Below are 72,089 nucleotides of genomic sequence, written 5' to 3' on the forward strand. Positions count from 1 at the left end.
GACTTTGATCCTGGAGATGCTAAAACTGTTAAGACGAAGGGAGCCTTTGGATCTTTGATCTCAGTGCATTTTGCATTATGGGATAGACATGAAATTTTGGGCATGGGGGCAGAATGTTAAAGCTTAGATCTGAAGTGTGCCCCAAATAATTATGTGTTATATGCTTGGCCACCAGCTGGTGGTGTGATTGGAAGGTGGTAAATATTTCAAAAATTGTAGTTGAAGTGATTTAAATCAGTGGGAGTGTGACCTTGAAGCAGATATTGAGATCCTCATATCTTCCTTTCTCTTCTTGTCTTCAATGAGATGAGCAGGTTTGTTCCACCAGGGACTCCCCAATATAATATTTTCCATTTCCATAGACCCAAGGCAACAGGGCAAAGCAAACATGGAAAGAAACTCCTGAAACCATTACCAATATAAATTTTTCCTTGAATTAAGTCATTTAACTCAATTTATTTTGTTGCTGTGACAGAAAGCTGACTCACATACTGGTATTTACATGTATTTGGAACTACTAAGATTCAAGTCTGTTCAAGAGTGTTGGGTTCTTCATTGTAATTATACTCTTAAGAATATTCTTAAGTAAGAATACTCTTCCTATAAATTCAGAAAGAAAAATGTTTTAAAGCTAATTCCATCTCCCTATTCAGAAACATTTTAGGTATCTATACTATATAAATATTCTCTCATGTATTTCAAAGTACTGTAGTTTCTTTCAACTTCTGTGATTCATAAAGTATCTTTTATACAATAATTTAGATTCACCATTATAAATGGGGATTTTCTGTTGCTTCTATTTATTTTAATTTTTTGCTGATGTCTTGGAGTATTCTTTATATTTCTTCTTTTTCTTGCTCTTGATCAGTATCCCATTTGTGAATTTCCTTAGAAGTGTGTCACTTTGATGGAGGTATCTTCCTGCTCTGTTTTTCTTGAGCCTTTCCCACTAGAACAGATATGAAAAAAATACATGATGAAAGAAATACAAACAAGAAAGGACATGGAGAAAGCAGTATCTCCTGCATTCTTTACAGAAAGCTGATCATTTTCCCCACCATCCTTGGTAAAAAAAAAAATGACACCTGCCCATGGATTTCAGTAAATATTGTGAAGTAAAAGTCAAATATTCCTATAATATTTGGAAGGCAGGTTTGATGGTTTCTACTTCCATCCTTGGGCACCATGTCATTCTCCACAGAAGTCTTTGGAAAAACCAGGGAAGTACAAAAAAATTTAAAGCTTTCCAATCATTCGTCATTTTAAAATTCCTTTATTTACCATTGCATTTTTCTCTTTTCTGAACACTTTCATTCCTGGTGAAAACAAGATAGTCTGAATCTCACAGGCAACACAACAAGACTCCTCCCCTAAAATGTATTGACAGCTATGGAAGGGACCCTAGTCTTGTAATGATCACCCCTGGGTTCTTCAGTGTCCAGGGGAGAGCTCAAGCCTATAAGAAATGACAGTGCCAGACAGCTACCAGCTGTCATTGGGCTACAGGATAGTAGGACATAGAGTGAGATTTGTCATTTGTATATGTGCATGTTTGGGAAATACCTTCAGTTACACTGTAGCAGCAAGGACTGAGTAGATCTAATTGTGATGTATTTACTACTAAACCTACTGGGGCAGTTTGGGAAGAACTGGCTGGCATGATCTAGAAATCTTCAGGGGAATATCTGAGATCACTGGTTAAAGGATATTGCTTTTACTAAACCAATGATACTGACCACATGGAAAGAGAGTAAGTCTACAATTTCCCGAGACATATGGCCCCAGTAGAATCTGTCTTCTCATCTCAGATCTATGGTACATAACTCTTCTAAGGGACCATGAAAGGGTTCACTCACCCATTTTCTATGTCTTGGAGGGAGTCAGGCAGTTGATGATTCCTAGTTTCTGGAAGGAGGAAGACAACAAGGCCAACAAAGATGCAGGAGGCTCCATAGATGATCCAGGGCAAGGGTTCAGCATATGTTTCCAGGGTCATCAACAGGGGAGCCACAGCTGCCCCCAAACTACCACAAACTCCAATGATTCCAAAAGCTGTTGCCCTTGGAGCACAAACAAAAAGGCATAATAAATCTGTTGAGAATGCACATGGGTTTGTGTCACATTCATGCATTAATTATAGGAGATAATAAGGGATGTGCTTTGTCATGAGAAGATTGATGATATGCTCTTGTGATATACCCAACCTGATCTTTTCTTAAAATTGGGAGCCATCTTGCCACAAAGCCATGGAAAGATAATTTCAGCTTTACTATAAATTACTGCAAATTCTGAACCTACTTGGAATACCTGCCTGTGCCTTGAACTCACCCATGCCTGGCTCTCTGACCAGATAGCAGCCCTCTCTAAAACTTTAGTGATGCCTCACAAATCTTGGCCTTCCCTGGCTAGATAAAAACCCTCTCTGACACTCTAATGATCTTCATAAATTCTGATGTCGGGGCCAGCAAAAATGTAAACTACGATTAGTGTTATGCTCCTTAGAGTTTTGTTATCTGTAACCCCCCTTTGTGTAACTTTCAGGGCTATAAAGGGCTGCAGGAAAGCTGTGGCTGCTGTCTTGTTCCCGCGGTTTTGGGTGGGAGAGGCAGCCCAGCCGGTCAAAATAATAAGCTTGCTTTAATTTGATTTTAATTGGAGTCAGTGGTCTTTTCTTGTGTCATGGTCTAACACTTGCTTTTGAAATTTTTGTTGGTTTGCTAGCAAATTTTCTCAAGTTTACAGAGTATTAAGACATGTTTTATCATTTAGAAATACTATTGTTCATTTATTTAATTTTGCTTTATTTCTCATTTATTTTATTTTATTATTCATTTACTTTATTTTATTGCTACTTTTCAATTATACAAATTATAGTATTTGTTGTGATACATTTGTATATGAACAAAATTTTGTCAAGTTCATTTTACAGTTCCTCCTCTATCCTGCCTCTCTCCCATCCCCTATTCTAGAAGTTTCCTTCAATTATATTGAAAATTCATGGTTCCCCCCTTTTTCTTTCTAGCTTTCACATATGAGAAAACATTTCAACCCTTGAGTTCCTGAGTCTGGCTTATTTTACTCTGCATGGTCTTCTCAAATTCCATCCATTTACCTGTAAATTACATAATTCTCTTCTCTTTATGCCTGCATAAAACTCCATTGTGTATATTTACCATATTTTCCTTATGCACTCATCTGTTGATAGACACCTGGGCTGGATCCATAACTTGGATATTGTCAGTTGCAAAATAGGTGAATCTCAAATTTAGGTGAATCCAGAGAATACATGAGATGTACATTGGTGGTATATTATCACACCTAAAAGTACCTAGCAAAAAGCTAACTGTGGCTGTAATTGTTATCATCACCATTGATTATTTGTGTTTTCTTTGCTTGAAAAGTCAATGATTTGGAAACAGGCCCTTTTTACCCTGATAGAGAACCTGTGAGATTTTGTACCTGATGATGGTGGGGAGCAGTTCATTTGCCTGGGTAAAACAACAGGTAATAGAGGCAAAACAAATTCCTCCTCCCAAAGTTGTCAGAATCATACGCACAGTCGGCATTTCTGGAAAGAAGATGATCCAGGAGAGTCAGGATCTTAGACGAAGGTATTGGTATCCCCCAAATCCAAATGGAATACACCCTTATTGGAGATATTCACAGTGTAAAATATACTATAGATAAACTGTACAGAGGTGAAGTTTGTGACAAACCTAAGGGACTTACCTGAGTATTTTAAATTATGGTGAATAAAATGTTTTCAATAATTTAATTTATTCTCCTTGCCTTCCCAAGTTTGTCAAATAAGGAGAGAGGATGCTGAATGCAGAAGGAACTCACATTCTTTTTCTTTCCAGTGTCTCTTGTACCATTTATGTGGCAGATAGGACAGTCATATGGGAATTACTGAAGGGTGTCAGGATTACTGAAGGGTGTCTTGCTCTTTTATAAAACACAGTTATAAAAGAACAAGAACACTATATTAATGGACAACCTGGAGAATAGCCTGATCTAGTAAAATTTATCAAGACTCAAGAAAAAGGACTTCTCTTATGGAAAACATGTCACACTTTGGATACCACTGAAGGAAACTTTCATAGATTCAGTTACCTACTCTAAGAAGAAAATCTCATGAGAGCTTGAAATCTTGGAGAAGGTTTTCTTGCAGAGCAGCAAACTGACATCATTGTTCACATTCAAGAGAAGTGGAGCCTATACATGGGTGTGATGGCACACACCTGTGATCTCATTTTCTCTGGAGGCTAAGACAGAAGGATTGAGAGTTCAAAGCCAGCTTTAGCAACTTAGCAAGACCCTAAGCCATATAGCAAGACCCTGTCTAAAAACAGGCTGGGGATGTGGCTCGGTTGTTAAGTGCCAATACAGTCTCCTGGTATGTACCAGAGAGAGAGAGAGAGAAAAGAAGGAGGAGGAGGAGGAGGAGAGCCCACAATTGTGGGATTTTTGTAAAACACATTACAACACAAGGAGTTCAGCAATGCATGATGATGGATATATTGTTGCTGCTGTACACCTCTTCTCTACTTGAACACAAGGAGTTGTATTTCCTTAAGTCAAGACAACTCTCCAATCCAAGGTTGCATTCTGGTGACCTACCATGAGACTCATGTGTAGACACACAGAGTTCAGGAATAAATTGTCACTGAAGGTGAAGAATAAGACAGAGCCAGGCAGAGGAAGTGATAGTACAGTGCGGCTCATGATGGGAAGTCTAGACTCTTCATGTTTGCAAGAAAATGTGATTGGCCAATGGGTAAATGTTGTATTGCTGACCTAGAGAAACTCAGAACTCAGTGGCACCATGTTCCAGGTACTTAGCTGACAATAATGAAGAGAAGCAGGCATCTGAACAAACTTTACTGACCTTTGGCTGTTTTCCTAGCAACCTAATGGCAGAATCTGTCCTAAATGCCCAACTTGTGTGAGGGAGACCTTAGAACCCAGTTTTTCTGATTCCTGTAGATGCTACCTGAAAAATCCTGAGGAAAGTGAGGAACATATTTCCTTTCCCCCCCACCCTGTGCTCTTTCCTCACCTGAAGGCACAAATGTGATGGCCAGAAAAGTGATTCCCATCATGGACATGAAAAAAAATATGCTTATACGACGGCCCCTGTGTTTCAGTGCCCAAAGTGAAACCCAATTGGCTGGGAGGTTGACTACACCAAGGAGAACCTGGACCAGGAAAACATTGCCCCCTAGGTGCTGGAGGTGGAGAATCAAGCCAAAAGTAGGCAGGATTGTTGCAAATCTGTAGCAAACACACAGGAAAGACACATGCCACAAGGGTTAGCACTTATATCCTTTAGATAATGGTAATACTGGCTCAGTCATTTGTTGGTGTTAAAACATACAGGCATATCTCTTCTTTGGAATATGTGCCTATGAGTGATTATTTTAATTATTAACTGTACTAAAACAAATGTATGATGCTGGAGGCCATCAGGGATGTTTAGTTTAGGGAGATGTGAGGGATATTGTGGAAATACAATACAATCCTTAAGGGTCTTTAGGATTTTAGAGTTTTTTCAGCTCTTGATCTGAGTGTTGGAAATATATTTACATATGTAAATATACAGTGAATTACATATATTTACGCAATTCACTCTTTGAAATTTTACCTCCATTAAAGCAAACAATGAAAGCAAGCAATGAAGAAAATCAAAGACAATGTCTGTTCATAGCTGGAGTTTGCAGCATCAGTCTCTGGTGTGAGCCTAGCTGTGTGATATGATAAACAGGACTCCTCACTGTGCAATGGTTCTGTGTCAGTCTTTACATGACCCTCTGACTGTCCACAGCCATATTGGTGCTCTTTATGTCTTCCTCATCTTTTATCTCCAAAGCTGTGCTCACCACATATTGTACAAGTTGAAAGAAGGAATACATTCTTTCTCCACTCTTTCTGTTAGCATGGTGTTAAGCCTACCTCACCAAGGACAGGAGACAGATCCGTTTACACAGGTTGGGTGTGTGGAACAAGTCGCACAGAGTAGGTTTTGTCTGTGTTGCCTTCAGCTCCTCCTTCATGGTGGATCTCACAGCCTTCAGTTAATAACAGAGACAACAAATTGTTCCATTGTCAGAAAATGATGGGTATTGAGGAAGCACCAAGCAAACACAGAGAGAAAGTTCAATAATTTCATTATCTAGTGGAAAATATAGACATTGAAATAATAGAAGGTATAAAAGCAGTGTGCTAGGCGAACTCAGTAGTTCACAGAACCTCAGGGAACTTGTGCAATGAAGACACATTAGCAGGAAACTGGAGAGGATTATACAGCATTGAAAAGAGAGTGTATGTTAGAGATTTATATGAGGAAGGAAACCACATGATGAGTTAGACTACAATCCTACAATCCAAAGCCCCATTCATACTAGATGGCTATAGAAGTGTAGGTAGTAGAGTTTTTTTCTCCATTAGTTACTAATGATGGGGAAACAATTCTCCTGTCTCAGGAAGATGAATTATTTCCTGGCAATTTATTTCTTTATTTTTATTTCTTAGTTTTTTAGTCATCCTATTTTATAAAATAACTTGGATGGTGTGTCCCCATGAAAGAGGGACCTGGAATTAAACTTGAGTTGGAATCATGGATGATGCTGGTTTAAATTAATTTAAGCTCAGGCTGAGTTTTATACTGAAGTGCTACATTGGACTTGCCAATTGCTTGTTGTGTACCCTGGGCAAGGTGACTGATATCACTTTACCTCAATTTCTTTGTCATTGAAAAGAAGAAATAAAAGAGTCAGGATCAGGAAAAGTAGGGGAAAAACGCCCTTCTCACAAACATTTTCCAGGCTATTTAGTAGTAATAGTTATTTATAAATGTGCATAACAAACTACTTCTACCAGAACTCTTGTAATTATTAATTTATTAGTTATTTGGAGATATTAATTCCATTGCCATGTCTCCTCTACAAATGTGATAATACTATAAACGTCTTCAGAAAACTTTTGTGAAGAAGAGAATTCAGAGAATTGGACCTACTCCCATGATTGGGGAATTCTACACCTTTGGGAATGGCCCGACAGCTTTCAGCCCTAGCTTCAATAGTGGAAACAGGATTTATGCTTGTGTTAGAGAGGCATCTGTGGTGATACCCTCTGCACCAAACACATAAACCCATGACCACTGGCCATTGTTCTTGTGGTATTAATAAGAATTGGCTGCAAGAAGAACTTAAATCTGTCTCAGATGAGGGCTGCAATGCCTGAGAGTGGTCTTCAAACCCTTCCATTATCAAAGTCAAACATCAAGGCATACTGGCTTAATTTGGTACCAGTTACAAATTTTTGATGAGCTTACAGAAATGAGTGGAGCTTCCAGAGATATTTAGGTGGGTAATGCTAGCTGACATTGGGGCCTTTACAAGTTGTCCTTCCTGGTAACCCTTATTTGGGGAAGAAGCAGCACCTATTCAAATGGGGGTTATGCTGGTTCTTCACATTTTATGAATGTATCTTTCTCTGTGACTTCCTTTCTATGCCCATCATCACACCATGATTTGGGGAAAAGCCTGAAATTGTCTCAGTTTTCCATGTGTGCCAACATAGGTGCCTTGAAGTCAGTTCATACTGATTTATAAGAGCTCTTTGTTAAATTTTTAATGATTAAGAGCCTGTTGACATCATAAGGTTAGCTGGAATTTGACTCTGGTGGAATTTAGCAATCCACAGAAATTAATAATTGCTACAATTCTGGACTCTAGGATTTTTTCAAATCTTTGAATGTTGGAGTTAACATTTACCAGGACACCAGTCACTTTGCCCTTCTGAAGTCATTTGGACTCTACTCAAATGCAAATAACCATATACCCTGACTGTTGAAACCTGGATGGTTCTACCCTAATCTCGAAGACACATTTCAGACACTACAATTTTCAAGATGCATTCAAAGCCTCCATCTCTACATTGAGGTTAGGTTTCCCTCTTTGGGATTCACTTTGCCACATTACTTGACTGCTCAAAGGCTGTATCAAGCCCACTGACCTGGTGAGGATGGGTGATCTTTCTGAAGACAGGAGCTGGAAATGCTTCTGTCCCCTATCTGTCAAAGAATTTGTCACAGGGAGTTATGGAACATGTTCAGAAAGGAAGTGCGAGAAAGGAAAAATGCTATGGGGAAAGAGGGCAAAACACAGACCCAAGGCAGGATGCATTTGGAAGCTGAAAGAACTGACATTCCAGTGCCAGTTGAGTAATAAAACAAATCATTTGAGCTTTGGGACAATGTTTGTGAACTTGTTCATAGATAGAAGATGATGATAACTATTTTCTGCTTCTCAAATTTCTTTTTAATATATAATCAATATTGAAAAATCTGCCCATATTTAACAATGCATCTTAATGATTTTGGAAGTAACTGCATACCTGTGAAGTTGTCACCAAAACCTATCAATATACTGAGTCCCTTCAAAATTTCTTCCTCCCCTGTGTATTCATTTTTGTTATTTATTTTGATAAGAACAGTTAGGACAAGATCTGACCTCTTGGATATTTTGAAGTACATAATATAGTATTCTTTATTATTGTCAGAATGCCATACAGTGGATTTCTAGAACTTACTTATCTGATGAATTTCCACAATGAATATGGGAATTCAGAGATCTCCTCGAGATCCAAATTTGAATTCCTTTGGATATATAACAAGTTGTGGGATTGCTGGATCAAATAATGCTATTCAAATTTTTGAGGAATTTCCATATTGTTATCAACAATGGTGGCATCAATTTACATTATTATCAGCAGTGTGTACAAGGGTTCTTTTTTTATCCACATTCTCATTATTACTTGTCCTTAATCTAATAAATGCTCTCCTAACAGGTACAGGTAATATCTCAATGTGGTTTTGATTTCTACTTCCCTTATGCTTAGTGATGCTAAGAATTTTTTACATACCATTTTGTCATTGTGTCTTCCTTCACACATGTCTACATTTCAAGACAAAAGAAACAGAAACACAAAAAACAACTTACAGATCACAGTAAAATCTGTATTAAAGATGTACAGGAAAAGCATCAGATGAAATTCAGCATCCTTTCATCATAAAACCTCTCAACAAATTAGGTATTCAAGGATCATATCTCAAAACAATAAAGCCCATTTGATATGCTGGAAAAAAAAAGTCAGACCCATGTCTTTACTACATAGGGAAATTGATCCAAAATAGACTTCAGACTTAAATGGAAGTCCCCCAAGCCATTACACTACCAGAAGAAAACTTGGAATAAAACTACATGACTGTGGTGTGGGAAAGAATTTTTAGATGAGACCACAAAAAGAAACAAGTCAAAATTGACAAGTAGGATTAGAAAAAAATTCTGCACAAAAAGGAAGCAAGGAACATATGGAAGAAACAAAATACACAGGGAGGAAGATATTTGTCAACTATGCTCTGATAAGTCGTTGTTCTCCAAGATGTATGAGAAACTCAAATGACTCAATAACCAAAAATTAATTAAAATACAAAAAAAAATCTGAAATTAAGATGGGAAGACAATCTTCAGAATCACCTGGAACGCTTCAAAATACAGATTCCTAGGCTGCAGCATCCACCTCCCTAACACACACGGGGATCCTTATAAGCAGTAGTGGGAACCATTGATTTTTAAAAAAATGGGCAAAAGATCTGAACAGACACCTCTCAAAGGAAGACCTGTGAATGGGCAATAGGTAAAAAAATAAATACTCAGTATCACTAAGCACACAGTAAATGCACATCAGTCCTACAATGAAGTTGAACATGGTGGCATGTGTTTGTAAGCCCAGCTACTTGGGAGACTGAGGTAGGAGATTATAAATTTGAGCCCAGCTTGGGCAATTGAGTGATTCCCCTCTCCCAAAATAAGAAAGTGGAGGAGATACTGGGGGATGAAGCTCAGTGATGGAGCAATCCTGGGATCAATCCCTAGCAAAAGAAAAAAATATTACAATGATATATTTACTTCTTCCCACTTGGAAAGGCTATTATTAAAAAAAACTACAAAGAATTACAAGTGTTAATGAGAATGTGAACAACAGAGAACCTTTGCACACTATTTATAGAAATTCAAATTAGTACAATCATGGGAAATAATGTGAAGTTTCTTCAATAAGTAAAAATAGAATTGCTATATTCAGTGTATATAAAAGAGCCAAGATATGGAACCAACTCAAGTGTTCATCAACAGATGAGTGAATAGGTTGGGCTTGATAGTGCATACGTGTAATCCCAGCAAATCAGGAGGCTGAGGCAGGAGCATCACAAGTTTAAGGCTAGCCTCAATAACTTAGTAGGACCCTGTCTTGAAATAAAAAGACTGAAAATGTAGTTCAGTGGAAAAACACCACGAGGTTCAATTCCCAAAATTAAAGTTAATTTATAAATAAAGATGAGTAAATAAAATTGATTATATCACAACTAAAGATTATTTAACTTTACCAGAGTGAAAGTACAATATACTTTCTACAAAAATACACTTTGAATTTTGATCATTTCCTGTGGGATACTGCATGATATTCTTTTAACATGTTAGACAGCTGCAGGGAGCCATAGTTCTCATCAACATAACCTTTATGGTAACAACCTACACTCCACCAGGTACTGTGTGTGTATATATACAGTAGATTATATATATTAAATGCACTTTTGACTTGTAACATTTAAATTTATTATTGGTTGTTATGGTTTGGATATGAGGGGTCCCCCCCCCAACGTTCCACTGTTATTGGGGGAGGTGAAATGATTAGATGATGAGTATCATACATAGTCAGTGAATTAATCCTTTTGAAGGATTCAAAAATTTGCATGGGTTGCAAAGTGGTTTACCATAGGCAGGTGGGGTGTAGATGGAGAAGTGGGTCACTAGGGAAATACCTTGGGGATTATATGTTTGTTTCTATTTCCATCTCCTCTATTTTGGTTTCCTGATTACCATGAAGTGCACAGCCTTCCTCTGCAATGCCTTCTGCAAAAAATTGCTCCATCTCACCTCTGGACCAGATCTATAGAGTCAACTGACGATGGACTGGGACCTCTGAAACTGTGAGCACAAAGTAAAATTTTCCTGGGCAAAATAATTCTTCTCAGGTATCTTGGTCACTGACACCAAAAGCTAACTAACATGTTGGTTTATTGAGACTTTTATTAATTAGTTTAATTAATTGGGTTAATTAGCTAGACTTAACCATTCCACCCTGTAGGCTTCAAAACATCACATTGTGAAGATAAAAACATACAGTGTTATCTGTCAAATTAAAAACTAGTCAAATAAAAAGATTAAAATCCTGTGGAGGGAGATGTGTGAATTAATTTTGAGGACCAAAAGGAAGAAAAAATTGGAACTCTTTGCCTCCTCTGAATAAAATCTCTGTGCCCAATCTTTTCAATTACACCACATTGCATCTTTGGACACCTATTAATAGTGTGTCTTCCCTGTCACATAAGCACCTCCCATCCTGCTCACCTCTATGGTTAGGGCATCTGCAGAAGTCTTCATTCCATTCACCCGTGCAGCTTTTTTAAGTTCCTGTAAGCCCTCCTCGGGTTTGTTGTTGATAATCAGCCACCGAGCTGACTCGGATATCCACCTGATCAAAGACAATGGAAGTGTAGTTAACTCTCACATGGTATTTACCACATTACCTTCATTCTCCTTCAATCTAATACTACTACTGGCTCAATTAAGCCAAGAAACACACTGTCATGTTGCCTGGTACCATAACTGGGCAAATGGGAAATGATGCCTGCATGCAGTAGACCTGCACAGCTGGGATGGCAGAGTCCCTCCTATTAGCAGCCTTCTTGGTTGGACACACCTTGACTATGGCATCCATAGCACTGGAGCATGAGGGACACTTGGCTGTTCAGACCTTATTCAAGTTCTTTGTAAGGGCAAAAGAAATGCTGATTTATAAAGGGTTCTTTTCCTAAAATAAGAACCCCCAAAATATTTTTGCTTACTGAAGGTCCCATGCAGACTGGAAGCACTCCTGCTCCTACCACTGTGGTGGAATCTGATACACAAACAGCTCAGTCTGCCTGGACACTCTCATCTATGTAATGGGAACAGCAACGTCACCAGTTTTCAGATTTGTTATGAGGATGAATGACATCATGAATGAGTGCACCACAGGGTACACTCTTGTCTATCTGAATTTATCTCATTCTCTTAATCTGTAATCATCTCTTAGAATCACTTCTCACCAAATAGGCCTCTTCCACTGAGTCAGCCTCTTGGGAGGAGGAGCATAAAAGCCTGTCTTAGGCTTTCTAAAGAAAGGAAAGGAAGATGATCTGTGGAAAAAAAATGCTATAAGGAGTCCAGGCTGCCTTCATTTTCAACATGATAACAGTGCTGCTCCTTCATTAAATAGCTATAGATGGAAATATGTTCTTTCTCTCATCCTTTATCACCTCCAAAGTTGCAAATCCCCCCAAATATTCTCTGTTGGGCATTTTTCTTTGAAAGCTATACACAAAAATACATGACATAGTTGTGGCTATCTAATCTTCAAGTGCTTCCTGATGTGATGGAAAATGTTTTATTGTTTTGTCATTTCATGTTTATTAAATACATTTAGTTTTCATTAAGCATCTTCATAGTCACTATGTATTTTAATTTTTTAAAAAGTACAGAGAGAGAGAGCATAACAGTGGTTGTTACCACAAATTGTACTAAAAATAATATTAATTTTATCAGGTCCCTAAAATAAGAAATAACAGAATCAAATCAAAACTTAGTTTTAAAAGTTTTTATTAATCTATTATATCTATATATGATACTGGTATTCATAGATGCACACAGCATAATTTGATCTACCTTATTCCCCAGTATCTCCCCTACTCTATTCTCTACTCCCTCACCATGATCCCCTTCCTCTCCTCCACTGGTCCCTCTTCTATTATATTTTAATTAGTGATTTTAATTTTATATATAAAATGGAATCATTGTGGTACCTTTTATCATGGCAATATCATAATTTGGTTGATTTTATTTCCAACTACATACGTCTCCTTGTTTACTTTTACATTTCCTTTCACTACTCTATGGGTCTCGTTTAAATTTTTGTGAGATCCCTTTTTTATTTCCTTTTTTCTCTCCCATTTCTGCATATGAGAAAGAACATTTGACCACTGATCTAAGAATGGTTTATTTCACTTAGCTTGATGTGCTCCAGATCCATCCATTTCCCAGAAAATGACATAATTTCATTTTTTGTTGTTGTTGTTCAAGTAAAACTCCATTTCGTGTATGTATCACATTTTCTTTATCCTCTTATCTGTTGATGGACATCAAGGATGGTTCCATAACTTGGGTATTGTGAATTGTGTTGCCATAAAGATGGGTACGCATGTATCCCTATAGAATGCTGATTTTAGTTCTTGTGGATAGATAGAGAGGAGTGGAATATCTGAGTCACATGGTGATTCTTTTTCTAGTCTTCTGAGTGATATTCATACTGATGTCCACAGTGGTTGTAGGAATTTACAGTTACACCAACATTGTATAAGTATACCTCTCCCCCTCATTCTCATCATCATTTATTGTTATTTGTATACTGATGAATGCCATTCTAACTGGGGTGAGATGAAATCCCAGTGTAGCATTGATTTGCATTTCCATGATTGCTAAGGATATTGAACTTTTTTTATGTATTTGTATTTCTTCTTTTGAGAAATAGGTCTTATTTGTTTTGCTCATTTATTTATCGTGTGTTTTTCTGATTTTAAGGTTTTGTGGGTTCTTTATGTATTATGAATATTAATTCCCTGTAGGAAGAGCAGTTGGCAAATATTTTCTCTTATTCAGCAGAATCTCTATTCATGTTCTTGTTTCCTGTGCTCTGCAATTTGTTTTTAAAATTTCATACCATCCCACTTATTGATTGTTTGTTTTATTTTTTATGCTGTAGGATCAATACCTGCACTAATATGTTGGAATGTTGAACTAATGTTTTCTTCTAGCAGTTTCTGAATTTCTGTTCTAAATTCTATGTCCTTGAGCCACTTTGACTTGACTATTATGTCAGATGAGAGGTACGGATATAATTTCATTCTTCTACATAAGAATATTCAGCTTTCCCAGCACCATTTCTTCAAAATAATATCTTCTCCACTATATGTTTTCAGCACCATTGACAAGGATCATGAGTGTATCTTTGCAGATTTTTCTCTGTGTCTTCTGTTCTGCTTAATTGGTCCTCATGTCTACTTATATGCTAGTTCCATACTGGTCTTGTTACTATATCTCTGTAATATAATTTGAAGGACATTTTGATGCCTACAGCATTGTGCTTACTGCTCAAGATTTTTGGCTATTCTACATCTTTATTCTTCCAAATGAATTTTAGGACTGTTTTCCCAGTTCTGTGAAGAATTTCATTGGCATTTTGATGGGGATAGCATTGAATCTGTAGATTCCTGAAGCAGTATGAACTAGTCTTCTTTGTCTCTTCTGATTAATTTTGCCTTTCAGTCCTTTTGTATCTGCCATGAGATACAGCAAGGATGTTGGCCTGCAGTTTTTGTTCCTTTATTTGTCATTATCTGGTTTGGGTATCAGGGTGTTTCTGCTTTAATAGAATAAATTTGTAATAAATATTATCCCCTTTTTATCTCATGAAACAAGTTAGAGAGTCTTGAGAAGTTTTCTTCTTTAAAGGTCTTATAGAATGCAACCAAAAATCCAACTAGTACCAGAATTTTCTTTGTCACAAAGGTCTTTATTGTTAATTCAATATTACTGCTTTTTTATCCACTTAGCTTTTCTATACACTTTGGCTGTCTTTTGGGTAAGTCACATGTTTTTACAAATTTTTCAATACCATCTGGATTTTCCAATTTATAGGAAAATAAGTTTTTAATAGTCCTTAATGGTCCTTTGTATTTCAGAAATGTCTGTGGCTATATTGTCCATGTAGCACTAATTTTCTTTAGATGGTTCCTTATTTTTTTTCTTATAATTAGTTTGGCTAAGTGTTTAACAGTCCTCTTTATTTTTTCCAAGAATTAACTCTTTGTTATATTAATTCTGTGAGTTTGGGGGGGGTTATTTTTTTATTTCATTGGTTTGTATTTTGATTATGTACTATCATCTAATGGACATAGAAGTAGTTTGATCCTCATTGCCTGTGGCCTTGAGATGTAATATCAGATTTTTTATTTAGGATATTTCTATCTTAAAAGTAGGCACTTACTACATTATATTTTTTCTTAGATCTGCATTCTAAGGGTCCCAGATTTCTGGATATGTTGTATCATTATTCTTATTTGTTTCTAAGAATTTTTAACATTTCTCTTGATTTTTTCTCATATCCAGTCCTTGTTCAACAGTGTGTTGTTCAGAGGCTCCCAAACGGTGAGAAGAGGAAGGAGACACTTCCCACTTGCTCTGATGTTTGGAATTGAGGAAACAGTAATACTTCTTAATTACAAGATGGGTGTATGAAGGAAATCATTAAAAATCAGTATTTGTCTGTCAGAGATTCAGAGAAGCCCAGAAATTCTGGTGTTGTGAACGAAGGATATAAGGAAACATACCAGAGCCTGCACCACCACAAAGGGAGGGACCACACAAAGGGAAAGTTAAACACAGTGAACAATTGGACACATAAAAACCTTTAAAAGGCAGTCTAGACTTGGCAGACACAAACACCCCTGAGTGAACTGGTGTTTAAATGTGCTCCATGTTTCTCAACATGTAAATGAAGAACAGAAATGGAGATCTAACTGGAGGAGTTTAAGCTGAATCTTGTTCCTGTAGGAACTTGAGAGTTCTTTACAAAAACTTCCACTTTTATCTCAGCCAGTGCTTACTGTGTTATCTCAAGTTCACCTGAAAAATCAGGATCCCAACATGATCATAGTGAATAGCAGAACCAGGGAATTCAGGACAGAAACAGAGGAGAGTATAACCTACTCTCCCTTTGGGCCCTGTGGTGTGAATGATCAGTTGAAAAGGACAGGAAAATTAAACAGGTGGGCAGCATACATTTAGGGATGGAGAATTTAAAGTTCATATTTGGTGATCAGTGGAGGGGGGCTACAGAAATCTTTCCATTCACCGTCTATACGTAGTGGTCTGCTACCATGACCTATGGGTAGAACTCTTCAGTGATGTTGGAAATCCACATGCCTACCTGAGAACTTCATCTACTAAATCCTAGGGGCATGAGAATTTAGCATGCAGGATAAGACCCCCCACACACAAAGGTTCGAAGCCAAATACAGTTTCAAAACATTTTTATTTTCTTATTAACTAATTTATCAACCAATTAAATAAAATCACCCCCATTTACCACTCAGACTAGTGGATTTCTGGAGAACATTTGTAATACGTTTTTAAAAGATTTATGAGTATGAAATTGTTCTGAAGTGGTTGTAACTACTTGAAATTAATCTCTCTCCTCTCAGTGTCCTCTTAGAGACTAGACATAATAGGAAATTTAAATTGAGTGAAAATGTGGACCTCAAGGCATTCACCCAACTCACAGCATAACAAGAAAATGTCCTTTATATAAAAGCAAAAGAGAGAAATATCCCTTAAGGAATACTAACAATATGGAAAGCAATGAATCAAGTCATTCCAAATACCCCACAATACAACTAATCCCATTGATATCATAATGGAGGAAATGCCAGAAAAAGAATTTAGAAAATTTATGTATGATTTGGATATGAAGTGTTCCCCAAAATCTTATGTGTGAGAAAATGCAAGAAGGTTCTGAGGAGAAATAATAGAGTTGTGAGAGTCTTAACTAACCAGTGAATTAATCCCTTAATAGGTATTGACTGAGTAGTAACAGCAGTGGTGGGTTGTAGCTGGCTGAGGTGGGAATTGAGGACATGGTTTGGAGGTATATATTTGTATCTGGCAAGTGGAGACCGCTCTCTCTGCCTTTTGTTCATCATGTGAACTGCTTACCTTTGCAATGATGAGTAGTCTCACCTTGAGCCCTGAGGATGGGAGCCTGTTGTCTATTGATTGAGACCTCTGAAACCGTTGGCCCCCAAATCAAGTTTTCTTCCTCTAATATTTTTCTTGATGGGTCTTGAGTTCACAGTAGCAAAATAAGCTGATTAAAACAGCTGCTAATTAAATTTTTCAGTGTACTAAAGGCATAGCTATGAAGTGAACTAAGAGATAATATACCAGAAATGATATAATATTAAAATAAACAGAAATTTTTGAAAAGAACAAATTCTGGAACAGAAATAATAAATCAAATAAAAAATTCAGCTGAAAGCATCACCAATATATTAGACCACACACAAGGCAGATTTTCTAATATCAAAGATGAAGTATACAATTTTAAAAGCAAAGTCAACAATAAATGAAAGGTAACAAATCATGACCAGAATATACAAGAAATCAGAGATAGCATTAAGAGCTCAATTCTAAGACTCTTTGTGAACAAGGCACCAAGACACAAACTAAAGAAATGTATAAAATTTTCAGTGAAACTATATCAAAAAGTTTTCCAAACTGTAGGAATGAAGTGGAAATCCAAATACAAGAGGAATTTAGAACCCCAAATAGATAAGATGAAAAAACATCCTTCCCAAGACACATCATAATTAACCATCTACTACACAGAACAAAGATAGAATTTTAAAAGCTTAAAGAGAAAAATGGCAGCCCACATTAGAGGCAAGTTGAGATTATTTTTAAATTCTTCTATGGATAGTATTTTTTTAAGTATTTTATGTAGTGCTACCTTGTAGTCATGAATTCTTTTAGTATATTCTCATTTTTGGAAGTTTTTATTTTTTATTTGATTCTAAAGGATGGTTTTGCTGTATATAGTGATCTTGGTTGGGAATTTTCTTTCAGAGATCAGATAACCTCATTCTATGCCTTCCTGGATTTAAAATGGTGTGAAGAACTGAGGAGTTGTCTGCACTGGTTTACCTCTAATGTGTGCTGACATGTTTCTCTCTCTCTCTCTCTCTCTCTCTCTCTCTCTCTCTCTCTCTCTCTACTGGGGATTGGACTCAGAGGCACTTAACCACTGAGCCACATTCTCAGCCATTATTTGTAACTTATTTAGAGACAGGGTCTTTCTAAGTTGCTTAGTGCCTTGATAAGTTGCTAAGGCTAGATTTGAAGTAGCAGCCTCTTGAGCCCCTGGGATTACAGGTGTACCACTGTGCCTGGCTCTGACATTTTTCCTTGCAGTTTTAAAATTCCATTCCTAACATTCACTATGTTAGGCATTTTGATTGTGATGTGTCAGAGAGATTTTTTTGCTATTTTATATGTTTAGTTCTATATGACTCCTAAATGTTCACCTAATACTTGAAGTTTAAAAATTTTTTTTCTATTATTCGACTGAAAAGTTCTTAGTACCATTAGCTTGTATCACCATGCCCTTTTCAATTCCAGTGATGTTCTTTTCCTTTGTTCTTTTAATGTATACATGATATTAGAGTATATTTTGACATATTATACATACATATAATATAATTATTCTAATCAAGAACTCATCCTTTTTGTTGTACATGATGTGGAGTTTCACTGGTCATGTATTCATACATGAACATGGGAAAATTATGTCCAATTCATTCTACTATCTTTCCGATTCCTATCTCCTCTCCCTTTCCTTTATTCCCCTTTGTCTAACTGAACTTTTATTCTTCTTTCCTTGTTGCATGTTTCCATCTGCATATCAAAGAGACATTTGACTTTGCAGTTTGGGGGATTGGCTTATTTCACTTAGCACGATAATCTCAGATCCATCTATTTATCATCAAATTTACAAAGTCAGTTTGGTCTCTTAATGCTTTCCCATAGTTCTTGTATATTCTGATAGTGATTTTATTTCTATTTTAGTGCCTATAAGTATTCAAGTTCACATAAACTCTCTTCAAGGCCTGAAGCTCTGTTTATACAAAATCTAATCTGTTGTTGATTCTTCTAAATTAATTTTTATTCTATTTATTGTGTTTTTAATTTCCAGGAGTTCTGGTTGGGTGTTTTTCTTAGTCAATCTCCCACTGAAATGGTTTTTTACCTCCTGAGTTTTCTCTCACTCTGTTCCTTAGATCTTCGTTTAACTCATTAATCATTTTAATAATCATTTTACTATCTCCTTCTGGAAGTTCATCCTTTTAAATATGTGTGGGTTTTTTTATTTGGGAAATGCAAATTTGGATGGAGAATTGCTGGCATTATTCCTCACATGTTCAGAAGTCCTAGACTTGTGCATCTGTTGAGATAAACTCCTCTTCCTCTTTGATATGGAGGATATTTTGGTGAGTAGTTATCTTTTTGTAATAACTCTTAATCTGAAGATATATCTTAGCTTTAGCATATAAGCTCAGAAAAATTCCATTGTTAATTTTAACTTGTAATGCAAGTTTGAAAGTAGAAAATAAGAGTGATAGTTTTAAAGTAAGCCATATATCCACATCTACTACAAATGTAATTTCTAATGATCTCTATGACTCTGCTCCTTCCAGAAGAATGTCTATGAATAGCAATAGAGAAGAGCATGAGAGGGCTACACATTCATAATTGTATATTCCATTAGAATCTAAAATATGATACAAAAAAAGAAAATAGAAAAAATGAGAAGTCAATGAAGGAAGATGGTGGGTAAGGGAGAAAATACAGAGGTTCAAATGGTTACAGTAAAGTTAGATCACAAAAGAAAACTACAGCGGAATAGTTATATGGTGGAGATATTAGGTATTCATTATTATCAGTCAGTTATTACATAAATTATCATAGAGAAGTTAAGATTATTTATTGATGAAGTTTTGAAAACTTAGTTCTTTTGAGATATACATAAAAGAAGAGTGTATTTTGACATTATAAATACATAGAGTGTAACTTATCCTACTTAGGTTCCATTTCTTCTAGTTGTACATGATGGGGAGTTTCACTGGTGGTATATTCATATATGAACACAGAAAAGTTATAACAAATTAGAAATTATTGAAACATACTTTTGTATCTGTTTCAAATGTTAGAACCTACAAACTGTGAGAAAATTATTCAAATGCAAATCTAAGGCTTTATACTGATTTTCACTCTAACTCAAGCCAACCAAACTTGTTAAATCACACATGAAGGCCAATGGAAAAAAATAGAAGACACAGAGATAAACCCATGCAGATACATCTGATTATTGCCAAAGTTGTCAAAAACATACACTGGAGGAAAGACAACATTTTAAACACATTTTGCTGGGGAAATTATATATCCATATGTAGAAGAATAAAATTAGATTTCTATCTCTCACCCTGCACAAAGGCAACTCAAAATGGATCAAAGACCTAGGAATTAGAACAGCAATGTTGCAACTGAGAGAATAAATTAGGGTTCACATTGCAACATTCAAGAGCAGGCAGTGACTTCCTTAATAAAGCTGTAGGTTTCGGTTCTTGGCTAACATGAGTTTGGACCAGTAGGTTTCGGTTCTTGGCTAACATGAGTTTGGACCAGTAAACACATACTACACAACATAGAATGTGCTTAAGTGTCCAGGAGATAATCACACATGGAGAGAGATTTACACAGAGGACAACTGGTTGGGGAAACCCACCTGGCTCTACCCCTCACCTTCTGATCTGGCTGCTTGCAGTACTGGCTGCTTGCAGTACTGGCTGGGAGAAACCTATCTGTCTAGGAACTCAGAAGGGCAGGATATGATATGGCAAGAGTGATTGAATTTGGAAACTGAGACCAAGACAAGAAAATGCGTTGTCTGAAGGTGACATACTGTATTTGCTCCCTGCAACACACAAGTGGAACCCAGGGGAGTTCCCTGGTTTACAGTTTCCCAGCATAGAACAGCCATTGCTGGACACTGGAGGTGTACTGTTTAAATCTCTGGACCAATTGGCATTCAGTGAAGAGCCCAAAGCCTACCTAAGCTTAAACCCTCTCTCCAGGCATTCCACCTATGGGATTACCTCTCTCACTCCAGCAATTCAGAGGGTGGACTGTAACACTCCAGATGACCACCCAAAACTGCTGGGAACAAAACCTGAAAATATTTTGAAGTTCGATTCTTTGACTTTTTTAAACTTTTCATTATTCTTTTCTTTCTTTTTTTCTTTCTTTATTTATGTATTTGTTTGTTTGTTTCTTACTTTCTTTCATTTTTTTCCTCTGTTTAATTGTGACCTTAATGGTTCATGGACATATATACATATTTGATTTTCCTCCTTATTCCTAGCATTTTTGGAGTCACTTATTTTTGATGGCTCACTTTGTTGAGGACTTGGATGTTCGATTAATATGTTTTAGTTTTGTTTTTTATTATTTCATTTTATTTGTAATTTTTAAAAATTTTACTTTCTATATATTTTTTCTCTTACCAAGGACATCCCTTGATTCTGTTTCTCTATTTTCTTCCATTAACAGCCAATCAATATTGTTTTTTGACACTTCCTTTAAGTTTTTACTTCTATCATTTCTCCTCCCCCTTCATAATCAAAACATCCTATATCACTCTCTTCTTTCCCTGTCTACCATTTGAAATTGTAAGCCCTTTTGCAAACTTGCTGTTTTTGTTGTAGACAATCACTGATCATATGATTTATGTTTATTGTGATAAATAACATTGTAGATGTCATAATAGGAATTATTCAGTTTAATACTTTATATTGTTTGCATTGGTAATTGTTATTATTTGTCTCCCACCAAGCAGTGATATACTGTAGTGCTGGGAGCCATTAGCCAAGTAGGTATGACAATTTCCTTGCCAGCGTACCCCATGTTGCTGACATGTTGCAGCGACATTGAATGTAGGTGACCTTGCTCAAGGACCAAGGCAGATTAGGGTGTTCCCGGTTTTAAGATAATCCTGTTTAGGGCGTTCCCAGTTTAGGTTCCAGGTTTAAGGTTTAAGATTATTCCTGCTGGGAATAGGGCGTATCCTGCTGCCTGAGTTCCCCTTGAGTTCTCACGGGATTCAGACAGTATATTTTGGAGATAGAAGCCCAGTGGAGGTGAATTTGGGCAGAGAAGGTGGATTTGGGCAGAGAACGTGGATTTGGGCAGAGAACGTGGATTTCCCCAGAACGTGATTGTAGACGGCTGGTGTGAGTTCGGGAATAAAGAGTTGCTGTTTGAATCTACAAGCTGTGTGGTGGCTCGTGATTGTGTGCCCAGCCAGACTGCGGCATTTGTGACCAGCCAGACTGTGGCACTGTAGATCTTCAGGGACATCATAAGTCCACAGAGTTGAAACTCCACTACCTGAAATTCATACTGTTAGATGGGTGGATGCACAAACAAAATGAAAAAGCAAAGTAACAAATCACACCACACAAACCAAGATACTCCAATAACAGAAACCATTCCACACCACAGTGGAAGAAATGCCAGAGAAGGACTTTAGAATGTACATAGTTAAACTTATCTGCAAAGTGAAGGATGATATAACGACAGAGATCAGAGAGAAAATGCAAAAAGTGAAAGATTGCTTCAATAAGGAGATAGAGATTCTGAAATAAAATGTAGAAATATGTAAAATGAAGGAATTTACAAACCAAATTAAATATTCATTGGAAAACATCACAATCAGACTAGATCACTTGAAAGATGGAGTTTCAGGCAATGAAGGCAAACATAATATTGAAAACAAAGTTGATCATGAAGAAAATATGTTAAGAGACCATGAACAGAACTTCCAAGAAATATGGGATAATCTGAATAGATCAAATTTAAGATTTATCAGGGTAAATGAAGGCTTGGAGATAAAAACCAAAGGAATGCACAATAAAATAACATCAGAAAATTTCCAAAACCTAAAGAATGAAAAGTAAAATCAAATACAGGAGGTTTACAGGACCCCAAATATACAGAATTACAACAGACCCACACAAAGTCACGTCATTATAAATATATCTACCTTACAGAATAAGAATAGAATTTTATAGTTGCCAGAGAAAAATTACTGATCACATTTAGAAGAAAACCAATCCAGATCTCAGCTGATCTCTCAACCCAGACTCTTAAAGCTAGTAGGTCCTGGATTAATATATACCAAGCTCTGGGGAAAAAATGGATGCCAGCCAAAATACTATGCCCAGAACAATTGAGTGATAAAGCTTCAGTATTTATTTTGGTATAAAAACATTCCATGATAAACAAAACTTAAAAGAATTCACAACTAGAAAGCCTGCATTACAAAACATACTCAATAAGATAGGTCATGAAGAAGAAATAAAAAATAAAAGTGAAAAACAGCAAATGGGGGGACTACACTAAAAGAACAGTGAATCAATTGAGAAAACAAATCAAAGTAAAAGTGCTATTCTGATCAAAATCCCAATGGCATTCCTCATAGAAATAGAAAAGGCAATCATGAAATTCATCTGGAAAAATAAGAGACCCAGAATAGCTAAAGCGGTCCTTAGCAGGAAGAGTGAAGCAGGTGGCATTGCTATACCAGACCTTAGATCTGGTACAGAGCAATAATAACAAAAGTACAGAGCAATAATAACAAAAACAGCATGGTATTGGCACCAAAACAGACTGGTAGACCAATGGTAAAGAATAGAGGACACAGAGACTAACCCAAAAAATTACAATTATCTTATATCAGACAAAGGTACCAAAAACATGTACTGGAGAAAAGATAACCTCTTCAACAAATGTTGCTGGGAAAACTGGCATTCTATATGCAACAAAATGAAATTAAACCCCTATATCTCACCATGCACAAAACTCAACTCAAAGTGGATCAAAGACCTAGGAATAAAACCAGAGACTCTGCATCTATAGAAGAAAAAGAAGGCCCTAATCTCCATCATGTTGAATTAGGCCTCAACTTCCTTAATAAGACTCCTTTGACACAGAATTAAAATTAAGAATCAATAAATGGGATGGATTCAAACTAAAAAGTTTCTTCCCAGCAAAAGAAACAATCTCTGAGGTGAATAGAGAGCATACATCTTGGGAGAAATAAATCAAAATGACAGTAAAAATCAAATCTCAATAATAACATTGAATGTTAATGGCCTAAACTCATCAATTAAAAGACACAGACTGGCAGATTGAATTTTAAAAAAGACCCAACAACATAATGTCTCCAAGATACTCATGTAATATGCAAATACATCCACAGACTGAACATAAAAACTTGGAAAAAAACACATCATAGACATGAATTTCATGACAAGCAGGGGTTTATATGCTTATATGGGATAAAGTGGACTTCAAGCCAAAGTTAATTCGAAGGGACAAAAAAGGACATTTTATACTGCTTAAAGGAATTATACATCAACAAAATATAACAATAATAAATATTTATGCCCCAAACAATGGAGCATTTATGTACATCAAACAAACCCTTCTCAATTTTAAGAATCAAATATATTAAAAAACAATAATACTGGGTGGCTTTTAACACACCTCTCTCACCACTGGAGAGATCATCGAAACAAAAACTAAATAAAAAAGGTATAGAACTACAAAATACAATTAAAAATTTAGACCTAACAGACATATATAGAATATTTCATCCATCAAAGACTGAATCACTTTCTTCTCAAAAGAACACAGATCCTTCTCTAAAATAGACCATTTTTTAAGCCATGAAGCAACTCTTAGCAAATACAAAAAAAATAAAGATAATACTTTGCATATGATCCCATCATAATGGAATAAAATTAGAAATCAATGATAAAATAAAAAATAGAAGCTTCTTTAATACATGAAGACTAAAATATGTTACAAAATGACAAAAAGATAGCAGAAAAATCAGGAATAAAATTTTAAAATACAGGTAAATGAGAATAGTGATTCAACATATCAAAATCTCCAGGACACTTGATGAAAAATGAAATATCACAACAGACACTAATGAAATACAGATAATAATCAGAAACTACTAAATTTAAACTCTAATAAAATAGCAAATCTTTTTTATTGATTTTTTTAAATAAATGACAGTGGAATGCATTACAATTCTTATTAAATTTATACAGCACAATTTTTCATATCTCTGGTTGTATATAAAGTATGTTGACACCCATTCATATCTTCATACATGTACTTTGGATAATGATGTCTATCACATTTCACCATCCTTGCTAATTTCTAGAGACATATGACCTACTGAAACTAAATCAGGAGGACATAGAAAATTTAAACAGATCAATTTCAAATAACAAAATTGAATTTGCCATGAAAAGCCTACCAAGAAAGAAAAGCCCAAGACCATATGGATTCTCAGATGAGAATCCTTTAAAGAAAGGTCTATAAGACCTTCAAGGTCCTATTCTCCTCAAATTATGCCATAAAATAGAAAAGGAGGAAAACCTTTCACACTCATTCTATGAAGCTAGTACACCCTGATACCAAAACCAGACAAAGACCCATCAAGGAAAGAAAATATCAGAACATTATCTCTACTGAATTTAGATGAAAAAATTCTTAAGAAAATACTGGCAAATCACATACAAAAAAAAAACATAATAATGAGAGTCTGTGCCTAATAGAAGAAAAAGTAGGCTCAAATCTTCACCATGTCAGCTTAAGATGTGACTTCCTTAACAAGACTCCTAAAACACAAGAAGTAAAATCAAGAATCAATAAGTGGGATGAATTCAAACCAGAAAGCTTCTTATCAGCAATGAAAACATTCAATTATGTGAAGAGAGAGCCTAGAGAATGGGAGAAATCTGTGTCACCAGCACCTCAGATAGAGCATTAATCTGTAAGATATATAGAGAACCCAAAAATTTTAATATCAAAAAAACAAATAACCCAATCAATCAATGAGCTAAGGAACTAAACAGACACTTCACAGAAGACAAAATACAGTCAACCAACAAATGTATGTAAAAATGTTCACCATCACTATCAATTAGAGAAATGCAAATCAGAACTACTCTAAAATTTCATCTCACACCAGACAGAATGGCAACTATGAAGGGTAAAATCAAGAATAAATGTTTGCAAGGATGTGGGGGGAAAGATACACTCAAACATTGCTTTTGGGAATGAAAATTAGTGCAACCACTCTGGAAAGCAGTATGGAGATTCTCAGAAAACTTGGAATGTAACCACAACTTGAATCAACTATGCCACTTCTCAGTTTAGATCCAAAGGACTTAAAATCAGCATATTAGAATGATGCAGCTTCATCAATGTTTACAGCAGCTCCATTCACAAGCTCAACATAGAAACAACAGTATATGTATGTATATATATTTTTTCCATATATAATGGAATATTAATCAGCCTTAAAGAAAAATGAAATTATGTCATTTGCCAGTAAATGGATAGAGCTGCAGAATATCATGCTAAGTGAAATAAGCCAATCCTCCCCCCACAAAAAAAAAAAAAACTAAAAGTTTTCTTGGATATGTGAATAAAAATTTACCATGGGGGTGGGGACTAGGGAAGTATAAAGTTATTTTAGATAGAGGGGATTTAAAGGAGGGGAGGGGTATGGGGGTAGAAAGATTAGTTGAATGAATCAAATATTATTACCCTATGTACATATCTAACTATACAACTGGTGTGATTTCCCATTATGTACAAGAAGAAGAATAAGAAATTATACTCCATTATGTATGATGTATCAAAATGCATTCTCTCTTGTGCTTATCTAATTAAAACAAATAAAAAAATTGAAAAAGACAGTGTAACATGATAAAGTGGGGTTTATCCCAGAGATGCAAATTTGGTTCAATACATGGTAATCAATAAACATAATTCATCACATCAATAAACTTAAAGACAAGAATTACATGATTATCTCAATGAATACAGAAAAAAATATTTGACAAAATGCTGCATCCATTCATTTTCAAAACACTAAAAAAGAACCATAGAGAAGATGGCGGTGAATAGAGTGCATCACCCCTGTGTACCACGTCACTGCACAGGTGAATAATGAGTTAGAACGGTCAAAAGCTATCTTGTTAGGAATTTCCAGCAAAATTGGGGTGCACCAAAACCTAGAGGAAGGATTTCCAACACCTGAGGATCAATTACTGTGGCTCAATCATGAGTGAACCGTGCGCCTGGAGATTCAGGCTGATTGATCGGCAGCCCGCCCCACAGTCAGAGACTGCGTGCCGAGAAATGGCGTGCCAGCAATGCAAAGAAACAGTGCTGCAGATTCTGTAAGGTCCTGCCAACTGTGCCCTCACTGTGCTCCAGCTGAGTTCTGGGTTTGAGACGGGGGGGGGGGGGGGGGAGAAACAGTCCAGATCTGCCCTCAACACCGGACAACCCACCGAGGAAGCCAGTGGCCACCATCTTGGAGAGCTGACATCACCATCGCCAGTTTCTGACAGATCGCAGCAAGTTCAGCTATAGAACAGGTGTGTGACATTTAGCCCTTCTCCCATACAGCGGGGAAATCACATAAAATCTCTCCCTGGCTTTCCGGGGGCATGATTATCAGAGTGAGCGTGAATAGAGGCGTGGGGAAAGGTAAAGGCACCCGACCTCCAACTCCCCGCTCCCACCAGTGGCGAAAATAAAACCTGTCTCGCCAGCTCTCAGAGGAGTGGCTATCGGAGGGAATCAAAACAATAGGGGGCCGGTTCCCAATAGCCATGCTCCACATCCAGGAAACTGCAGGCCCAGAGTGTAGCTTGAACTGCGGAAAGGTATCACACTGGGGAAGGCCTGTCTGGCAGGAGAAGCGAGGAGACTAGAGACCAGGAATAAACCTAAATTAACAGGCTTGGAGAGACACCAGGTGGGGGAGGAGGGAGCAGCCTCACACAGATTGTTTCCTATAGCCAGAGGGCAAAATCTTGGTCCAGAAGGCACAGCACCACCTACTGGAAGCGAAGAAAATAGAATCCTAACAGTGCCTATTTAAAATTTTTTTTTAAATTGTAATTTTTATTTTACTGTATTTTATTATTTTTTAACATTTATTTTTCTTTTCTATTTTTTTCTCTTTCTTTCTTCTCGCCCTCTCTCTTAAGCATGACCACCCTGATTACATGTAATTTACTAAATGCAAATAGATGAATACTACGAGTCGGTCTATTGTCCACCTAAGCCCTTAACTACCCCCAAGTACTCCTGGCTATTCGCTTGTTAATATCCGCCTGCATTTGAGCAACCCCCCAAAGAAGCTAACATATACTACCCTCCATACCATCAAATCGCCTGACCTTAACATAAAATCCTAAGTTCAAACCTCAATTCTCTATATGCCATCAAAATCTGTAGGCCTTTAATGAAACTAATGAATTTACCTTAAATCAAAATTAAATCCAACATCTTTAAACATTGTCTCCCAACACAAAGGAGAGATCTTGGAGCTATAAAAACTAAAACAAATTTATAGGAGAAAACAGAAACAGAGCAGTCAAACAGAGTTGGAAAGTAATGTGAACACCATGAAAAAACAAGGGAAAAAAGGATTACAAACAATGCAGGATAACTTAAATTTACAGGAGAACCTAGAGGCATCAGAAAAATGGACAGAGAAAGAACTCAAGGCATACCTGACTCAGATGGAATGGAATCTTAAAGAAGTCATGAGACAGCAAGTCCAAACAATGAAAGAATACTTTGAAAATGAATTACATAAGCAGATTCAAATAGCAAAAAATGAACACTACCAGGAGAAAGAGATTTAAAAAAAAATCAAACAGTAATCCTAGAAATGCAGGAAACCATAAACCAAATCAAAAACTCAAATGAGAATATTACAAATAGACTAGATCAAATAGAAGTCAGAACATCAGATAATGAAGACAAAATTTATCAACTCGAAAAGAAATGCAGAAAGGCTGGTAAGAAACCATGAGCAAAACATCAAGAGATATGAGATGTCATAAAAAAACCACACTTAAGAGTCATTGGGATAGAACAAGGTATAGAGGTCCAAGGCAAAGGAAGGAACAACCTATTGAATGAAATAATCTTAGAACACTTTCCAGAAATGAAAGATGGAATGGACTGCCAAATTCTGGAAGCCTACAGGACCCCAAACATACAAAACCGTAATAGACCAACACCAAGACACATTATTATGAAGATATCCAACATACAGAACAAGGAGAGAATATTAAAAGCTACAAGAGAAAGGAGGCAGATTACATTCAGGGGTAAACCAATTAGGTTGACAGCTGATTTTTCATCACAGACGTTGAAAGCGAGAAGATCCTGGAACAACGTATTTCAAACACTGAAAAATAATGGATTCCAACTAAGAATATTGTATCCAGCAAAATTAAGCTTCAGGTTTGACAATGAAATTAAAATATTTCACGATAAACAAAAGTTAAAAGAATTCACAGCCAGAAAACCAGCACTGCAAAGCATTTTGAGCAAAACACTATAAGAAGACGAAACAAAAAACAGCACCCAAAACTAACAGTGGGAGGTATCTCAGTAAAGGGGGGAGGAAATAACCAAAGAGGAAAAACAAGCAAAAATAAAATAAATAAATAAATAAACATGACTGGAAGTACAAACCATATATCAATAGTAACCCTAAACGTTAATGGCTTAAGCTCACCAATCAAGAGACATAGGCTAGTAACTTGGATTTAAAAAAAAAAAACAGATCCAACAATATGCTGCCTTCAGGAGACTCATCTGACAGGAAAAGACATACACAGGCTGAAGGTGAAAGGTTGGGAAAAATCATACCATTCATATGGTCCTCGGAAGCAAGCAGGAGTGGCCATACTCATATCGAATAAAATCAACTTCAAACCTAAGTTAATCAAAAGGGATAAAGAAGGACACTATATACTGTTAAAAGGAACCATTCACCAACAAGACATAACACTTATCAATATGTATGCACCAAATAATGGTGCTGCAACGTTCATAAAACAAACTCTCCTCAAGTTCAAGAATCAAATAGACCACAACACAATAATTATAGGTGACTTCAACACACCGCTCTCACCATTGGACAGATCCTCCAAACAAAAGCTGAATAAAGAAACTATTGAACTCAATAATACAATCAATAACCTAGATGTAACTGACATATATAGAATATATCAACCATCATCAAGAGGGTATACATTCTTCTCAGCAGCACATGGATCCTTCTCAAAGATAGATCATATATTATGCCATAGGGCAACTCTTAGTAAATATAAAGGTGGGGAGATAATACCATGCATCTTATCTGATCATAATGGAATGAAACTGGAAATCAATGACAAAAGAAGGAAGGAAAAATCCTGCATCACCTGGAAAATGAACAATATGTTACTGAATGATCAATGGGTTACAGAAGACATAAAGGAGGAAATCAAAAAATTCTTAGAGATAAATGAAAATACAGACACAACATATCGGAATCTATGGGACACAATGAAAGCAGTTTTAAGAGGGAAATTCATTGCCTGGAGTTCATTCCTCAAAAAAAGAAAAAACCAACAAATAAATGAGCTCACACTTCATCTCAAAACCCTAGAAAAGGAAGACTAAAACAACAACAAAGGTAGCAGAAGGCAAGAAATAACTAAAATTAGAGCAGAAATCAATGAAATTTAAACAAAAGAAAGCATGGAAAAAATTGACAAAACTAAAAGTTGGTTCTTCGATAAAATAAATAAGATCAACAGACCCTTAGCCATGCTAACTAAGAGAAGAAGAGAGAGAACTCAAATTACTAACATATGGGATGAAAAAGGCAATATCACAACAGACACTTCAGAAATACAGAAGATAATTAGAAATTATTTTGAAATCTTATATTCCAATAAAATAGAAGATAGTGAAGATATCGATAAATTTCTTAAGTCATATGATTTGCCCAGATTGAGTCAGGAAGATACACACAATTTAAACAGACCAATAACAAAGGGGGAAATAGAAGAAGCCATCAAAAGACTTCCAACCAAGAAAAGCCCGGGACCAGATGGGTATACAGCAGAGTTTTACAAAACCTTTAAAGTAGAGTTAATACCAATACTTTTCAAGTTATTTCAGGAAATAGAAAAAGAAGAAGCTCTTCCAAATTCATTCTATGAGGCAAATATCACCCTGATCCTGAAACCAGACAAAGACATTTCAAAGAAAGGAAACTACAGACCAATGTCTCTAATGAACCTAGATGCAAAAATCCTCAATAAAATTCTGGCGAATCAGATACAAAAGCATATCCAAAAAATTGTACACCATGATCAAGTAGGATTCATCCCTGGGATGCAAGGCTGGTTCAATAAACAGAAATCAATAAACGTTATTCACCACATCAATAGACTTAAAGATAAGAACCATATGATCATCTCGATAGATGCAGAAAAAGCATTTGACAAAGTACAGCATCCCTTTATGTTCAAAACACTAGAAAAACTATGGATAACAGGAACTTACCTCAACATTGTAAAAATAAAAGACCCAGAATAGCAAAAGCAATTCTAAGCAGGAAGTTTGAATCAGGAGGTATAGCGATACCAGATTTCAAACTGTACTACAGAGCAAAAGTAACAAAAACAGCATGGTACTGGTACCAAAACAGGCAGGTTGACCAATGGTACAGAATAGAGGACACAGAGACCAACTCACAAAATTACAACTCTCTTATATTTGATAAAGGGGCTAAAAGCATGCAATGGAGGAAGGATAGCATCTTCAACAAATGGTGCTGGGAAAACTGGAAATCCATACGCAACAAAATGAAACTGAATCCCTTTCTCTCACCATGCACAAAAGTCAATTCAAAATGGATCAAGGAGCTTGATATCAAATCAGAGACTGCGTCTGATCAAAGAAAAAGTTGGCTCCGATCTACATATTGTGGAGTTGGGCTCCAACTTCCTTAATAGGACACCCATAGCACAAGAGTTAACAAGAATCAACAAATGTGACTTACTCAAACTAAAAAGTTTTTTCTCAGCAAGAGAAACAATAAGAGAGGTAAATAGGGAGCCTACATCCTGGGAACAAATTTTTACTCCAAACACTTCAGATAGAGCCCTAATATCCAGAGTATACAAAGAACTCAAAAAATTAAACAATAAGAAAACAAATAACCCAATCGACAAATGGGACAAGGACCTGAACAGACACTTCTCAGAGGAGGACATACAATCAATCAACAAGTACATGAAAAAATGCTCACCATCTCTAGCAGTCAGAGAAATGCAAATCAAAACCACCCTAAGATACCATTTCACTCCAGTAAGATTGGCAGCCATTATGAAGTCAAACAACAACAAGCGCTGGCGAGGATGTGGGGAAAAGGGTACACTTGTACATTGCTGGTGGGACTGCAAATTGGTGTGGCCAATTTGGAAAGCAGTATGGAGATTCCTGGGAAAGCTGGGAATGGAACCACCATTTGACCCAGCTATTGCCCTTCTCAGACTATTCTCTGAAGACTTAAAAGAGCGTACTATAGGGATACTGCTACATCGATGTTCATAGCAGCACAATTCCCAATAGCTAGACTGTGGAACCAACCTAGATGCCCTTCAATAGATGAATGGATTTTAAAAATGTGGGATTTATACACAATGGAGTATTACTCAACACTAAAAAATGACAAAATCATGGCATTTGCAGGGAAATGGATGGCATTAGAGCAGATTATGCTAAGTGAAGCTAGCCAATCCCTAAATAACAAATGCCAAATGTCTTCTTTGATATAAGGAGAGCAACTAAGAACAGAGCAGAGAGGAAGAGCATGAGAAAAAGATTTACATTAAACAGGGACGAGAGGTGGGAGGGAAAGGGAGAGAGAAGGAAAATTGCATGGAAATGGAAGGAGACCCTCATTGTTATACAAAATTACATATAAGAGGATGTGAGAGGAAAGGAAAAACAAAACAAAACAAGGGAGAGAAATGAGTTACAGTAGATGGGGTAGAGGGGAGGGGAAGGGGGATAGTAGAGGATAGGAAAGGTAGCAGAATACAACAGGCACTAGTATGGCAATATGTAAAAACGTGGATGTGTAACCGATGTGATACTGCAATCTTTATACGGGGTAAAAATGGGAGTTTATTACCCCCTTGAATCAAATGTATGAAATATGATATGTCAAGAGCTTTGTAATGTTTTGATCAACCAATAAAAAAAAAACACTAAAAAAACTAGGGATAGTTTTACGTTGACATTGTAAAACTTATCTATGTTAAACCCAAGGCCAACATCATTCTAAATGGAGAGAAATTGAAAGCATTCCCTCTAAAAACTGGAACAAGACAAGGATGCCCTCCTTCACCACTATTATTCAACATCATCCTGGAAGCTCTAGCCAGAGCAATAAAACAGAAGAAATACATTAAACGGGTACAAATAGGAAAAGAAGAACCAAATTATGACTGTGTAGAGATGACATTATTCTATATTTAGGAGACCCAAAGCACTCCAACAGAAAACTTCTAGAACTAGCAAATGAATTCAGCAATGTAGCAAGATCAGTTGTGTTCCTATACATCAATGATGAATCAACTGAAAAAAAAAGAAAACTATCCAATTCATATTAACCTCAAAAAATATTTAGGAATCAATTGAACAAAGAGCCAAAAGACCTCTTAAATTAAAACTATAGGACACTAAAGAAAGAAATTGAAGAAGGCATTAGAAGATAAAAAATATTCTTTCATATTCTTGACTCAGAAGATTTATGCTGTCAAAAAAGTCACACTAACAAAAGTTCTATACAAATTAATCCCATTTGTATTAGGGTCTAATGACATTCTTTATACAATAGAGACAACAGTAATGAAATTAACTTGAAAAAATTAGAGCCCTAGAATACCAAAGCCATTCTTAGCAAGATAAGTGAAGCAAGAAGCATCAGGATATCAGACATTAAATTATACTACAGAGCTAAAGCATAGTATTGACACCAAAACAGTCATGAAGACCGGTGGTACAAAATAGAAGATACAGAAATAAGCACATATAAAAACAGTTATCTCATATTATGCAAAGGCACCAAAAACATTCATTGGAAAAAAGATTGTCTCTTCAATAAATGGTGCTGGGAAAACTGAATATCCATATGTAATAAAATGAAATTATACCCCTGCATCTTCTACAAGAAAAATGTGGGCCCCAGTATTTATCATGTCAGCTTAGAAACCAATTCCCTCAACTAGACTACTAAAGCACAAGAAGTAAAATCAAGAATCAACAAATGGGACTGTATCAAACTAAACAATTTTTATTGATTTTATTATTTTTTTAAATACACAACAACAGTGGAATGCATTACAATTCTTATTACACATGTAGAGCACAATTTTACGTATCTCTCTATATAAAGTATGTTCACATCAATTTATGCCATTAGATGCACTTTTTTGCATTACAAATCTTAATACACATATATAACACAATTTTTCATACCTCTGTTTGTATATAAGGTATGTTGACACCCAATTTAAGTCTACATACATGTACTTTGTATAATGATGACCATCACCTTCCACCATCCTTGCTAATCCCCTTCACCCTCCCTTTCCCTCCCACCTCTCTTCCCTATCTCGAATTAATCTAATCCTCCCATGCTCTCCCTCCCTACCCCACTATGAGTCACCACCCCTTATATCAGAGAAACACTTGGCATTGGGGGGGGGGGGGGGTAATTGGCTGACTTCACCTAGCATTTTCTTCTCCAACATCATCCATTTATCTGCAAATGCCATGATTTTGTTATTTTTTTTAATGCTGATTAATATTCCATTGTGTATAAATACCAATTTTTATCCATTCATCCACTGAAGGACATCTAAATTGTATCCACAGTTTAGCTATTGTGAATTGTGCTGCTATAAACATTTATGTGGCTGTGACCCTGTAGTATGCTGTTTTTAAGTCCTTTGGGGAGAGTCCAAGGAGACGAATAGCTGGGTCAAATGGTGGTTCCATTCCCAGATTTCCAAGGAATTTCTATACTGCTTTCCATATTGGCTGCACCAATTTGCATTCCCACCAGCAATGTATGAGTGTACATTTTTCCCCACATCCTCGCCAACACTTATTATTATTTGTCTTCATAATAGCTGCCATTCTGCCTGAAGTGAGATAATATTTTAGAGGAGTTTTGATTTGCGTTTCTCTGATTGCTAGAGATTATGAGCATTTTTTCATATATTTGTTGATTGATTTTATATCCTCTTCTGAGAAGTGTCTGTTCAGGTCCTTGGCCCATTTATTGATTGGGTTATTTGTTTTTTGTTTGTTTGTTTGTTTGTTTTTTGGTGCTTGGCTTATTGAGTTCTTTATATACCCTAGAGATTAGTGCTCTATCTGATGTGTGAGGGATAAAAATTTGCTCCCAGGCTGTAGGCTCTCTGTTCACCTCACAGATTATTTCTTTTGCTGAGAAAAAAACTTTTTAGTATGAATACAACCTATCTGTTGATTCTTGGTTTTAATTCTTGTGCTATAGGAGTCTTATTAAGGAAGTTGGGGCCTAATCCCACATGATGAAGATTAGGGCCTATTTTTCTTCTATTAGATGCAGAGTCTCTTGTTTAATTCCTAGGTCCTTGATCCATTTTGAGTTAAGTTTTGTGCATAGTGAGAGATAGGGGTTCAATTTCATTTTGTTGCATATGGATTTCCAGTTTTCCCAGCACCATTTGTTGAAGGTGCTATATTTTCCCCAGTGCATGTTTTTGGCGCTTTTGTCTAATATAAGATAATTGTGATTTTGTGTGTTATTCTCTGTGCCCTCTGTACCATTGGTCTACCAGCCTGTTTTGGTGCCAATACCATGCTGTTTTTGTTACTATTGCTCTATAGTATAGTATAGTTTAAGGTCAGGTATAGCGATACCACCTGCTTCACTCTTCCTGCTTAGAATTGCTTTAGCTATTCTGGGCCTCTTATTTTTCCAGATGAATTTCATGATTGCCTTTTTTATTTCTATGAGGAATGCCATTGGGATTTTAATCAGAATTGCATTAAACCTGTATAGTGCTTTTGGTAGTATGGTCATTTGATAATATTAATTCTACCTATCCATGAGCAAGGTAGATCTTTCCATCTTCTGAGGTCTTCTTTGATTTCTCTCTTTAGGGTTCTATAGTTTTCATTGTATAGATCCTTCACCTATTTTGTTAAGTTGGTTCCCAAGTATCTTTCTTTTTGAGGATATTGTAAATGGGGTAGTTTTCTTCATTTTCTTCTCAGAGGATTTGTCACTGATATACAGAAATTCCTTTTATTTATGGGTGTTGATTTTATATCCTGCTACTTTGCTGAATTCATTTACTAGTTCTAGCAGTTTTCTGGTGAAGTGTTTTGGGTCTTCCAGATATAGAATCATATCATCAGCAAATAGTGCTAGTTTAAGTTCTTCTTTTCATACACTTATTCCTTTAATTTCTTTCATCTGTCTAATTGCTCTGACCAGTGTTTCAAGAACTATGTTGAATAGAAGTGGTGAAAGTGGGCGTCCCTGTCTTGTTCCAGATTTTAGAGGGAATGCCTTCAATTTTTCTCTGTCAAACTAAACATTTCTTCACAGAAAAGGAAACAATCAATAACATGAAGGGAGACACTATAAAGTGGGAGAAAAATCTTTGAATATCTGCACCTCAGATATTGCATTAATCTCCAGGATATATAAAGAACTCAAAAACTTAACACCAGAGAAAAAATAAAGTTACAACCCAATCAATAAATGTGCTACAGAAGTGAATAAACACTTGACAGAAGAAAAAATATGAATGCTCAAAAATATATTAAAAAGTGCACAACATCTCTAGCAATTAAAAAGATGCAAAACAAAACTACACTGAGATTTTATCTTACTCTAGTCAGAATGACAATTATCATTTATACAAGTGACAATAAATATTGGCAAGGATGTAAGAATAAAGGTTCACTCCTACATTGCTGGTAGGGCTGCAAATTGGTGCCACCACTCTGCACAGCAGTCTAGAAAATTTCTCCAAAATCTTGGAATAGAGCCACCATTTGACCAAGTTATCCCACTCCTTGGAATATACTCAAAGGAAAAATAAGCATCCTATAGAGACATGGCCACATCAATTTTCAAAGCACCTGAATTCACAATAGCTCAGCTATGGAACCACCCTGGATGCCCTTTAATAGATGAATGCACAAAGAAAATGTAGTACATATACAAAATGGAATATTACCCTTACATAAAGAAGAATAAAATTATGGCAGTTTCTGGTAAATGGATGGAACTGGGGACAATGATGCTAATGAAATATGTCAGTTCTGAAAGAACCAAAGGACAAATGTTCTGTCTGGTATGTGAATGGTGACACATAATTGGTGGTGGGGAGGGAGGAATGGGGATAGATGGGAATGGGGAAAACAGTAGAATGAATCAGACATACTTTTTATATGTGCATATATGAATTCACTACATTTGTAACTCCACATCATGTACAACCACAAAAATGATAGTTGTACTCCATATATGAATGATATGTCAAAATACATTCTACTGTCACATATAACTAAAAAGAATAAAAACATGCTCATACATCCATAAAACATAACAGTATAATTGAAATGACTCTCATTCAATTTTACTGGCTAATACCTTCCTTCCTCTAAGCCATAGGTCCCTTTTCTTTAATGTACTGGTCTGTCTTCTATTTTCATATTTCCCCAGCATTTTTTCCCTTTCATGGTCTTTATCTTCCACATCTAAGAGAAAACATGACACTTGACTTTCTGAGGTTGGCATATTTAACATAGCATGATGTTTCCCAGTTTCATCCACTTACCAAAAAAATGACATAATTTTACTCTTTATGAGTTGAGTGAAGCTTCATTGTGTATATAAACCACATTTTCTTTATACACTCATCAGTTGACTGGTTTAATAACTTGGCTATTGTGAATTTCATGGCAATGAATATTGATATGCATGTATCATGTAGAATGCTGATTTTAGTAATTTGGGGTAAATCCAATGACTTGTGAGAGCTGAATCATATTGTGGTTTAATTTCTAGTTTTTGAAGAATCTCCATACTAATTTCCATAGTCATTCTATGACCTTGCAGACCCAACAACAATGTATAAATGCACCCATTCACAGAAATAATTTCCAGTGCTTATCATTATTTTCATTCTTGATGTTTGCATTTTGAATTGAACTAAGATGAAATCCTTATGTATTTTTGATGTTCATTTCCCTGATGTCTAAAGATGTACAAAAAATTTAAACATATATGTTGGCCATTTGTATTTATATCTTGAGAAATATTTTCTTATATCACTGACTCATTTAGTCACTGTTTTTTGTTTGTTTGTTTGTTTGTTTGTTTGTTTTGTTGTTTTCTAGATTTTTTGTACATTGTGGATATTTGTCCCCTATTAGAAGATGCAGCAAAGATTTTCTCCCATTCTGTGGACTCTTTATTCATGTTAAATTGTTTATTTTGCTGTTCAGGTGCTTTTTAATTGGATGCCATCCCACTTATTGTTTTTTGGTTTCCTTTGATGAGCTTCATGAATCTTATTAAGAAAATCTATGCCTATATCAATAGATTGAGGGTTAACCATAGGTTTTCATCTGTCATCTGCACAATTTTTGTTCTAATTCTAGGGTCTTTGATCCATTTTGAGTTGAATTTTGTGCAGGGTGAAGAATAGAAATCTAATTCTATTAATTATTCAGATGTTGGGTTTTGTTGTTGTTGTTTAGTTGTTTGTTTTGGTGGGGGGAATAATAGAGATTTTACTTAGGCATGATCTACCACTGAACATTATCCCTATCATTTTTTATTTTCTTTTGAGACAGGGTCTCACTAAGTTGCCTAGGCTGACCTATAACCTTTGACTATTCTATTTCAGACTCCCAAATCAACTAAGATTATAAACATGCACTACTGCACCCAGCCTAATTCTAAGAATTTTTTCATTTTGCTTTGTTTTTGAGCCTATAGAAAATGGATTTGTTTTCCTGATCTCTTTTAACAAAGTCATTATTAGTGTTTAGGATTTTCTAAATACTGATTTATTTTCCAGAAGCTTCGCTGAATTCTTTTATTAGATCTAGATGTTTTCAAGTGAAGTTTTTCAATCTTCAAAATACAGCATTATGTTAATCTTCAGACAATGAAAATTCAACTACTTCTTTTCCTGTTTGCATTTCTATTATTTCCTCCTTTTTCCTAACTGACCTGAATAGTTTCAAGAGCTATACCAAATATGAGTTATGGGAGTGGCCATCCTTGCCTTCTTCTTTATTTTAGAGAAAATGCTTTCTATTTTTCTCCACTAGGTATGATTTTACATTTGGATTATTTATATGTAGGCTTTGTGGTGTTGAGATAAATTTCTTCTGTCAATACTTTAGTGTTTTATCATGAATGGGTGCTGAATTTTGTCAAAGATTGCTCTGCATCTATTGAGATGACTGTCCTTAATTCTCTGTGGTAGATTAGACTTATTGATTTGCCTATATGAACCATCATTTCATTCCTGGAATTAAGTCAACTTGTTCATGAGTACAATCTTCTGAATGTGTTCTTGAATTCAATTTGCTAATATGCTTTGAAGATTATTGTCTCTATGTTTATCTGGAATATTGGTCTGTAATTTTCATTCATTTATGCGTTGTTCTTTGGTTTTGTTATCAGGGTGACATTGACTTCATAGAATAAACTTGGTAGTGTTTCACCCATATCTACTTTATGAAATAATTTGAGGAGCTTGGCATTTTTAAAAAAAAAAGTCTAGTAGATTTCATATGAATTCCCATGTGGTCCTAAACTTTTCTTTGTTGGAAAAATTTTTATTACTGTCTCATATTTTAGTTGTTATTGATCTGTTTGGGTTTTTTGTATGTTCTTGATTCAATTGTGGCAGGCTATATGTGTCTAAAAATGTATCCATTTTTTTATAGATTTTTCAATTACTTGGAGTGTAAGTTTTCAAAATTGTACCTAATGATCCTCTGTATTTATGTGATGTCTTTGGTAATATCTTCTTTTTCTGTCTGATTTTATTAATTGGTGTCTATTTTCTTTATTTTGGCTAGCTTGGCTCAGGGTTTATCATTTTGTTTATCTTTTCAAAGAATCAATTATTAATCTCATCAATACTTTTTATTTTCTTTTTTATTGGATTGGCTCTGATAGTATTTCCTCTCTTCTATGGGTTTTGCAATGGGTTTGTTCTTGTTTTTCCAGTACTGTGGGATGCATCATTGGATTGTTTGGGATCTTTCAGATGTTCGTTTTGAGGCAATTAGAGCTATAAACTTTGTCTTATAACTCCCTTCATATTGTCCCAGATGATCTGATATTCTTTATATCTATTCTCATTTCATTCTAGGAATCTTTAAATTTCCCCCTTGTTTTCTTCTATGACCCACTTATCATTTGACAGTGTAGTATTTACTATCTGTGTGTTTTCATATTTTCTGTAGTTTTTCTTGGTGTTTATTTCTAATTTTATTCCACTATGATGTAATAAGATGAAGTAATTATATTGATATTTTTGTATTTTTAAGAGTGACTCTGTAGCCTAAAATATGGAATATTTTATAGAAAGTACATTGAGTACTTGAGGAGAAAGTTAAAGTTAAAGTGTGTTTTTGTATGAAATATTCTATTGATGTCTGGTAAGTCCATTCTACTTATACAATATTTTTTAGGTCTAAAGAGGCTTTGATGAGTTGATTCCAGAGATTTATCAATTGGAAAGAGAGGTGTGTTAAAATCACCCAGTATTTTTTTTATATTAGGGTCTATCTGATTCTTAAAGTCTAGTAGTGTCTGTTTTTTACAGTGAGGCACACTGGTATTTGGGGCATAAATATTTATTATCATTATATCTTTTATTGAAATAATTTGACCTGTTTTAAATGACCTCCTTTCTCTTCTGATAATTTTTGTTTGAAGTCTGATTTGTTGGATATGAGCATTGCTACTTTGACTTGTTTAGGGACTCAATTTGAATAGAATATACTTTTTCATCCTTTCTCTTTAAGCATATTGCTATCTTTTCCTATAAAGTGAGTCTCTTGCCAACAACATATAGATGGGTCTTGTCTTGTTAACCATTCTGACAATATTTATCTTTTACTTAGAAAGTTGAGACCTCTTACATTCAATGGTGTTGTACAGAGGTGTTTATTAATTTCTGCAATTTTTTTCTATATGTAATTTGATCTTATTTCTCATTTTCTTAGCTGTTCTTTAAATGAGATTTGTCCATTTTGAGCTCCTAAGTTTGCTTCTGACTTCTGTTTATGTACCATTTAAGTATTTTTGTAGTTCTCTCTTGGAAATTATGAATTATTTTTTGCTTATCTTGAAAGATTTTAATTTTTTAAAATTCTGAATAATAGCTTTCTTAAGATATCACAATCTCGGTGAACAAGTATTTTATTTAACATTGTTCAGTTCAAAGTCATTCTGGATATTAGCTTTTATGGTAAGAAATTGGAAGTGACCTGATGATTTTTTCTTGAGGATTTGAAAATTTTATTCTTTCTTTATATTTTAGGCCTTTTAATTATAACATGTTGTGGAGATATTCTATTTTGATCATGTCTATTTGGGGTTCTGAATGCATTCTGTATCTGAATGTCCAACTCATTTCCAAGATTTGGAAATTCTTCTATTAATGTTTCCCTTAAGAGTTTCTCCATGTCATTAACCTGCATCTGAAAACACTCCCCAATTCAAATAAGTCTTAAATTTGCTCTGATAATGTCTCAGAATTCTTGTACATTCTGTTCATGGTTCCTTTTTATTTTCCTTAATACTATCTGAGTGTTTGAGGTGGGACATTTTTTCTCCCAATTCTGAGATTCTGTCATCTACATAATCAACTCCATTGGGGAAACTTTCATATGAATGTTTTATATGATTTAAGGTGCCTTTCATTTCCAAGATTTTGGTTTGGTTCTTTCTAAATATCTCTATCTCTTTGCTAAATTTATCATTCATATCTTGTACTGCCTTCCTCAATTCATTCAGTTATTTTTTTGTGTTCTTGCATAATTCATTGATCATTTTTATAATTATTCTTTTGAATTATTTATATGGTATTTTGTTCACTTTAGTATCATTGGGATAATTTGCTGGTGAATTACGAACTTTAAGGGTGTCATGTTATCCTGTTTTTTGGTATTTCTTATATTCCTATGTTGGATTTTTTCATCTATTGAAGTAGATTTTCCTTCTACACTTATGCATTTGCCTTTTTAAGTCACAGCATTCTCCTGAAAGGGGGTTCTGTAATATCCATTTGTTGTGAACTATTCTATGTACTTCCAGTAGAGATTTGCAGTAGAGTATCCCTACCAGTTCTATTGTAGTGTAATTTGTGTACTTTATATCAAGTGCATTGATTAGTGGTTTCAGAATTACACTTTTCTGTAGGTCTCACATCCTTCTATAGATGGAAATTGGTTGTATATAGCAGGGTTCATGGTTTACACCTCCATGAGTTTTTTTCTGGATTTAACAACTTTGTATATTCTAAAAGGGTATAGGAAAATTATATTGAGATGCTTTGTCCACAGTCTTTGTGTTATTTTCTGTGTTTGTGCTTAGGGAGCAGTAATTCAGGAGTGGCACCTGAGTCCCTACCTCCAGCCATTCCTACTTAGGACCTAATTATCAGATTGAGGATTTCATCTCCTTTACTCTTTGTATTAAAGTAAAGAGTAAGTGTTATCTGTGAAATCCATACTACTAATAAACACAACAGTAAAAGTAGCAGGGGTGAAAATTTTGTGAACTAAATAGTTCTAAATGGTGATAAGAATACATTTTATTTAAAGGAAATAAAATGGAACAAGAAGAAAGTTTGGAATAATCAGTACATTAAGCAGAGAGAAGGAAACAAGATAGCATGTGAGGGCTAAAGTAGGTGTAAAAGAAAAACATAGAAAAGAGAACAAAAAATAACATAGAGCAAGATCATCTGGATATTAGATGAAGAAAAAAGGAAAGAGTAACAATGAAACAAAAACATAAAAAGAAAGACTGAACAAAACAAATACAAATATTAATCCTCAAAAAATAAAACAGAGGAAAATAACAAATGGACATTTTTTAAAATGATGAACATAAAAAAGGAAAAAGAAGCAAATATATGTGCGTGTATATTCATAAAACTATCAGCAAATAAACACACAAACACACACACACATAAACATTTTCATGAAACCTGAAAAAATATTCTCTGTGGAGAGGGTCAAAATTTGACAAGGATAGGTGTTCTCTGCCTATGACAGACTGATCTTCTTTCCATTACTTCCTGGACTCTCTCCCCCCTAGATAGAGCAAGAAATAGATAAACTCTTCCTTTTCTGTGTTGCTCACAAGGCTTCCAGCTAGATTGTCCTGGAACCAAAACTGGTTGAAATAGCTCTCATCTTTTCTTCTCATCAGTCTAAGGTAGAACTGTCAGTGAAAGAGGGAGAACTGTCAGTGGTGTTCCCAGGGTGGAGATTATAGAGTTTAAAATGGAAATTTCTGGTGATTGGAGTTTATCTCTGCTCCAAACTTTAGAGCTTTGTATGGTGGTATTGTTAGGGGACAGACTGATGAAAATGGTGGGAACTTGACATACTTTCTTTTACAAGAAGCAATTTATCTGGAGCACTATCTGGCCAAAGTGGACAGGATATGTCACATTCCTCAGCAAACTATCTTTTATTTCCAAGATTTTAACCACCTTTCATTTCCAAGATGTTAACTGCAGGAGAAATGCAGGCCCAAGATAATATCAATGAGAGGAACCAAATTTACCCTGAAGGGTAGACTTTTTTTACCAGATCCTGAAACCCTGGAGATTAGATTAGTTCCTTTTAACCCTAAAATCTGTAAAAATGTATCATTAAGTATCCAATTACAGTTTCAAGGACTATGTTAAATATAAGTGGTGAAAGAGGGAATGCTTTTCAATTTTTCTCCATTTAGAATGATGTTTCCCTTTTACAATATTGAGCTATGTTCCTATTATCCCATCATAATCTATTCCAGTCCCCTCCAATCACTCACACATTTCACTCAGAGATTATGCTGTCAATTTCAAAGGGAAGTCCTCTTTGTTCTTCTCCACTCTGCAGACTGATTGACTAGTCACTCTGAGTTTAACCCCACACTGTATTCTCATAAAAGAGTATTCTCTCTTTGTTGCCCAAATCAGCTCTCAGTATGGACACTCACAGATATTCAAAATGCATGTGGACCAAGTGAAAAACAAAAATGAAGAAAAAAGAGGGAGAAAGAAGACAAATAAAACAGAAAATGCTATCTTAAAAACAAGGATAAAATTCAGGAACTCCCAATTGGGGAATCAGGAAGGATAATTAACAAGTTCCTTTAAGCTGTCAGGGCTTCCCTGATCCAAACACCTCTGCTGGAAGGCTCCAAGACCTTTTCGGGGAGTGGTGGTTCACTCTCCAGCCAGACACATCTAAAACATTCTCCTGAGTAAACACAGCTCAGCTTTCCTGAATTTATTATCTGTTCTGATTGTGGATATATTGGTCAGTGTCTGTTTTTCTTGAGCTAGGTGGTAGAAAGACTTTTGGCTTCTTGAGAAATGCTTCCCTTCTTGCCACTGAGTGATTACATTCCTGACTCTTCCACTGCCTTTATTATTTCTCTTTCTGTCCTGAAAATTACTCATTTTTGTTTTCTCCTGGTTATTGGTACACTAAGTTGCTCCCTGCTCTTTCCCATCCTTCACCTACTTCAGTTTGTCACTGCAAACTCTTGAGGACCTACTCTGACACTCTGGATCCTTCTGAGTTACCAATCTCCAAAGGAAAATATGTTTGCAATAATTCTTTCTACACATTACAAAATGAGGCTTACATCAAGGATAAGCTGACAGTCCCAGAACTTCAGGTAAGGATTCATTGATATTTTGTTTTCATGGTTCTTTTTTAGTAAATATAATTAGAGTAAGCATAGTTGACTTGAATTCCAAATAGTGTATCATATTTTAAAAACTGAATCCCATGCCTAAAACATTATTTGTTGTTTATCTATGATATGAATATAACAGGATATCTTGTATTTTACCTATTAGTAAATACAGTATATAACAGTTAAAGAGAAACTCACATGAACAGTGAATAATTTTCAGTATATCACTTGCAAAGCTTGGGATAATATTTCACAAAAAATATTTACTAGTTATCATGAATTGAAAGATTTTCAATGTCCTCAATTTCATCTGATCATCCTACTTGCTCTGCTTCTCAAATTGTACCAAGACACTTGTTCTGAGAGCACATCCTCATGTAGAACCAAGAAGAAATAAATTTTTATGTCCTGATGCCATGTACATTACCATACCATGGTTTTAGAAGGGAAAGACAAAAGGGAGCTCATACCTTGAGGAAATAAAAAAGAAGAACATCGGTATAGACACAACCAGCTGGAGAGTATGCCAGTTTCGAATAGCAAAAGCCAGGCTTCCCAGTAGGATATTCCCGAAACTAGTAGCACACACTGCCATTGTTGTTCCCATAGCTTGGTATTTGGGACTTGTCCATTCTACAACTGAAAGAAAACATCACTGAATAATTACTTCAAGCAAAGCCAGAATATCAAGGTCAAAGTCAAATCTCAGTAAATGTCCAAGAGTCAGTGCTGACTTACTGAGAAGAATAGCATTTGTCAGGATGGTCGTGGTGGACATGCCAGCCAGGAAGCGTAGTGAACAGTACACCAGGAAGGTGGGAGCAAAGGTAGCACAGGTGTCAGCAACGGCCAGCTGGAGAAGACACCATGTCAGAAGTAACCTCCTCCCAAATCTATGGAAAAGGGTAAGATGAGATTGTGGGAACAATAACAACTGTGGTAAAAATTAGCACAAAGAAAGCACTTCACACCTATGAAATATCCATAAAGGACCAACAGCTGATATTCTCAAATCAACTCTCCTTCTTTTAAAATAGATAGCTTGACCTCACAACTGCTTCTTGAATTGTTACCAGTAGTTCAACACCAATTCAAGCTATATAAGACATGCTGCAGTGTTAGAAATATTAATACCCCATAAATATTTCTTGCACTGAGCCATACACTTATGATAGTGGAGAGTCAACGTTGTGTATAAAATATTAAAGTCAGCCCTTGAGACTCTAGAACTGCACAAGTTATGGCTAACATGATGTAATAGGAACAGCTATGAAGCAGTACATCAACATTGCTGATGGGTTGGGTAAGAGTCCCTATCTGCTCAGTGGATTTGTTGACCTTGGAAACAAAACATATTTGTAAAAATATAACATGTATTTATCACAGCAAAAGAAAATATAAAGTTGACCTTTTCTTAGGTTTGGGAAGGCAAGCATTGGGTGGTAATCTGCTTGCCCATTCCCCAAAGGTGGCTCAGGAACACTGTTATAGATCTCCACTGTGGAGCACTATGTAGCAATTAGAAATGTGAACTAAAAGTACAGATAGTAATATGTATGTATCCCAAAAATAGAGTGGTAAGTACACCATGGAGAGAAAGGCACAACACATTTAAATTACATGTAAATTAAGTGCATAAACCCAACTGTCTCATTTTGTAAAATATGAATTTACAGATATATAAGTAACATACTATAGTGTCCCTTATTGAGAAGAAAAGGTTGGGATGCTTCCATGTATTCTAAAGAAAAATCTCCCAATATTCCATTGAAGATTCATTGTATGTGAAAAAGCACTTTTCCTTGCTTCATTGGGACTTCACTCTTTTTACTCTTAAACATTTTTAGGATAATGTAGCATAGTGAAGTCCTTTGAGTTTACCTACTGAGATTTTATTTTCATGATGCCCTGGCATGGCACTGACAATGTCTTTTTCCTGTCTACATATTCAAGCAGGCTGAATCTGATGTGAATCTGATATGGTGACATATCCACCTCTGTGTCCCCATTGTTAACTGTTTGCAATCTTTCAGACTCCATATTGTGGTATCTTCTCTCCAAAGCCTCTGGTAAAACACCTCCAAATCTCATGCTAATTTTCTACACACAGGACTCAAGTCTTTTATAAACAGCATTCATCACACTGAATGACATTTTGCATTTGTGTTTGTAGATCCCTGGGAACAAAGGTACAACCAGGACAGTGTAATTTGTAATAATTTTTTCATATGCATAAATGATTCATAAGCTGATGATAGTACCCAGGGGTAGAGAGATCTGTGAACCAGAGACACTCACCTGTCTGACAAAGTGCCATATACAATGTTTCCAATCAACATTCCAGCCATGAAGAAGAATTTAGATACTGAATTCAGTGACTGAGATTCACATACCAGATCCCACTGGAAGACAAAGAAACCAGCATAACAAAACACCTTCACATGACCTATAGTTTTCTTTATGTCAGGCCCCTGTGTTCTTTTTGTAGCTTCTGTTTTCAAAAACACTGCAATTATATCATCCTGTTCTCTGTGTAAAATAATTTTATCTAGGAAGACTGCCTTATACCTATGGGTTCCATTAATGATCACTTTAACCCATACCAAGAAGTTCTCAAATCTGGCCACAGACCACCATCATTCAAAGATCTTGAAGAATTTACTGAATCTTGAATACCACTGCACACTTTCCCACATGATTACTCTAGAAATTCATTCTGTGTACCCAGGTTTTGATCAACCAACCATACATATCTAATTGGCAATCAAGGCAGGGTGTTACTGATTTAGCATCACATTTTTAACAAGACACATATTTACTTACTTAAACTGTGATATTCACAAGAATCAAAGTACCATGACAGTAGGCTCCTATTTGTTTTTTATCATTATATTAAGTATGTTCCCTGAATTGCTTTTTAAAAAAAAAAAAACAGTAGTTTCTGAAAAAAAGAAAAGAAGAACCAGCACTCACACAGCAATTAAAGGCTCAAAGCATGTTCATTATTTTCATTGTTTCCACACATCCAAGTCAAATACTTATGAGTGGAAAATTAAGCCTTTTACCTCAGTCACGGTGGTGGAGAGGAACAAGCTCCGGTCATATACCCACCCATCCATGCAGGGCTCCGTGTCCACCTCACTCATGTTTGAGAAGGTTCCATTCATATGAAGGAGCTGCCATTGTGGGTGGATGAAGCGATGACATTTGTCTGGCCTCAGGCTTGAGTCTAGTGGGATGGAGATCCTCAGGAGGGCTTCTTGGCTGAGGGTCCCAATGTCATTGTCAGAGACAGTGGCATTATCGAGTATGTGGACCCAGCAGCGATGACCAAGGATGACTGCAGTGAAATTCTCCAATAAAGTATGAGTCTGTGCCATGGCATTGTAGGTAAAAAGAAAAGCCATCTGAATTATCTGGAACCTTCCCAGACCACCAACTTGATCCAGGAGGTCCTGAAAGGCCATAGTGGTTGAATGACCCTCACCAACTGAAGACAAAATCGTTGTATCCAGATGAGTTCAAAGAACAAAGTGTTCTATCCTCTCTCACTGTGACACAGCAAAGGCTGTTGACCCTGACCTCACTTTCTTCTTAATGGCCCCCTCTTCACCTCTATGGCAATTCCACGAAGCTAATATCCCCTAGTCATCCTCAGGTTACTTGGTGGCTATTTTCTTTCAATCACTGAGTGAGAGATTTTGCTGAGGTGCTTCCTACAATTAAATATGTTAATGATCTACTTTGTGAAAATTCTTGTTGTGGGCAATGAACTGCAGTTAATATTGGACATTGATCTGCAAATACTCTGAAAACAAACCAGAGTAACTCTGCTACATGCTTTGTGATTTTTTTAGAGAACATGTAGTTTGCAATACTCATTGAAGTGTTTGATTTTTCTAGGAGAGATGGAGAGAGATTTTTGGTTTGATTAGTACTAAATCTTGATTGACAGAGGTTGTAAAAAAAAATCACCCAAATTAAATTAATGCAGTGAAGTGTTATGGTTTGGATGCAAGATACCCCAGAAAAGTTTATATGTTAGGCAATGAAGGAACATTCAGAGGGGCTGTAATGAGTTTATGAGTGCCCTAACCTCACCACTGGGTTCAATCATTTGATGGATTAATAGTGAGTGGCTACTGGGTGGTAACTTAGGCAGATAGGGCTTGGCTGAAAGAAGTGGATCACTGGGGGCATTCATTTTTAAACAGAAGTTTTGAGAGCTGACATTCCTGTAGAATTTTATGGGAAGCATTCAACTGTCAGCCTCTTCCATGATGATCTCTGTTGCATGGACTCTCTCTCATCCAGCAAGGAGGTCCACAGTACAGGGTAGAGAAGAGTGTGGCTGCAGAATTGCTAACAAAGACCTCTGGAGACCAAGCAGGAAGCAGGTCTGCTTTTATTGCACAATGCTATGTATATACACCCAGGTAGTAGCCAAGCAGAATGCAGGCAGTGACCAATGCAATTTCTACTAACCATCCTTGCAGCAACCAATCAAGGAGTGGGCCATGGAGTAAATGCAAGGACTGCAACAGATGGCCTCATGCCCAGGGCTGTGCCTATGGGGTTAGCAGCCTGCCACTCACATGCCTAGCACAAGGAGAGTGGCCTACCACTCACACACCCTTAACTTATGCCACATATGCAATACTCTATGACTTGTTCCCAAATCTCCCCCCTCTGGCCTTTACATGGTTATGTAAGCATCTACAACACAAGAAAAGAAATCACTATTATAAAGAGTAGGGCCAGTAATAGCATTATAAGGATTAGTTAATTTGGCTATCAGGTTTTTCCAATGTTTAGTCAATCCCTAGAAGAAGGAAGAGGTTGTGATGATAAACACCTTAGTCTCACTGATTTTGACAATTGCCTTATTAAGTTCATACATAGTCATAACATAGTTTGCATCCCATATGCCCTTAATATACTGAGAAAAATTGGAGAAATGTAAGGTAACATTTTCAGATACAGCATATTCAGGGTGACACAAATACTATGGAATTCAGGGTCACAAGTGAGCCTTTGCAACATATACAGAATATCTGTTTGTTTGTTTGTTTTTCTGGTGGAAGTCTAGTTCTTGCTGAATGTCTAAAATAGTATCTCAGGAGAGTTTATTTAAGTCATTTTGAACAGTAAAGATTTATGCCATGGCAGTAGACAAATTGTTTACAGTCTGAGTAGTCTGGATACTCTGAGTGATCAAATAAGTAGCAGTGGCTGTGGTGGTGATGGCGGCTACCAGGGCAATAATTTCAGTGATGACGAAGCTAATTGCACACCTTATCCAGTGTTGGGTCTTATTCAGAAGATTTTTCATCTCCATGTCCCATAGACTCCTTCATTCTCTGGACATATTCATTGTAGCCAAATGTGGCTGGCAGCATGCTGAGGATAAATATATGTTTAGCTTTCATATCAGGGGTTAGACAATTTGTGAGCCAGCAGGATATATTGACTGCACAAGGGATCTCTGTATGAGTGATATTTATGTCATCAGTATCATTGATTATTAGCATGGCAAAGGGTGGTATAACACAAGCTTTTGCATAGTAGGTATGGTATAACTTGGCATAAAGGCAAATCCATGGTCAGGGTCTGAATTCAATATAGCCTCATTCATCCAGCCAACTGCTGCCCATTTGATGCGTCTAGCAGCTAGCAATATTGGCATTATATCCATCATGCCATATTTATTTCCTTCAAAACTGTTAGTGAAAGCTTGTTCCATGTAGTAGATACTGTAGTAGCCATATGATGGGGGTGGGGGGCACATAAGTTACATTCCCAGGAGTTGCGCCTGCCCAGGCGCAATAGATGTTCTTCCCTGGAAAAATTCCTCTTATCAAGGAGATAAGGCATGGCAGTGACACATTGATTCCATGGGATGCTATCATTATCTGAGGGGGGCTTTCCAAGAGGCATTGTTGGGCATGTTGGCAGCAAGAGTTTCTTGCATTTTCCATTCGGGAGTCTATGGCTATAGGTAGCATTAACTAGAACTCTAAAGTCAGAGAGAGAGAGGCAACATATGATGTGTTATAGTTATCTACAATAGTTTCATGGGCAAGAGCAAACCGAGAGGACTGTCCTGATGGTAGGTCTTATTATCAACTATGGAGAAACAAATGGGAAGAGTAGGTATGGAAATGCTGGGATTCCAGGGCACATTTACCCCCTGGATGAATAACTCAGGATCAATAATGTTGGAATTATTGTAAAAGAGCTTGGGTAGTGCTCCTTCCCAATTGGCCACTGCTAAAAATGGTGGCTTAGTGACCAAAGCCCAATTTAACTGATGGGAGGCTTCAATGTTAGCAGTGAGCATTGCACACACTATGACCATCATCATAGGCCCAAGGATGGGGTTGCCACCAGGCAAAGGGGCTAATCTGGTGGCTTAGTCAACAAGACCTTTAAGGTTACTCCAGGTTACTTTATGTGAGTCCATTTGCATTGTTGAATTCTTTGCTTGTGAAGTTTCTCCTCCAGAGTTAGTTCCTTCATCTTGGTTGGTGGTTCTGGGTGTCCAGGGCTTGACTTCCTGGCAGGCACCCAGATGGAGTGAGGCTCCTGTTAACATATGTAAATCCTCCACCCATGGTTAGGAAGGGCCCTGGACCATCCCATGCATTTGTTATGGGATCCTTTCATGAGACCATTGGTGGATGGGAGGGTCCCATGAGTGGGGCCCAATGCTTATGAGCTACTATTTCTGTAGAAAATTTTGAAATTGAAAGAAAATTTAAGGCAAATAAGGTTTTGTTCAAGGCATCATGAGGGGACTTGGTATAGTTTCCCCTCTCTATTTTGCAGCATGGTCTTTAAATTCCTTGTGTGTTCTTTCTATGATGCCTTGAGTCTAAAGGATGTAGGGGATCCCAGTTAAGTGCTGTATGTGCCAACCATTGCAAACTGCTTGAAATGTCTTACTAGTATAGGCTGCTCCATTGTCAGATTTAATAGACATGGGAACATCCACAGTTCCAAAATATTTAAGTAGATGGGAGATGATCTTTTTGGTGGTTTTTCTTGTGGAGGCTGGGGCCATTACACAGCCTGAATAGGTATTAATGATTACTTTAATATACATATTTTTTCAAAAGGTGCATAATGAGTGACATCCATTTGCCATAAAGCACTAGATTTTAACTCTTGGGGGTTCACTCCAGCAGGTTGTAAAGGGACAATGGGAAAAAGGGAGCACTTTTTTGCAGTCTCTGAGTAGTTGTTTACAAACTTCCTTAGTCCTGCTTTTATGCAACTGCCATGGCTGAGGCCAGCAGAGAGGATTGAGCTGCTTGTGTCCCTGTATCCTGCGTGGCCAAAATCCAGTCATCCAGTGTGGCATTTCGTACTGGTACCATTGCATCTCTATGTTCCATATTTAGTCCATCCCAGATCATTTCCTTGGTTAGGGTTGCCCTATCTCTTTCATGAGACACCTTCCCTTCTACCACCTTGTTTACTCTTTAATAAACTGTGGCACCTCCTCAGTGGCTTTCTGCCTTATGCCCTGTATAGAAATTGTCCTTCCCCCAGCTGGTAACTTCCTCCAGGCTCTCAGAGCACTACAAAACATTCTAAATAAGAGAGGTCATGAAGAAAAAATCAAAAATAAAAATGAAAACCAGCAAATGGAGGAAGTACACTAAAAGAACAGTGAATCAATGGAGAAACTAATTCAAAGTCAAAAGCAGAAATAAATCAACATGACAGATAGTAAAATTCACCTCAATAATAGTAATGAATGTTAATAGCATAAACTCATCAATCAAAAGACATAGACTAGCAGATTGTATTAAAAAACAAGACCCAACAATGTGCAGTCTTCACAATACTCATGAAATGAACATAAAAACATGGGGAAAAACACATCATACACATGAATCTCATGACAAGAAAGGATTTATATGCTCATAAGAGATAAAGTGAACTTTGCCAAACTTAACTAGAAGGGACAAAGAAGAACATTTCATACAGCTTAAAGGAATTATACATCAACAAAATATAATAATAAATATTTATGCCCCAAATAATGGAGCATCAATGTACATCAAAAAAAAAAATTCTCAATTTTAAGAATCAAGTAAACTAAAACACAATAATACTGGGTGGCTTTTAACACACCTCTCTCACCACTGGATAGATCATCAAAACAAAAACTAAATTAAAAATCTATAGAATGGCAAAATATAATCTAAAATTTAGACTTAACAAACATACATAAAATATTTCATCCATCAAAGGCTGAATCAATTTCTTCTCAGCAGAACACATATCCTTCTCTAAAATATACCATTTTATAGGCCATACAGCAACTCTTAGCAAATATAAAAAATAAAGGTAATTCTTTGCATATGTTCCCATCATAATAAAATAAAGTTAGAAATCAATGATAAAATAAAAAATAGAAGCTACTTAACACATGGAAATAAGATAATATGTTATAGAATGACAAACAGATAGCAGAAGAAATCAGGGATAAAATTTAAAAATACAGGTAAATTAGAATAGTGATACAACATATCAAAATTTACAGGACACTATGAAAGCAGTCCTAATAGTCTTCATTCCTTAAAAGTATAGAAAGTCAACAAATAAATAACCTAACATTATATCTCAAAGCCCTATAATAAATCAACATCAAAAGCAGTAGAAGACAAGAAATAATCAAAATCAGAGCTGAAATCAATGAAATCAAAAGCAAAAAATATCCAAAAAATTGATAAAAGAAAAACTTTGTTCTTTGAAAAAAGTCAATTAAATTGATAAAACCTTAGCCAATCTAACAAATAGAAAGAGAGAGAAAACTCAAATTGCTAATAACCATGAACTACATCCAAGAACAGCATCAAAAGACCAAATCTAGGAGTTATTGGGATAGGGGAAGGCACAAATTTTCAAACCAAAGGAATGCACAATCTCTAAATGAGATAATATAAGAAATTTTCTCAAGCATGAAGAACAAATTGGAAAACCAAATACAGAGGCTTACAGAAAACCAAATGTACATAATTACAACAGATCTACACCAAGGCACATTATAATGAAAATGCTTAGCTACAGAATAATAATAGAATCTTAAAAGCTGTAAGAGAGAGAAATCAGATCACATATCAGGAAAGAACAATTCATATCTCAGCAGATTTTTCAACCCAGACCCTCAAAGCCAGGAGATTGTGGAAAATATATACCAAGCTCTGAAAGAAAATGGATACTAACCAAGAATCTTATATCCAGCAAAATTAAGCTTTAGATTTGAGGAGAAAATAAAAACCTTCCACCATAAACAAAAGTTACAAGAATTTACAACTAGAAAGCCTGCACTACAGAACATCCTCAACAAAGTATTTCAAGAAGAGGAAATGAACCCACTTGAATCAAAGTGTGGAATATGATATGTCAAGAAATTTGTAATGTTTTGAACAACCCACAATAAAAAATTAAAAAAAAAAAAAAAAAAAAAGAAGAGGAAATGAAAAACAATGATGAAAATCAGCAGAGAAAGGAATTACACTAAAGGAAAATCTAATCAGAGGAGAAAACAAGTCACGTTAAATACCAAAAAACAAAAAATGGCTGGGAATATAAATCATGTCTCAAAAATAACCCTGAATGTTAATGGCGTAAACTCACCAATCAAAAGACATAGACTTGGGCTGGGGATGTGGCTCAAGTGGTAGCGCACTCACCTGGCATGTGTGCAGCCAGGGTTCAATCCTCAGCACCACATACAAAGAAAGATATTGTGTCCACCAAAAGCTAAAAAATAAATATTAAAAAATTTTCTCTCTCTCTCTCTCACTCTCTCTCTCTAAGAAAAGGGGGGACTGGGGTTAGAAAAAAACAAGGGAGAGAAATGAATTACAGTAGATGGGGTAGGGAGAGACGATGGGAGGGGAGGGGAGGGGAGGGGGATAGTAGAGGATAGGAAAGGCAGCAGAACACATCAGACACTAGTATGGCAGATGTATAAACGTGGATGTGTAACCCATGTGATTCTGCAATCTGTATATGGTGTAAAAATGGGAGTTCATAACCCACTTGAATCAAATGTATGAAATATGATATATCAAGAGCATTGTAATGTTTTGAACAACTAATAAAAAAACAAACAAACAAAGAAATTCTAGCCCATCAAATACAAAATATGTCAAAAATATAGCGCACCATTATCAAGTGAAGTTCATCCCAGGGATGCAAGCTTGGTTCAAAATACAGAAATCAATAAATGTAATTCATCACATGAATAGAATTAAAAATAAGAATCATATGATCATCTCAGTAGACATAGAAGAAAACATTTGACAAAATACAGCATCCCTTCATATTATAAACACTAGAAAAACTAGGGATAACAGGAATATATCTCAACATCATAAAAGCTATCTATGCTAAGCCCCAGGCCAACATCATTCTAAATCAAAAAAAAATTGAAAGCATCCCCTCTAAAAACTGGAAGAAGACAGGGATGCCTACTTTCACCACTTCTATCTAATGTAATTCTTGAAACACTGGCTAGAGAAATTAGAAAGGTGAAAGAAATTAAGGAGATATGGCTAGGAAAAGAAGAAGTCAAATTAATTCTATTAGCAAATGATATGATTCTGAACCTAGAAGAACCAAAAATTCTACCAGAAAACTTCTAGAACTAGTAGATGAATTCCACAAAATACCAGGATAAAAATCAACACCCATAAATCAAGGGGATTTCTGTACATCAAATGAATCCTCTGAAAGAGAAATGAGGAAAACTACCCCATTTACAATAGCCTCAATAAAATAAAATACTTGGGAATCAACTTAACAAAAGAGGTAAAAGACCTCTACAATGAAAACTACAGAATCCTAAAGAAAGAAATTAAAGAAGTCCTTAGAAGATGAAGAGATCTACCTTGTTCTTAAATATGCAGAATTAATATTGTAAAAATGACCATACTACCAAAACACTATGGAGATTTGATGGAATTTCAATCAAATTCCCAATGATAATCCTCATAGAAATAGAAAAATTAATCATTAAATTCATCTGGAGAAATAAGAGACCCAGAAAAGCTAAAGCAATCCTTAGCAAAAAGAGTAAAGAAGGTGGCATCATTATACCAGAACTTAAACTATACTACAAAGCAATAGTAACAAAAATAGCACAGTATTGGAACCAAAATAGACTTGTAGACCAATGGTACAGAATAGAGGACACAGAGACAAACCCACATAACTACAGTTATCTTATATTAGACAAAGGCTCCAAAAACATGCACTGGAGTAAAGATAGCCTCTTCAAGAAATGATGCTGGGAAAATTGGAAATCCTTATGCAACAAAATAAAATTGAACCCCTATCACTCACCATGCATAAAACTCACCTCAAAGTGTATCAATGACCTAAGAATTAAACCAGAGAAAAACTAGGCCTAAATCTACATTATGTTGGCTTAGGCATGGACTTCCTTAATAAGACTCCTTTAGTGCAAGAATTAAAATGAAGAATCAATAAATGGGAAGAATTCAAACTAACAAGCTTTTCTCAGCAATAGAAACAATCAGTGAGGTGAATAGAGAGCCTAGAGAATGGGAGGAAATTTTTACCACAAGCACATCAGATAGAGCACTAATCTCTAGGATATATAAAGAACTCAAAAACCTTAACACCAAAAAAACAAATAACCCAATCAATAAATGGGCCAAGATACTTAAGACACTTCTCAGAAGATGATATACAATTAATCAACAAATACCTAAAAAAAAGTTCAACATCTGTAGCAATTAGAGAAATGCAAATCAAAACTAAGATTTCATCTTGCTCCAGTCAGATGGCAGCTATTAAGAATACAAACAACAATAAGTGCTGGCAAGGATGTGAGGGGAAAGGCACACTCATATATTGCTGATGGGACTGAAAATTGGCGCAGCCAATATGGAAAGCAGTATGGAGATTCCTTGGAAAACCGGGAATGGAACCACCATTTGACCCAGCTATCCCACTCCTCAGTCTATACCCAAAGGATTTACAAACAGCATACTGCAGGGACACAGCCACATCAATGTTTATAGTAGCACAATTCACAATAGCTAAATTGTGGAACCAACCTAGATGCCCTTCAGTAGATGAATGGATAAAGAAATGTGGTATGTATACACAACGGAATATTATTCAGCATTAAAAGAGATTACAATTGTGGCAATTTTCAAGTAAATGGATAGAGTTGAGAATATAATGCTAAGTGAAGTTAGCCAATCCCCAAAAAAACAAATGCAGAGTGCTTTCTCAAATTTAAGGATGCTTATTTATAATGGGGTTGGGTGGATCATGGGAGAATTAGATGAACTCTAGATAGGGCAAAGAGGAGGGAAGAAAGTGAGGAGTCATAGGAGTAGAAAGATGGTGGAATGAGATGGAAATCATTACCCTAAGTACATGTATGAAGACATGGATGGTGTGACTCTACATTGTATACCATCAAAAATATGAAAAATTCTGCTGTATATCTGTAATAGGAATTTAAATGCATTCTGCTGTTATATGTTGCATCTCATGACTAAACACTCAAGGTCACTGCAGATGAACTGGGCTGGCACAAAATAATCACACAGAGACAGAGAAATATCTTTTTCTTTGGGTCCTATGATGGCTCCTCTGACTTTATGGGTTTGTGAAAAGAGAGGGAAAAAGGAGCATGTGCTGAACCATTTTATTGGGGAGAAGCCACTCAAATGAGGCAAGGGGTCAGGTTTCAGGGGGTTGAGTCTAGCTTCATGATGTCTGCTGTCAGGAGGTTGACTGACATCTAGGAAGGCCATGCCCAAAGGCAGAACAAGAGAAGGTGAAACACACAAAGGGAGTTTCCATGGAACATTCTCTTCCAAACAGGGCAAAGAGAGTAGGATTACAAAGGAATAGGTGAGCATAGCTCAACCCCCGCAAGTGATCCCTACACCTGGAGCCATGCCTTGCTATCTGAGCTGGGGTAATGCCCAAGTTACTGGGAGACCTGGCATTATAGTGCCAGACAGAAGGCTATCATTGATCAGTGCCCAAGGGCATCACAATTTCACTGTAGTTTTAGGAGGAATCAGTGTTTTAATAGAAAAATTTTTTTTCAATATTTATTTTTTAGTTTTTTGGCGGACACAACATCTTTGTTTGTATGTGGTGCTGAGGATCGAACCCTGGCCGCACACATGCCAGGTGAGCGCACTACCGCTTGAGCCACATTCCCAGCCTGAAAATTTTTTTTTAATTTATTTATTTTTCTCCATTTGGGTACTAGGAATTGAATTCATGGGCACTAAACACTGAGCCACATCCCCAGCCATTATTCATATTTATCTAGAGACAGAGTCTTACTGAGTTGCTTAGTGCCTCACTTTTGCTGAGGCTGGCTTTCAACTTGAGATCCTCCTGCCTCAGCCTCCCAAGATACTGGGATTACAGGCATGCACCAACACACCCCACCTTTTATTGGTTCTTTTAAATTAAATATAAAGTTAGGATTTATTTTGACATAATTTTAACAGTATGCAATATAATTTGTTCTAATTCAGTCCCCACTACTTCCCTTTTCCCTCCCCTCCTCCCTCTGCCTGTTCCCTTCCCTCTATTCTACTCATCTTTCTGCTATTTACTTATAGGTTTTTTTGTTTGTTTGTTTTTTGTAAGATTAGTGTCTTGTGGATACACATGATGGTGAAATTCACTTTAAGTGGATTTGGAAATAATTTTCAGATTGGACAATGGGATGATACATAACTTTGTGGATGGGTCCTTTTGGAATAATAAACATAAAAATGGTGGTGATTGATACAGCTGAATGAATTATAAAAATAAATGTTTCTGCATGTGAATTTACTTCTAGTGATTGTGAGGGATGATCCAGATGTGAAAATATCACAATTAAGCATATTAGTGAGATGAATGCACAACCAGATACCATGTGTTACCCAACATTGCCATGTAGTTTTTATAAAATGGTTGAGGATGCCACAATGGGGGAATGAGGCACTATAGTGGTCATGAAAGTAATGGCAGCAGAGGAGCCTAATGATAAGGGGCACCAATGGCATCCTTTGTTCACTAGAAAACTGGGGGCTTCTAAGAATAGAGTTGGGTGTTGCCATATAAAAAACCCAATGTGAGAGGGCTTTGTAAACAGGTAGTATCTTTGAAGATGGTGCTAACTAAAAACTTAAAATTGTTTACCTGCTGTTCACAGAATTATTTAAAGCTCTGGGTATAAGGCAAATCTGTGTGGCTGATGAAATAATCTAATGAGGCCTGCCACCCCACTCTGAAATACTGAAATACAGTTAAGCACTATCTCACTAATAACCACAGTTATGAATATCATAAAATTATAGAGTCCATTGTGCATAATGAATGCATATATTAAGCAGTGTCACACTGTTAAAGCCTGTTCAGAGACCTTTTATCTTTGCTTCTAGAGTTCTAGTGAAGTATGAATCTTCCTGCCCTGACTTCCTCAGAATAGAACTTCATGATATAAAATCATTTAGTTACAGACTAAAATTTTATGCTCACCTTTGGGGTATCTCATTTTATATTTACTTTGTCCCTTTGATAGTATTCTTTGTGGTTTGTTGGAGGACAAAAAAAAAAAACTGGCAACCGGATACTATTCATTTTACCACATAAATAAGCTAACCTAGCTCATTATCTATACTGTCTCTACCTGTCATAAAGGGATCTTCTGTTATAAGCTTAGTAAAGAGACTACAATTGGCCTCTTGAAATCGTGACTTTACCAAAAAGTATGGAGGAAAGGGAGCACAAAAATAGATGTTAATAGTATCTAGAACACTTTCAGGGAATCAATAATTTCATCTTCTTTTGATACACTTTCCCTTACTTGAGGAATTTGATATACCTTCCCTTTCTTGGGAATTTTCTTGATATCTTTGTTAATTAAACTCCAATCTTTGTAGTCACCCTAATAAAATACTTTGAGTTGAGCCCTTAATTCTTTCTTTTATTCATTGAAAAATTAAACAATCCCTAGTCAGACAAAATCAGTTAATTCTGTCTACCAAATGTATCTTCATCACCATGATAAAATCAGAGTGAAACTTATAGCATTTTCTGACCTTATGTAGTTTCAGCCCAAAATAGAAAAACAATATTCAGGATCTAGTTTTGTGTAGTAAAGTGTTAACTCAGTGGTTTGGGATTTTCAAACACTTCCCAGTCCAAGTAAAAGAAAGCCATGTTACTGCTTTGTGGAAGATGAAACCCTTTGGAATGTATTACCTGTTAAGGGTGATGGTATATAATTTGGGCCTTGGGACATGAAAATGTATTGGTTCTTTCCCACTGATGTCACAAATGCCTGAGGCTGCATGACTTATAAGGAAAAGAGTTTTATTTATCTCATGGATTTGGAGAATGAGAACTCCAACTGAATAATTTCAACTCTGGTGAGTGTCCCTCAGTTTGTGTCCCTTCATGCATATGGCTTCAGAGTGAAACCACATGCCAGAAGAAGAGTTCATATGGCAGAACAAGAAGGCAGAAAGCAGGGAGGGGCAGGTCCTTCCCTAGCAATTGGGAGCAGGAAGGTGGTGCTCAATTGCTCTCCATCTGGTTTCTATTCAGTAGGAAAAGCTCCTTCAGGGAAAATTTTCAAGAGGAAATTTGTGTTAGGAACTACTGATCTCACTATTGAAGATGACAATCACAGGAATTTGGTACTAATAAGAGTACATGTTGTTGTATCTATACCAGGTGACATGGTTCAGAAACCTTTATAATAAGTTTGTGGAAAGAGTTTGAAAATTTTTGGGGAAATGGGTTACAGAATCCCTAGACTTTCAAAAACAATCTTAACAGGTGACTCCAATGGGGCTTAGAAGATCAGAATACAGATAGAACTGTGGACAGCAATGGCTATGCTGATGAGTTTTTGGATAGAAATGAGAACTGTCTTGGAAACTGGTCAAGGGGTATACGTCTTATGTTCTAAAAAAAGAAAAATTATTTACATTTTGTCCATGCCCTGAAAGTTTGAGAGGCTCAATAAAGATCATGGACTAATTGCTATGATGGAGGAAACTTCAAGGCAGCACAAATTTCAAACATTTTCATGGGTATTACTGGCTGCTTCAGTCATGTTTACAGTGAGAAGAAGTAAGTTTAAATCAGCAGAGAAATGAAAACATACAGTTTGGCAAGCAAAGGAGCATATTAATAGTGGCCAAGAAGACAGAAGTTGATCAAGAGATTAGAGACATTCCAAAGAAACCAAGTACAGTAGGAAAGGTGCCTTTGGACTTCTCAGGAATTGGCAAGGCCCCATCAATTCCAGGCTCAAGGATATAAAAAATATAAACTCGTTTCAAAGTCTGCTTTGAGAAGGAAGCCCCAAAGTGCCCTCATCCAGCAAGACAATTGCTGTCCTGAGATTTGTTTCCTGGTATCAGCTGGGAAGGCACTCAGAAGCATATGCAGGCTTGGTTGAAGTCCATTCAGGTGTAACTCCCATTAGCAGCAAAACTTGGCATCAACTAGGTGATGCTGGTTTCACAGGCTTGCAGAAGGGAAGAGTTGTGGGTCACAGAGGCTTCCACTGAGATTTCAAAGGAAGGTCTGGGAGGCCAGGTGATGTGTGGTGGGGTTGGAAGCCCTGCAAAAATCCCTTGATATAGTGATGTGTGAAACTGTTGAGAGTGAAGGTGAAGCTGCTGTGGAGAAGTTAGAGGGTCCAGAAGTACAGAACACTTGCCATGGGAGGTGCCATCCGTGACCTGATCCAGTCCATCAGGGTGGGTCTGCTCCAGTCCTTTTGATCTCACATCACACCCTGTGTCTGAAATACTATACATGGAATTACAGGATTTAATCTATACCCTGATGAATTTTGGTCCCTTCTATGTACCTATTTACCCCCTTTGAAATGGGAATGTGTCTCCTGCCTCTGTCCCACGTTATTTGTTGGAATATAGCTTTTTAAACAGGGAGTCACAGCTAAGAGTGTGCCCTGATTTTTAGGGGAGACTTTGGTCTTGGAGATGCTAGAACTGTTAAGACGAAGGGAGTCTTTGGAAATTAACTCAGTGCATTTTGCATTATGGGATACACATGAAATTTTTGGCATGGGGGCAGAATGTTAAAGTTTAGATCTGAAGTGTGCCCCAATAAGTTATCTGTGAAATGCTTTATCACCAGCTGGTGGTATGATTGGAAGGTGGTAAATATTTCAGAAATTTGTACCTGGTTGAAGGAATTTAAATCAGTGGGAGCATGACCTTGAAGGAAGTATTGGGATCCTCATAACTTCCTCTCTCTTCTTGTCTTCAATGAGGTGAGCAGGTTGTTCCACCATGGACTGCCCAATATACTTTCCATTTCCATAGACCCAAGGCAACAGGGCAAAGCAAACATGGAAAGAAACTTCTGAAACCATTTGCCAGTATAAATTTTCCCTTGATTTAAGTCATTCCCTTGATTTAACTCAAGTATTTTGTTACTGAGACAGAAAGCTGACTCACATACCGGTATTAATTTTTATATGTATTTGGAACTACTAAGTTTCAAGTTTTTTCAAGGGTGTCAGGTTCTTCATTGTAATTATTCCATAGAATACTCTTTCTATAAATTCAGAAAGAAAAATGTTTTAAAGCTAATTCCATCTCCCTATTCAGAAACATTTTAGGTGTCTACACTATACAAATATTCTCTCATGTTTCAAAGAATTACAGTTTCTTTCAACTTCTTATGGTTCATAAAGTATCTTGTTTACAATAATTTAGATTCATCATTATAAATGGGAATTGTTATTTCTTTTGCTTCTATTTATTTTAATTTTTGATGGTGTCTTGGAGTAATCTTTATATTTGTTCCTTTTTCTTGCTTTTTGATTAGTATCCAATTTATGAAATTCCTTAGAAGTGTGTCACTTTGATGGAGGGATCTTCCAGCTCTGTTTTTCTTGAGCCTTTCCCACTAGAACAGATATGAAAAAAATACATGATGAAAGAAATACAAACAAGAAAGGACATGGAGAAAGCAGGTATCTCCTGCATTCTTTAGAGCAACCTGATCCTTTCCCCACCAACCTTGGTTAAAAAAAAGACACCTGCCCATGTATTTCAGTAAAACTTGTGAACTAAAAGTCAAATATTCCTTTAGTATTTGGAAGGCAGCTTTCATGGTTTCTACTGTCATCCTTGGGTACCATGTAATTCTCCAAAGGAGTCTTTGGGAAAATCAGGGAAGCACAAAATTTTAAAAAATCTTTCCCAATCATTTATCATTTTAAAATTCCTTTATTTACCTTTACATTCTTTTATTTTGTGAATACTTTCATTCCTAGTGAAAACAAGATAGTCTGAATCTCACAGGCAACACAACAAGACTCCTCCCCTAAAATGTATTGACAGCTATGGAAGGGACCCTAGTCTTGTAATGATCACCCCTGGGTTCTTCAGTGACCAGGGAAGAGCTCAAGCCTATAAGAAATGACAATGCCAGACAGCTACCAGCAGTCATTGGGCTACAGGATAGTAGGACATAGAGAGTGAGATTTGTCATTTGTATATGTGCATGTTTGGGAAATACCTTCAGTTACACTGTAGCAGCAAGGACTGAGTAGATCTAATTGTGTTGCATTTACTACTAAACCTACTGGGGAAGTTTGGGAAGAAATCGATGGCATGATCTAGAAATCTTCAGGGGAATATCTGAGATCACTGGTTAAAGGATATTCCTTTTACTAAACCAATGGTACTGACCACATAGAAAGAGAGTAAGTCTACAATTTCCAGAGACATAGGGCCCCAGTGGAATCTGTCTTCTCATCTCAGATTTATGGTACATAACTCCTCTAAGGAACCATGAAAGGGTTCACTCACCCATTTTCTATATTTTGGAGGGAGTCAGGCAGTTGATGATTCCTGGTTTCTGGAAGGAGGAAGACAACAAGGCTAGTAAAGACGCAGGAGGCTGCATAGATGATCCAGGGCAAGGGTTCAGCATATGTCTCCAGGATCATCAACAGGGGAGCCACAGCTGCTCCCAAACTACCGCAAACTCCAATGATTCCAAAAGCTGTTGCCCTTGAAGCATAAACAACAAGGCATAATAAATCTGTTGAGAATGCACATGGGTTTGTGTCACCTTCATGCATTAATTATTGGAGACCTAAAGGGGTATGCTTTGTCATGAGAAGTTTGATGATGTGCTCTTGCTTTTGAAATTTTTGTTGGTTTGCTAGCAAATTTTCTCAAGTTCACAGTCTATTAAGACATGTTTTATCATTTAGAAATGTATTGTTCTTTTATTTAATTTTGCTTTATTGCTCATTTATTTTATTTTCTTATTCATTTACTTTATTTTATTGCTACTTTTCAATTATACAAATTATTGCATACATTTGTATATGAACATAATTTTGTCAAGTTCATTTTATAGTTCCCCCTCTTTCCTGACTCTCTCCAATCGCCTATTCTAGAAGTTTCCTTCAATTATATTGAAAATTCATGGTTCCCCACTTTTTTCTTTCTAGCTTTCATATATGAGAAAACATTCAACCCTTGAGTTCCTGAGTCTGGCTTATTTTACTCTGCATGGTCTTCTCAAATTCCATCCATTTACCTGCAAATTACATAATTCTCTTCTCTTTATGCCTGCATAAAACTCCATTGTGTATATTTACCATATTCTCCTTATGCACTCATCTGTTGATGGACACCTGGGCTGGATCCATAACTTGGATATTGTCAGTTGCAAAATAGCCTCTCAAATTTAGGTGACTCCAAAGAATACATGAGATGTACATTAGTGGTATATTATCACACCTAAAAGTACCTAGCAAAAAGCTAACTTTGAGTAAACTGTGGCTGTAATTGTTATCATCACCACTGATTATTTGTGTTTTCTTTGCTTGAAAAGTCAATGATTTGGAAACAGGCCCTTTTTACCCTGATAGAGGACCTGTGAGATTTTGTACCTGATGACGGTGTGGAGCAGTTCATTTGCCTGGGTCAAAGAACAGGTAATAGAGGCAAAACAAATTCCTCCTCCCAAAGTTGTCAGAATCATACGCACAGTCGGCATTTCTGGAAAGAAGATGATCCAGGAGAGTCAGGGTCTTAGATGAAAGTATTGGTATCCCCCAAATCCAAGTGGAAAACACCCTTATTGGAGATATTCACAGTGTAAAATATACTGTGGATAAACTGCACAGGAGTGAAATTTGTGACCAAAATAAGTTATTACCTGAATATTTTAAATTATGGTGAATAAAATGTTTTTATAATTTTATTAATTCTCCTTGCCTCTCCAAGATTTGTCAAAGAAGGAGAGAGAATGCTGGATGCAGGAGGAACTTGTTCTTTTTCTTTCCAGTGTCTCTTGTATCATTTATGAGGAAGATAGGACTGTGATGTGGGAATTACTGAGGAGTGTCAGACCCAGGCACTCAAGGAATTTAAAACCATGATCCATGCCCAGTAGTAATATGGAGTGAAGATTATAAAAGACTGTTATAAAAGAACAAGAATACTATTTTAATGGACAGCCTGGAGAGTAGCCAGATCTAGTAAAATGCATGAAGACTCAAGAATAAGGACTTCTCTTACGGAAACATGTCACACTTTGCAAACGACTGAAGGAAACTTTCATATAGTCAGTTATCTTCTCTAAGAAGAAAATCTCATGAGAGCTTGAAACCTCGGAGTAGGCTTTCTTGCAGAGCAGCAAACTGACATTATTGTTGACATTCAAGAGAAATGGAGCCTATAGTTGGGCGTGATGGCACACAACTATGATCTCATCTTTTCTGGAGGCTAAGACAGGAGGATTGAGAGTTCAAAGCCAGCTTAACCAATGTAGCAAGACCCTAAGAAATGTAGTAAGACCCTGTCTAAAAATAATACAGGCGAGAGATGTGGCTCAGTTGTTAACTGCCACTGTGGTACATTCCTGGTACTAAAAAAAGAGAGTGAGAGAGACTGAGGAGTGGAACTCACCAATGTGGGATTTTGTAAAACACATTACAACAAAGGAGTTCAGCAAAGCATGATGATGGATATGTTGTTGCTACTATACACTTCTTCTCACTTGAACACAAGGGGTGTTATTTCCTTAAGTCAAAACAACTCTCCAATCCAGGGATGCATTTCTGGTTACCTACCATGAGACTAATGTATAGACACACAGAGTTCAGGAATAAATTATCACTGAAGGTGAAGTAATAAGACAGAGCCAGGCAGAGGAAGTGATAGTACAGTGTGGTCATAATAGCTCATGATGGTAAGTCTAGACCCTTTATTTTGCAATGGGTAAATGTTGTACTGCTGACCTAGAGAAACTCAGAACTCAGTGGCACCATGTTCCAGGTACTTATTGATCATAATGAAGAGAAACAGGCATCTGAACAAACTTTACTGACTTTTGGCTGTTTACCTAGCAAACTAATGGCAAAATCTGTCCTAAAAGCCCAACTTGTGTCAGGAAGACCTTAGAACCCAATTTTTCTGATTCCTATAGGTGCAACCTGAAAAATCCTGAGGGAAGTGAGGAACATATTTCCTTTTTCACCCTGTGCTCTTTCCTCACCTGAAGGCACAAATATGGTGGCCAGCAAAGTGATTCCCATCATGGACATGAAAAAAAATATACTTATACGATGGCCCCTGTGTTTCAGCGCTCAAAGTGAAAGATAATTGGCTGGGAGTTTGACTACACCAAGGAGAACCTGGACCAGGAAAACATTGATCCCCAGGTGCTGGAGGTGGAGATTCAAGCCAAAAGTAGGCAGCACTATTGCAAATCTGTAGCAAACACACAGGAAAGACACATGCCACAAGGGTTAGCACTTATATCCTTTAGATAATGGTAATACTGGCTCAGTCATTTGTTGGGGTTAAAACATACAGGCATATCTCTTTTTTGGAATATGTGCCTATGGGTGATTATTTTTTAATTATTAGCTGTAATAAAACAAATGTATGATGCTGGAGGCCATCAGGGATGTTTAGTTTGGGGGCATGTGAGGAATAATGTGGAAATATAATACAATCCTTAAAGGGTCTTTAGGATTTTAGAGTTTTTTTCAGCTCTTGATCTGAGTGTTGGAAATATCTTTACATATGTAAATATGCAGTGAGTTACATATATTTATGCAATTCACTCTTTGAAATTTTACCTCCATTAAAGCAAACAATGAAGAAAATCAGAGACAATATCTGTTCATAGTTGGAGTTTGCAGCATCAGTCTCTGGTGTGAGCCTAGCTGTGTGATATGATAAACAGGACTCCTCATTGTGCAATGGTTCTGTGTCAGTCTTTACATGACCCTCTGACTGTCCACAGCCATATTGGTGCTCTTTATGTCTTCCTCATCTTTTATCTCCAAAGCTGTGCTCACCACATATTGTACACTTTGAAGGAAGAAATAAAAGAGTCAGGATCAGGAAAAGTAGGGGGAAAACGCCCTTCTCACAAATATTTTCCAGGCTATTGAGTAGTAATAGTAATTTATAAATGTGCATAACAAACTACTTCTACCAGAACTCTTGTACTTATTAATTTATTAGTTATTTGGAGATATTAATTCCATTGCCATGTCTCCTCTACAAATATGATAATACTATAAACGTCTTCAGAAAAATTTTGTGAAGAAGGGAATTCAGAAAATTGACCTACTCCTATGACTGGGGAATTCTACACCATTGGGAATGGCCCGACAGCTTTCAGCCCTAGCTTCAGTAGTGGAAACAGGATTTATGCTTGTGTTAGAGAGGCATCTGTGGTGATACCCCCTGCACCAAACACATAAACCCATGACCACTGGCCATTGTTCTTGTGGTATTAATAAGAATTGGCTGCAAGAAGACCTTAAATCTGTCTCAGATGAGGGCTGCAATGCCTGAGAGTGGTCTTCAAACCCTTCCATTATCAAAGTCAAACATCAGGGCATACTGGCTTAATTTGGTACCAGTTACAAATTTTTGATGAGCTTACAGAAATGAGTGGAGCTTCCAAAGATATTTAGGTGGGTAATGCTAGCTGACATTAGGGCCTTTACAAGTTGTCCTTCCTGGTAACCCTTATTTGGGGAAGAAGCAGCACCTATTCAAATAGGGATATGCTGGTTCTTCACATTTTATGAATGTATCTTTCTCTGTGACTTCCTTTCTATGCCCATCATCACACCATGATTTGGGGAAAAGCCTGAAATTGTCTCAGTTTTCCATGTATGCCAACATAGGTGCCTTGAAGTCAGTTCATACTGATTTATAAGAGCTCTTTGTTAAATTTTTAATGATTAAGAGCCTGTTGACATCATAAGGTTAGCTGGAATTTGACTCTGGTGGAATTTAGCAATCCACAGAAATTAATAATTGCTACAATTCTGGACTCTAGGATTTTTTTCAAATCTTTGAATGTTGGAGTTAAACATTTACCAGGACACCAGTCACTTTGCCCTTCTGAAGTCATTTGGACTCTACTCAAATGCAAATAACCATATACCCTGACTGTTGAAACCTGGATGGTTCTACCCTAATCTCGAAGACACATTTCAGACACTACAATTTTCAAGATGCATTCAAAGCCTCCATCTCTACATTGAGGTTAGGTTTCCATCTTTGGGATTCACTTTGCCACATTACTTGACTGCTCAAAGGCTGTATCAAGCCCACTGACCTGGTGAGGATGGGTGATCTTTCTGAAGACAGGAGCTGGAAATGCTTCTGTCCCCTATCTGTCAAAGAATTTGTCACAGGGAGTTATGGAACATGCTCAGAAAGTAAGTGCAAAAAAGGAAAAACAGTTATGGGGAAAGAGGGCAAAACACACAGACCCAGGGCAGAATGCATATGGAAGCTGAAAGAACTGACATTCCAGTGCCACTTGAGTAATAAAACAAATAAATTTAGCTTTGGGACATTGTTTATGAACTTGTTCATTGATAGACAATGGTGATAACTATTTTCTGCTTCTCAAATTACTTTTTAGTGTATAATCAATATTGAAAAATCTTCCCATATTTAACAATACATCTTAATGATTTTGGAAGTAACTGCATACCTGTGAAATTGTCACCAAAACCTATACATCAATATACTGAGTCCCTTCAAAATTTCTTTTCCCCCTGTGTATTCATTTTTATTTTTTATTTTTATAAGAATAGTTAGAACAAGATCTGACCTCTTGTACATTTTGAAGTACATAATATAGTATTGTTTATTACTGTCAGAATGCTATACAGTGGATTTCTAGGACTTATTTGTCTGATGTATTTCCACGATGAATATGAGAATGCAGAGATCTCCTCAAGATCCAAATTTGAATTCCTTTGGATATATACCAAGTTGTGGGACTGCTGGATCAAATAATTCTATGCAAATTTTTGAGGAATTTCCATATTGTTATCCACAATGGTGGCATCAATTTACATCATTATCATCAGTGTGTACAAGGGATTTTTTTCCTCCACATTCTCATCATTAGCTAACCTTGACTTAATAATAGCTCTCCTAACAAGTATAAGGTAATGTCTCAATGTGGTTTTGATTTCTACTTCCCTGATGCTTAGTGATGTTAAGCATTTTTTTACATGCCATTTTGTCATTGTGTCTTCCTTAACACATGTCCACATTTCAAGACAAAAGAAACAGAAACACAAAAAACAACTTACAGAACACAGTAAAATCAGTAATAAGGAGGTACAGGAAAAGCATCAGATGAAATTCAGCATCCTCTCATCATAAACCTCTCATCAAATTAGGTATTCAAGGATCATATCTCAACACAGTAAAGCCCATTTGTGAAAATCCCATGGCTAACATGACACTGATGGGCATCAGGGGAGCCTAAAGCTTTCTTTTTAATGTCTAGAACAACGCAAAGATGACAATCTACCACTTCTTTTCTATGTAATATTGGAAATATTCAAGTAATCAGAACAGAGAAAGGAATAAAATGCATTCAAATATAGAGAAAAAGAAGTTAAATTACTCTGCTTGCAGATGACATGAGCTTATAGAGAGAAAATGCTAATGAGTCCATCAAAAAGCTAGTAGAACTCATAACCAAATTCAGTAATCTGTGTGATACAAAGTCAACATGAAAAAATCAGTATGATTTCTTTCTTTTTTTTTTTTTGGCTTTTCAAAGTTGCTATTTTTATTCATTTTTCATCTTACTATAAATTTTAAAAATTAACAAATATGTGCTTAGCATCACATTATATGGGGCAGTGTTTTCCATATAACTTATCTGATATGACTTATATAAAAATTAAAGAGATAATAAGACTGTTTCCTGTATTTCAGCTCTGACAGCCAGAGCTTAAAACCTAAGGCCTCCCCCTCGCCCCCGCAAAAAAAGTTATAAAATTATGGGCTTTAGTTAAGTTAGTAACCTGAAAGCAGTGATTTTTTTAAGGGGCTTTAAAAAATGAAGCTTTATATTTGGGATACCTTTCCATTCCAGTATTTGCCTCCATAATTTGAAAGGCTGAGCTGTGGTTGAGGTTATTTTGGATTACAATGTATCATCACATTTTTTTTTAATTTTTTATTGCTGGCTGTTCAAAACATTACATAGTTCTTGATATATCATATTTCACACTTTGATTCAAGTGGGTTATGAGCTCCAATTTTTACCCCATATACAGATTGCAGAATCACATCAATTACACATCCATTGATTTACATATTGCCATACTAGTGTCTGTTGTGTTCTGCTGCCTTTCCTATCCTCTACTATCCCCCCTCCCCTCCCCTCCCCTCCCCTCTTCTCTCTCTGCCCCCTCTACTGACATTCATTTGTCCCCCTTGTATTATTTCTCCCTTTCCCCTCACTTCCAATTGTATGTACTTTTGTATAACTCTGAGGGTCTCCTTATATTTCCATGCAATTTCCCTTCTCTCTCCCTTTCCCTCCCACCTCTCATCCCTGTTTAATGTTAATCTTCTTCTCATGCTCTTCGACCCTACTCTGTTCTTAGTTACTCTCCTTATATCAAAGAAGACATTTGGCATTTGTTTTTTAGGGATTGGCTAGCTTCACTTAGCATAATCTGCTCTAATGCCTTCCATTTCCCTGTAAATTCCATGATTTTGTCATTTTTTAATGCAGAGTAATACTCCATTGTGTATAAATGCCACATTTTTTTCATCCATTCATCTATTGAAGGGCATCTAGGTTGGTTCCACAGTCTTGCTATTGTGAATTGTGCTGCTATGAACATCGATGTAGCAGTGTCCCTGTAGCATGCTCTTTTTAGGTCTTTAGGGAATAGACCAAGAAGGGGAATAGCTGGGTCAAATGGTGGCTCCATTCCCAGCTTTCCAAGAAATCTCCATACTGCTTTCCAGATTGGCTGCACCAATTTGCAGTCCCACCAGCAATGTACAAGTGTACCCTTTTCCCCACATCCTTGCCAGCACTTGTTGTTGTTTGACTTCATAATGGCTGCCAGTCTTACTGGAGTGAGATGGTATCTTAGGGTGGTTTTGATTTGCATTTCTCTGACTGCTAGAGATGGTGAGCATTTTTTCATGTACTTGTTGATTGATTGTATGTCCTCCTCTGAGAAGTGTCTGTTCAGGTCCTTCGCCCATTTGTTGATTGGGTTGTTTGTTCTCTTATTGTCTAATTTTTGGAGTTCTTTGTATACTCTGGATATTAGGGCTCTATCTGAAGTGTGAGGAGTAAAGATTTGTTCCCAGGATGTAGGCTCTCTATTTACCTCTCTTATTGTTTCTTTAGCTGAGAAAAAACTTTTTAGTTTGAGTAAGTCCCATTTGTTGATTCTAGTTATTAACTTTTGTGCTATGGGTGTCCTATTGAGGAATTTGGAGCCCGACCCCACAGTATGTAGATTGTAGCCAACTTTTTCTTCTATCAGACGGCGCGTCTCTGATTTGATATCAAGCTCCTTGATCCATTTTGAATTCACTTTTGTGCATGGCGAGAGAAAGGGATTCAGTTTCATTTTGTTGCATATGGATTTCCAGTTTTCCCAGCACCATTTGTTGAAGATGCTATCCTTCCTCCATTGCATGCTTTTAGCCCCTTTATCAAATATAAGAGAGTTGTAGTTTTGTGGATTGGTTTCTATGTCCTCTATTCTGTACCATTGGTCCACCCTCCTGTTTTGGTACCAGTACCATGCTGTTTTTGTTACTATTGCTCTGTAGTATAGTTTGAAGTCTGGTATCGCTATACCGCCTGATTCACACTTCCTGCTTAGCATTGTTTTTGCTATTCTGGGTCTTTCATTTTTCCATATGAATTTCATGATTGCTTTCTCTATTTCTACAAGAAATGCCGTTGGGATTTTGATT

The 72,089-nt window shown here is 36.4% G+C and overlaps 1 protein-coding gene across 1 annotated transcript; it reads right to left on the reverse strand.

The window, feature by feature from the left end:
- Positions 1 to 888: 888 nt before the first annotated feature.
- LOC114100046 (organic anion transporter 7-like) lies at positions 889 to 48,230 on the reverse strand. The gene is made up of 10 exons (XM_027944651.2): positions 47,829 to 48,230; positions 47,062 to 47,165; positions 45,502 to 45,656; positions 45,234 to 45,402; positions 11,472 to 11,595; positions 5,953 to 6,068; positions 5,060 to 5,274; positions 3,460 to 3,568; positions 1,857 to 2,060; positions 889 to 949 (listed from the first exon to the last, which is right to left on the reverse strand). The coding sequence occupies exons 1-10, from the start codon at positions 48,228 to 48,230 to the stop codon at positions 889 to 891; spliced, it is 1,659 nt and encodes a 552-aa protein (XP_027800452.2).
- Positions 48,231 to 72,089: the final 23,859 nt, after the last annotated feature.

The sequence above is a fragment of the Marmota flaviventris genome, chromosome 9, assembly GCF_047511675.1.
Source record: "Marmota flaviventris isolate mMarFla1 chromosome 9, mMarFla1.hap1, whole genome shotgun sequence".
Taxonomy (NCBI): domain Eukaryota; kingdom Metazoa; phylum Chordata; class Mammalia; order Rodentia; family Sciuridae; genus Marmota; species Marmota flaviventris.

Bases quoted from the DNA above. Each gene is read 5' to 3' on its own strand.
- LOC114100046 (XM_027944651.2), bottom strand. From the start codon at position 48,230: ATGGCCTTTCAGGACCTCCTGGATCAAGTTGGTGGTCTGGGAAGGTTC. The intron at 45,657-47,061 runs GTGAGTGTCTCT...CCTTTTCCATAG, and splicing joins TATGGCACTTTGTCAGACAG to ATTTGGGAGGAGGTTACTTC. The intron at 45,403-45,501 runs GTAAGTCAGCAC...GTTTTCTTTCAG, and splicing joins GACAAATGCTATTCTTCTCA to TTGTAGAATGGACAAGTCCC.